This window comes from Labrus bergylta, chromosome 12 (assembly GCF_963930695.1).
Source record: "Labrus bergylta chromosome 12, fLabBer1.1, whole genome shotgun sequence".
Taxonomy (NCBI): domain Eukaryota; kingdom Metazoa; phylum Chordata; class Actinopteri; order Labriformes; family Labridae; genus Labrus; species Labrus bergylta.
The window spans coordinates 17,579,044-17,651,132 of record NC_089206.1 but is presented as its reverse complement, the minus strand read 5'-3'; the positions used below and the strand labels follow the sequence as shown (position 1 = coordinate 17,651,132).

Sequence of the window (72,089 nt, the reverse complement as noted above, 5' to 3'; positions counted from 1 at the left end):
TTTAAACCCAATTATTACAGGTAGGTTTCATCCACGGTTTGTCTGTATCCCCCCCCCCCCCCAAATCAATTGGACTAACCCAATTTGTAAAATAACACTGTGTTTTGTCCACAGGTATTAATGAGACTGTCTAATGGTGAGATCTTCAACACACAGTTGCCCTGGATAAACAGAGATATCTATTTTATTTTCTCAATTGCTACAAAACGGAGGAATTATTTTACTTATGCTGAATGTAACTTATTCATAGCACTTCAGACCTGGTGTTACGTACGGAAAATAATAGTGAGATTTGTGGGAAATATAAGATGTATTACCAACTCACATTTTACATGTCTTGTCATGTGGTAAAAGAAAAAAGCTTGCTCGCATGCTTTCATGTCTACGTACTTATTTAGTCGCTTCTGTTGGTAGATCAACAAGTTACTGATTTATTTGTTTACCATATTTACGCACTGTGCCAAAGGATACTGTAAAAATGGAAAAGATACCATTTTAGTTTCGTCTGTCAAAAACATGAATATTTAAGGACATTCCATTAATGAGGGTTTATGTTGAGTGAAAAAGAAGAACTCTGTATTTAAATATATATTATGTTAGAATTGTTAAAGATGTGTGTTTAATAATCTCACTCAATGGTATCTGCATACATGCCCATAAAGGTAACATCCAGTCACACTTTAGATAACAACACTACAATAATGAAGTATGTCACGTTACATAAACGACACCACTCATGATGTTTCTTTAAGTTTCATTTATGACAGTGTGTGAGTGCATTTTAAATAACCGACACTTGGTGTTGGCAAACGGAAGACAACAGTAGATTAAAATGTCATGTTGTTAAGATTACAACCTCGATCCATTCCATAAAAGGAAAACTTGAAAAGGTGAATGAAAATACGCCTGAAACACACTTATACTCCCCTCTTTTAGTTTCCATTCTCTGATTCCAATCCCAGCTAAGGATTGTGTGACTGAAGAGTAAGTGATGCTTCGACTGGATATTTCCTTACTGGGCCATGATATAAATGTGCCTTTTAATCATTTCAAATGTGTTAATATCAGCACTAACCTGAATTAAATGAACATTCCTATTTTTTTGTAAAATCACATCTATTAGCGGCACATATAATGTCTTCCTTTCACTGCTCCTGGTAATAATCGTGATTCTGATGTATTTTGAGAAAAAGTATTAGATTTTATGTTTGCCATATGATTGTTGCTGTCTTAATTTGATCCAACAGGGTCACCTTCAGTACTATTTTCTGTGATCAAAATGCATAAGTGTATATGATGTATGTTTAAAAAAAATGCATTAAATCAGCAATAAAGCAAGTTCTTTGAACAGAAGAAGATATTTTTGGTGTGATGTGTTTACAGCTATGAAATCAAACCAGAGAATGAAAAAGAGAGGCCTCTTTTCTGGAGGTCAATGCTTTGGTACATGTTTTCTTTTACTTTTTGGGGGGAAAGCTAGCATTAGTAAGCATAACACTTCTACATACCGTCCTCTATGTGCCACATTTCCTACATGGTGTTCCCTCTCAGTCAGCCCTGCCTGCCCAGCGTCACTCTGCTGTCCCACTCTGGAATATTCACCAGCTCTCGCGCACTGAGCCAGCTGCACTCACTGCTAATATTAACAGTTGAGTCACAGAGCTGGGAAGAAGGGGTCAGGGGGACTGGAGGGTTCTGGAAGCATGGTAGTGACTATAAAAGCAACTGGTTGAGTCAGGCCAGGCATTAAAAGAAGCACACAGAGGCAAGAGCTGACTGAAAGAAGACCACTACAGGAGACTCTGCTGAGAGCCTTCATCCTCTTTGAGCAACACATTATCACCGACAGTGAGTAGAAATTTGTTCTGAAATGTCAAATAGATAGTCAGAACTTAATTAGTCAGGGAGTAGGCTTTGTTCCATGTTGTGATGGATAAAGGATTTATTTGCATCCCCTTGTTGCTTTCTTTTTATCAGTTTTTTAATGTTACCTTCAAAAGACATTTAAACTAAGCTTTGATCATTTATTTCCTCTGCCTAAAATAAATTGTTTTTACTGATTGAAGAATGTTGCAATTTAAGTTAAGTAAGTCAAGCAAAGGAGGTCTGGGACATTTCCATTGAGGATTTCTATTTTAAGGAATTTATTCATTTAAGGGATAAAGGAAACCGTTGAAATAAGTTGTTTAAGTTTATGCTCAGTAGCAATTAAACGTTATTATACTCAATGAATCATGTACTAATCTGTAAAAACTATGCTGCATTGGTTAATGCTTTAATGTTCAGCTATAGCATAGCAATACATTGGTTCCCTGAAACCAAAACCATTGGTGTGTAAAGAGTGCAGTGAGCTACATCAGATTCAGATGGCCAGGTTGACTAGAACCATATAAGCACAGTCCATTTACCATGTGTAGCATTGAAAAATTCAAATGTGGTGATCACCTGTTTTTTTCTAGGAACTCTGAAGCACTAAGCAAGATGTCTTCAGCTAAGGGTGTATCAATTGGCATTGATCTTGGAACCACCTATTCTTGTGTTGGGGTTTTCCAGCATGGCAAAGTGGAGATCATCGCCAACGACCAGGGAAACAGGACCACTCCCAGCTATGTGGCCTTCACTGAAACCGAGAGGCTCATTGGAGATGCTGCCAAGAACCAGGTGGCCATGAACCCCACCAACACTGTCTTTGATGCCAAACGGCTCATCGGGAGAAAGTTCAACGACCAAGTTGTCCAGTCTGACATGAAACTCTGGCCTTTCAAAGTGAACAGTGATAACGGAAAACCAAAAGTCCAGGTGGAGTATAAAGGGGAGACCAAGGCCTTCTTCCCGGAGGAAATTTCCTCCATGGTGCTGGTTAAGATGAAGGAGATTGCTGAGGCCTACCTGGGACAGACGGTGTCCAATGCAGTCATCACAGTTCCAGCTTATTTCAATGACTCCCAGAGGCAAGCCACCAAGGACGCTGGTGTGATCTCTGGACTGAATGTTCTGAGGATCATCAACGAGCCCACAGCAGCAGCCATTGCGTACGGCCTTGATAAAGGCAAAAGAGGAGAGCGAAACGTGCTCATCTTCGATCTGGGTGGAGGTACCTTTGATGTATCCATCCTAACTATTGAGGACGGCATCTTTGAGGTGAAAGCCACTGCAGGAGACACACACCTAGGAGGGGAGGACTTTGACAACAGGATGGTAAACCACTTTTTAGAGGAATTCAAAAGAAAACACAAAAAGGACATCAGCCAGAATAAGAGGGCAGTGAGGAGGCTGCGTACAGCATGTGAAAGAGCAAAGAGGACCCTGTCCTCCAGCACACAAGCCAGCATTGAGATCGACTCTCTCTTCGAGGGTATTGACTTCTACACATCTATCTCAAGGGCTCGCTTTGAGGAGCTCAACGCAGAGCTTTTCAGGGGAACACTGGAACCAGTAGAGAAGGCTCTGCAAGATGCCAAGCTGGATAAGTCCAAGATCCATGAAATTGTCCTTGTTGGGGGTTCCACGAGAATCCCCAAAATCCAAAAGCTCCTACAGGACTTCTTTAACGGCAGAGAACTGAACAAGAGCATCAACCCTGATGAAGCTGTGGCCTACGGTGCAGCAGTCCAGGCTGCTATCCTCATGGGAGATACTTCAGAGAACGTCCAGGATCTGCTGCTGCTGGATGTGGCTCCTCTGTCTCTGGGCATCGAAACCGCAGGTGGAGTAATGACACCTCTGATCAAACGAAACACCACGATCCCCTCCAAGCAGACACAGATCTTCTCAACATATTCAGATAACCAGCCAGGTGTGCTGATCCAGGTGTTTGAGGGTGAGAGAGCCATGACTAAGGATAACAACCTCCTGGGAAAGTTCGAGCTCACAGGTATCCCACCTGCTCCCAGAGGTGTACCCCAGGTGGAGGTCACTTTTGACATTGATGCAAATGGCATTCTGAACGTGTCTGCTGTGGACAAAAGCACTGGTAAAGAAAACAAAATCACCATCACCAACGACAAGGGTCGTCTGAGCAAGGAGGAGATTGATCGGATGGTGGAAGACTCGGAAAAGTACAAGGCTGAGGACGATTTGCAGAGGGAGAAGATCACAGCAAAGAACTCCCTGGAGTCATACGCCTACCACATGAAGAGCAGCGCTGAGGACGAGAGTCTGAAAGGAAAGATTAGCGAGGAGGATAAAAAGATGGTGATTGACAAGTGCAACCAGGCAATCTCCTGGCTGGAGAACAACCAGCTGGCGGAGAAAGACGAGTACGAGCATCAGCAGAAGGAACTAGAGAAGGTGTGCAAGCCGATTGTGACCAAGTTGTACCAGCAGGGAACAGCACCAACTGGAAGCTGCGGCAGGCAGGCAGGAGGCAGCTCTCAGGGTCCTACTATTGAAGAAGTGGACTAAAATCATGGATGGTGTTTAATAAAAAGAGATCATAGCCTTTTCACTGTTGTTTGGTAGTAAAATAGACAAAAACATTTTATTGTTTTTCTCATAATATTACTTAATAAAAATGTTTTTTTTAATTCATATGTATTTATGATTTATTTGAATGCTAAAAACTGTTGCACTTAATAAATCAACGCATCACCTTTGCAGGTTATCCAAGCATAGCGTTTCTGACTTTTTAAAAAAACAGTGTGCCTTTTCTAAACAAGTTAGCAGCGAAGTATGTTAATTTTTCAGGCTCTTTTAAATAGACCAATATGTATTTCTCTGTAAGTCATGCAAAGAAATCTGAGGCTTGTCAAACTGCATTTGTAGACTGGTATTGGTTGCAATAACCAATAATAAATTCTAAGCTTGAAAATGGTTTTACAATCTGTTGTAACAATCAATATGTTGTTATTGAGAGAAAAAATGAAGGCATTATAATATTATATAATTTGGTAAATGTCTCCCTTTCTTATCTTTATACTCAATGGATACTTCAGTCCTGTATTTGTTTTTAAATACAATCAAAATATAGCATTCAAAACTCATTGTAAACTATCCAGACAGGATTAATAATCCAGTAAATTCTGTGAATATTTGAAGTTCTCCCTTGTGAAATAGCATCTGACAGAACTTCATACAGAATGTGACACATATAAGGTAGCTTTCCTTTTCCTGTTAAAAATTGCATTTATTCTGGTGAATGCAAGAATGGTCACCATCAGATGGTTGGGAGAGATTCTCTTGTATGCTGATTTAAACTCCACCTCATTTCAGACTATAGATGTATATTACTAATTACTAATTAATTACTAATGCTGTATTTACAACCTATAATATAAAGGCACTGCAAATCCACTCAGATACTTTCTATTAACCTTGATTTGAGTTCTGTCTGGTGTCATAGTTATCCTGAGAAGAGATGTAATTAGACAAAGGTCAAAGCGGCAGTATTGGTTTACACTGGATGTGCATATAGCGCAAGGTTTTGCATGATGACAAATCTATAAAAGGCACAACAGGGTCCACTCTCTGTATTTATTCATTTATCATCATTTTTAAATTATCTCAATAGAGCACTTTCATTCTGTTATTTTTAAGAGTTGACCAATGTTGTTCACTGAAACCTCCACTAGGTGGCAATCTTAGGTTATGTCAGTAACATCAGGATTTTTCTTCTCCACACTTCTGAGCTACCTGTTGGATCACATTTTGTAGTAGCCCTTTCATCAGTTGAATCAATTTCTTAAGCTTTTTAAAAGTTCAATTATTAAAACAGCTGCAGAGGTTAAATACATTTAGAGGTAAATCTGCATCGACAAATTGTTTAGCATTATCTTCCCTTCTTTCTTATTAGGGCCTACTGATCAATTAGTCATTGGGTCAAGGTGCAGTGGCATCTCTTAGATGTAGCCTACATATGCAGGAGTGGATATGGGCCTAATTAACACCTGTCATAGGCTGTAGTATCCTCTGCTATATCCACCCTACCACCGCAATAACACACAGTAATACACAGTAGTGCTGCTCATTTTTGCCATTGGTCCTATTATAGGTCATGTAAATTCAATATATACACCTATGTGATTTTAACACAAGGTAGCACCACATTGTATGTAAACATGCCCCATCAAAATTTTAATTGGCAGTTGATGAAACACCTGAGTTATTGCTCTCATCTCCCTTTTTTTTTTTAATCTCCCTTTCCCCACACAAACACACACTTCATCAACCCATCGCTCTGTGGGATTAGAGGGAGTGGTTCAATATTGCGCCAGCTTCCGCCAGCAACCAAAGGGTTAAGCCGTCGAGTCTGTTGGTGAACGCACCATCCAACAGTGCTGTGTCGCTAAGGGAAGACTGGCTTCTTGTGGAGAAGCAACAGATCTCCCAGCTGGAAAACAAGCCCACATCTGTCTTCACCGGGCAGGACCCTCGAGGAATACCTCTTTACCTCAGGCGTCGTGGTCTTAGAGAGGAGAGGAGAAAAAGTTGTCAGGCATTAGTTGTGGATTTTGGCATCGTTGATTTTGGTGAAGATTTTGGGGGGACAGCGGTGAGGAGTGAGGAATGACCGCTACCTTCAGCTGAGTGCTGTCAGTATCTTTTCTGTACATTGACAACAGCCTTTGTGTTCATGAGAGGGGAAAAAGTTTAGGCCTAACATCTGGAAGAAGCATTAAGCCAACAGTAGATTCGCTGTTTTGTTGCGGCACCAGACTGAGTTCTGTAACAGGTGGTTTTACGAGCGCGTCTCTCTTTGGACCATTTGGGTGTTGTTTTGGATAAATAAGACATGCAGACTATGAGAAGGACTTTGGCATAAAATGACGGCGCACTTAGCGTTCATTTTCTGATTTTTATTTTTATTTTTTTGTCCCGAGTGGAAGACAGTTTATAACGGAGGGGCGAGCAGCCGGAACGTCCCTGCTTCTCAATGATAAGCTCTGTGTGTGTTTCGTCTTACCGAGGGCGCAAGTCAGGCAACAAAGCTCCGTCTAAAACATGTCTGAAGGAAGAGATGACCAGAGGGGAAGACTCTGACAAAATTACCATCAACGTGGGCGGCACTCGACACGAGACCTACAAGAGCACCCTCAGGACCCTACCGGGGACCCGCCTGGCATGGTTGGCAGATCCGGACACGCAGGTCAGCTCCAACTCGGACGGCCCTGCGCCCCCGATCGCCCCCGAGTTTTTCTTCGACAGACACCCGGGCATCTTCGCCTACGTACTGAACTATTACCGGACTGGAAAGCTACACTGCCCGGCCGACGTCTGCGGGCCTCTCTTCGAGGAGGAGCTCGCGTATTGGGGGATTGATGAGACTGACGTGGAGCCGTGTTGCTGGATGACCTACCGGCAGCACCGGGACGCGGAGGAGGCCCTGGATATATTTGAACCGCCGGAGCCGGAGGACACCGACGACGAAAGAGAGATGCCCAGGAGGTTCGGTATCGAGGACTGTCCTAACAGGTCGAGGGGCTGCTGTGAAGTTTGGCAGCCGAAGGTTTGGGCCTTGTTCGACGACCCTTACTCGTCCAAAGCAGCGAGGGTGAGTCCTCCCAGGTGTTTTCTCTCCTCAGTGTGGGCAGATGTGACAGTTTGACCCCAAAACCTGAGAGTGTGTTTACACTGATTGGGTAAAAATGGCCACGTGTTGTCTTAATCAACAGGTGTCCTTCTCAAGCTTCAACCAATCAGGCTCCAATAGTTTCATTTTGTCAACATCTGAAAGTGTGTGTGTGCATATAAGTGTGCGTTTTTATATATATATATATATATATATATATATATATACATTTGAATATATATTTGTAATTATTATTTAAACCTTAATAAGAATTCTTTATCAGTTGTCTCCCCCCAACATCAACACTGCTCACATGAGCACTTCTTTGTGAACATTGAAACATATAAAACAGACACAGTCTATATCAGTCTGTATTTCTGTAGCAGAGAGTCAGCTTCTCTAAGTCTGTGTTTGGTGTGTGACACTTTTTTGCATTTCACAAATCAGTAGCTGCATTTTGTAGCCCTGGCAACAAACCTCAGTGTCACAGTGACAGTTACTTTAGTGCATGCTGCATTTCATGGAGTTTGTAACAATTCTGTTTTTTTTCCCCAGAGTTAAGTGCTTCCTTTACATGACTGTATCATTAACATTATTATTATTTGTATATCTATCTGGTTGTTTGGCATCAATCTGTCCCCCCCCCCCCACACACACACACACACACACACACACACAGCAGGTAAGGAATGTACATCAGAACACCCTAAAATGAGAAACACAGTGAATAGCCTCTTTGTAGCCTCTCTCTGCAATTATCATAACGTTAACGTTTCAAAGAAACTATTATGTAGCTCATTTGTTTCAGTTAGTTCTAGAGAAGCAGCCATTGCAGTGTCTTTGGGTGATTCTCATTTCCTATTTTTTATGGTCTGACCTGTTGATTCTGATGTGCTGTCTTAAATAACTAAGTGTAACTTCTCCTTTTAACGTTCATAAGAAAAGACAGTTGTTTTAAGCCTGCCCTACCTCTCTCTGTTCCTCCCTCACATGTGCTTGGTATCTCGGATAATCAGCATTTTTGTTTTTCATGAAATAAGCTTGAAACATAGTGTGTCGAAATTTCACCCACAATCTGTTTTCAGCAGTGGCATGAGGAGGGAGTTTGATTTAAAAAAAAAAAAGTGTGTGTGTGTGTGTGTGTGTGTGTGTGTGTGTGTGTGTGTGTGTGTGTGTGTGTGTGTGTGTGTGTGTGTGTGTGTGTGTGTGTGTGTGTGTGTGTGTGTGTGTGTGTGTGTGTGTGTGTGTGTGTGTGTGTGTGTGTGTGTGTGTGTGTGTGTGTGTGTGTGTGTGTGTCTCCACTGTTGAAATCGTGTGATTCCAGTCAACAGCCGCCAATCTGTGCATCTCGAGTTTGTTAGAATTGTAAAACAGTCATTTGGTCTCCTTTGATGGAGATGCAACAACTCAGAGATGACCCTTTTCTGTTTCACCATCACAGTGTCCTTGTACACAAAGTCAGCTCAGTAAAGAAATGGTCTTCCTGTTTTTTTTTTGAAGACCTTAACTTGTTTCCTCAAACCCTGACCTCTACCCTATCAAACACCCAAAACACAGAACTCAGTGTTTCCCCCTTGATAATCAGCAGTTTTTTTTTCATGAAATAAGCTTGAAACATAGTGTGTCGAAATTTCACCCACAATCTGTTTTCAGCAGTGGCATGAGGAGGGAGTTTGATTTAAAAAAAAAAAAAGTGTGTGTGTGTGTGTGTGTGTGTGTGTGTGTGTGTGTGTGTGTGTGTGTGTGTGTGTGTGTGTGTGTGTGTGTGTGTGTGTGTGTGTGTGTGTGTGTGTGTGTGTGTGTGTGTGTGTGTGTGTGTGTGTGTGTGTGTGTGTGTGTGTGTAACTCTCCACTGTTGAGATCTGCACAGAATTGGATATATTAGGGGACAGTTCGGTTCCATATAAAACAGTCATTGGTCTCCTTTGATGGAGATGCAACAACTCAGAGATGACCCTTTCCTGTTTCACCATCACAGTGTCCTTGTACACAAAGTCAGCTCAGTAAAGAAATGGTCTTCCTGTTTTTTTTTTGAAGACCTTAACTTGTTTCCTCAAACCCTGACCTCTACCCTATCAAACACCCGAAACACAGAACTCAGTGTTTCCCCTAGGTTTACAGCGTTGGGGGGGTGGGGACAAGCTGACACACAATCCACTATCCTATCCCTATAATAAAGGCACAAAAAGCCCAAAAATAAATCTTTAAAGAAAATTAAAAAAAAAAAAATAATAATAGTTTTTTTTTTACTTGACCTTTATGGCGTTACCATATAATGGTAGGGGAAACACTGGACCTAGACTATGCTGCTCAGTATGGGCTTTACTTCTGTCATTCAAAGTCAATGTGGTCTAATAGTTTCTCAGGACTAAAGTCACATACACAGCAGAGGAATATGACCCCCTTCATAATATCTATTTTCAGATTCTACATCTGTACACAGGATTTGTGATTTTCAGCATGAGAAGTGTTCTGGTTTCTGTCTGTAGTAAAATTGTATTCAGAGCTGTATTGACCAATTACGTATCAGCAGGCTTTGGTGTTTACAGGTGAAACGATCCGTGTGGACAACAATGAACAGGGGGACTCTAACCACAGCTCTGCTTGACGCTTGGTGGCAAAAGCCAATCAGCGTCAAGATTAGTAAATCACATTGAATTTTGCTTCTTTTCGGGCTCATACCACTGAAGTGATCCAGAGTGAAGCTGCTGTATATCTTTCATTCTTCAATTGACTCAGATGAAAAGATGAACGAGCGCTACTCCGGGATATTATGGACAAACAATAGACAACGTTTAATTCACTGACGTAAACGCCACACACAAAAGGAATTCCCACCTGGAAGTTTTTCAATGCTGACCTCTGAATCTGAATTACTGAGAAATTCCCATCTATTCACAACAGAGGCATATGTCGTCTCTCAGACGATGATAGACAAAGTTTGCCGAATGGTTCTGAGATTGCCTCCTTTGAAAAACTACAGCAGGAAAGCAAATGGATGTGGAGCATTGGGGAGGATCTGGAAAGGCACACTAAAAAGTACTGTCAGAATCAATAACTTCATCAAGACTTTAAGCACAGTTAGCCATGACCCTGTTTCCGTTCTGATTTATAAAATCAGTTAATTCTTGAAAACTAAAATGAGGAGAAAATCCAGTGTAGATTTATCTAAAAAACATTTTAAGCTTACTGTCACTCCATAATTTAATTCATAAACCATGAGAAATTGAATTATATTGCTTCTTAGACAGCCTTATGATTCCCCCATTCATGTAAAAAGCAACTTTTCTGTTTTCACTTAAATATATAATCTGAAATTGTACCAAAAACACTGAAATGGAGAGAATGCAGTTTTATTGGCAGAAACACTGAAGTGTTCCCACACATCCTGTTCAAGGTTTGCACTCAGCAGTCCTCAAATCACGAGTGTTTGGAAGGCAGCAGGAGAGTACAGCCATGTACTGGAACAGAGAGCAGTGGGACTAAGGTCTGTAGTCTTTAGACTCTTACAACCCAGACGATTTGCGAGTTATAGTGTTTTTCTTCAGATTTCTTATCATGTCATCAGCTGTTTGATATGAATTTATGACTTTAACAACTACAAACTCGTCTGAAAATACATGTTGTAAATCAAATGTCTATTTTCTCTTAGAACTTCTATAGTTTATCAGCAAGCATTTGGAAGAATGCTGTGCCTAATGGCTTAGCAACAAAAGCAGCCGAGTGCTCAGTAAACGTGGAAAGTGAATATCGAGTCGAGTGTCACTATAGCTGGAGCTGTCGGGCTAAGGGCCAGGAGCTTTCATCAGACAAAGAGAAAAACACATTCTGTCCAGAGAGAAAAGGCTGTTGCTCAATCTCATTTCTGTTCGCATGTTCGTTGAGTTGAATGGTCTATCCAGAGACTCTGAGAATAGTGATGTTATTGCATGCCATGCCAGTCACACTCGTATAGTGTTTATTTTAGCTTCTTGTGCAGGTGGCGTTAGCAGGCTGTCACTGAGTCACAGCTGCTGATGGTTTGGTGCCATCTGAAGATGACCGCGCCAGTTTATTGAGTCTCTCACCAATGAAGATATGTAAAAAATCATAATTTCTATGAAGAATAGCCATACGGATTTCTTAAAAGAATGTCACAATAACGCATTAGTTCAGGTATACGTTTTAACCCAGCCATAATGCTCACTTCCTGTTTGGCTGATTTATCTATGTATATTTACTTGTGTTTGTTCTGTGAGGATGCCGAGTGCATACTTAAGGAGTCACGTTACCTTCATGGCCTTTTGATTTCAAAAAGCCTCTCAGCGCAGCTCAGGTAATGTGATTCCTGAAAGCCTGAGGGAAGTTAATCTGTCCATCCTTACGGCCACATCCTCCCTGCTATCAACCCAGACTGGAGCTGCAGCTCTATGAAAGGTCTACACATGGCACCACTCAAAAATCAAAGACATTAGACATGAGATATAACATGTACCATTTTATACAGTAGTTGGACATGCATTTTTAATCAGCAGAACTTTCAGAGTAATGCACTATAGTTAATAGGATCTTTCCTGCCTGCACCTCGGCTTAATGATGCCAGCCTTTAGAAAGTGAATTGACTGTAGAGAGCAACTAAGTCAGCATATGATATACTGTAGGTCAAGGTGAATGGGTGGGTCAATCATGCACAGTACTTTAATCACAGATTGCAGATCTGAACTTTTGGTGCCTGAATCTTGCCTGAAAAGGACCATTTCACAACATCATCAACGAGTAAGGCTGGGAAATGGACGCACTTTGGTTGTGTTCCAAAACTTCTTAGTTGGGGTTCAGGAAAAGAGCAATTTTTGGCTCTCCTAACATACATTAGTCTGTAAAACTGATGGCAATCACATCAAGACCAACTATGATAATGTTAGCATGGCAAGATGCTTGACTAAAGCCGTTTTCACATATGCACTCCTGAAAATATCTACATCATTTCAGGAGGACCGCTTCAGATATTCTCCTGACCTGGAGACTATCCCTGTCAGACGGGAGGGGGGAATTACAATGTCAACAAAAGAGCGGAGAACAACATACTGGCCTACAGAAAACATAATACAGCCGTTTAATTACGTGCACTGAGATCGTAGCAGTCGCATGCATACACTCTATGCACTCACTCCAGTAACAGTACATAAACTCCCTCGTCACAATGGCTCGAGGTCAATATCCTGCAACGTTCTCACATCAGCTCACTCTGGCTTTATGCGGAAAACACAAGGGCTGTGGCAGGAGAAACTCCGGATGAAGTAATAAATGTGTGAAAATCGGCTGTCTGCGTTCACACTCAAAGCAAATATCAGAAGTTTTCTGCAAGTATAAGCCCTATAAGAGAGTGACCATCGAATGTAAGAAATGCATTGTACCTGTGAGTTATCAACATTCCAGCATTGTCACTATGAGCATAACATCACAAGTGTTTGAGTTAAGTAACTGTTAAAGTCAATATAAAATATTAAAAAGTTATTTTTAATCATTAGTTGTTTATAAATCATGACTTTGTCAGTCCAAAAAAAAAAATGCTGTTTGTCTTTAAACTTCTTTGGCTGTCCTGGCTGCATGTTGGTGCTCAACTTCTTCTGCATTAGCCTTCAATATTTTGGAAGTAAGTGCAAAAGAAAGGCAACAATATATTGGCTTTTTTTTAACAACACTGCCACATATTACGTACACACAGACACTTATCTTTTAAGGTACTGTGACTGTATAGTGAATTAAGTTGACTTATATATTAACGTGGAAAAGTGAAACTTGTTTACCCTTGATACATATTTTCTTAGGGAATCCTCTTTAATACGTGTTCTTCTGAAACGTTACAGAAAATTGTCTCCTCATCTTCATCGGGGGCCTCGTTTCTTCGTCTAATACAGAGGTGATGTAGAGAATAATAATTATTGATTTTAAAAATAACATAGTTTTTAATATCTTTCAATTAGTTCCTCTGCTCCTTGCTGAACATTAAACCCATTTCCACAAATTATATGTCTTGATGTGACACCCAGTTGATAAATAATAAAGGAGTCTTGAGCAGAACCTCATGTTCCTCCGGGCCTGTTTTTCACTGCACCGACACCTTTCCCTGCCACTGTGTGCATGAACACAGGGTTTACATTTTTTCACACATCATGAAAGCAGCATAAACTCGTTAAGTTGAATTTCATAACGCTGAATTAAGTGTGAAGGAGGGAAGTAATCCTGCCTGGTTATGTTGGCTGTTTGATCTACCCGCTTTCCAAGCTGTTTGCTGAAAATAGATCAGCTGTCTTACATCGAGATCAGAAAACACGTTTCAAAGTCTGCAAAGAGTTTGGCAGATATACGTAAATGAATAGAGTGTCTATTATTTGAAATGTTGGTATTCACACTGCAAATAAATGATAAGAAAACTAAATTTACTTTTTTTTTTACAAAGTAAAATTGAATCTCCATTTTTGACTTTCTGCATGTCAACAAACAAAAACACTGCTCTGCTGTTTTTTTGTACAGGTGCTTTGTTGACAACTCTGCCTTGTCAGTTGACACAGAGTACATCCATACTCATACTAAAAATAACAATTAGGGATGTCAAACGATTCAATTGTTTAAATTGCGATTAATCTCAAAATGTCACAACTTTATCTTGAATAATCACCTTTTTAATCATGTGCTTGAAATGTTATTATTTTGCATTTCAAAATAAAAGCGTTAGGCTTTTATTTTGAATTGATCATGACAGTCTCCTGTGGTTGACTGGGGTGGAACTTTTTTCTGCCATTTCTACTGTATCCATTAAAGGCAAGGTTCTCCCCCGTGGGCCTTCAAATGCCACGCCCCTCACACACATGCATGCAGAACGGAAAGAGGACCTCAGCACATCGTTTCCACCTTTTTATTTTTTTACTCTGTTACCTCAAGTCTCATTCAGCAATATTAAAACACCTTACTGAATGTAAAAAAAAATAAAATAAAAAAAAGGCAACAGGAAGAGTAACCATGGCATCACTTTTCAGTCCCTTTAAATCCCTCAGTTGTTGCCATGATTGAAACACTTTATAAATGTTTACTTTGGTTTGTCCTCTTGCTTTATCTAGACTCTTCCTAGTCTATCTCTTTCTGTTCTATCCCCGTTTAGCAGGGCGAACTGTTAGCCATGGCGGTGGCTATCTGAACTTTCTCTGCCATCATCTGGTAGGTAGACATGGAATACCAGCGGCCGCAAAGCGTTTGAGTGTGGGCTGGTGCACGGCAAGAGTAGATTGATACTGATACCTCACGGCAGTGAATGGTCAGAATTTATATAGGATAACAGCACCAGAAGTCTTTTTTTGTCCTTATTTCAGAGTACATGATTTATCGATTGCTGCCTGGGTGAAAAGACCGTTTTAACAGATATAAAAAATAGAGTATGCTGGATAAAATTACCCTTCCTATCATTAAATATAAAAAAGGGATAATTAATATCTTCTCTGCAGACACACTGATGAAGCATGGCCTACAGCCTGAGGAGTGGACATAAATCCTCCTCCATCCTCAGGTGGACAGACTCAGACATAAATCAATGTGACATGACTTCTAAGAAAACATGAGCACTGCGAGATCTCAGCTCCTGACTGCTTAGACAGCCTGTTGTTGTGGTTCTTGTGTGTTAGTAACACCGACTGATGCTGAACAGCTTGTTGTGATGATGGCCGTGATGGGACTTTCCAGCTGCTGCACACTGATGCACAGACTGCTGCCTGTTGTGCGTCCTGTCTCAGTGGATCCTGCCTCGGATTTCCCCAGCTGGGACAGGACGGCTGCTCCATCTAGGGTTCTCTGCTCTGTCTGCTGCTTACACCTCCCACTTACAAATGATAACTTCCACACACGCTAAGTTCTCAAAAATATCTTCGTCCGCATGCAAAAAACACAGCTGTCATAAACATGCCCAGTCAAAGTTGATGTCCTTGACATGCTAAAATCCTCATGGTGATACTTGCTTGTTCTTCAGCAGCCTTAAGGGGCAAACTAGCAACACCTCAAACACTGCGACTGTGTTTAAAGTTTCCTCTACCAACTTGTAAACAATGATATTATGATCTTTCTTTGTGTCAGACCTCAAATAAACAACACAGACACATTTAAATGCTGCAAGAAGAATTACACCAACCACAGACTTACAGACATGGGCACATTCAAGAAACAAACAGAGAGGCAAATGCTTTTTAAAAAACTGTCATAAATACATGCATGCATGTGTGAGGCCAGGCTGTGTCATGTTTTTCTAAGGCTTTGGTGCAAAATGTCATAATGTGTGCCAAGACCTTTTGCAGCATCCCTGCAGAGGGGTTCCTGCTGTAGAAACCAGCTTTGTTTAGTGTTGGGATAAACCATTTGGTATTTGAATAAACTGAACGCTGTATTCAGTTAGTGTTTGCTGATTGGTCGTACTAAGGCTCAGTGCAGGAGCGCTTTCTGTGTACCATTCATAACGCAAGCCTCCACCACTCCAAGAGGAAAGCACAAAATACTATGTTTCTGGAATTTACTAAATGTTTGTGCACTTGTTTTATTTCAGCAGATCATGGGTGTTTTTTATGTATTTTACTGTCCTGAGCAATGTTTCTACTGCTTTTGTGAGTTCCAACCCAGGGTGACTTTTTTTTATCTTAGATACAATCACAACTGACACACATCCTTTATGGTTTCCCACTCAGCGGCAGGAAATGAATTTTTGCTAAGCCTGAAGAAGTTACATTTTCATTTACCAGCTTCTTTTAAAGGTGTTTCTCTGAAACATTTACAACACACAGATGACTTTTGTTCCTCTGCTGACTTTTTAAATATTTTAATTGACACCCGTGCATGGACGCCCACACACAAACACGCATACACACACACACACACACACACACACACACACACACACACACACACACACACACACACACACACACACACACACACACACACACACACACACACACACACACACACACACACTGAGCACATCCTGGTGCAGATTTGAAGCTTTATGAGCCTCTGTCCTCGAGGCTCAGTGCTGGTTTTCTCCTGGGATCCAAGCTGTGAGTACATCAGGGCTCTGCAGGAACACAGCCAGAGAAGGTCGTCATGGTAGGGAGAGCTGCACTCTGGATGCACTACTTACAAACTTTTTTTTCTATTTGTGAGCAGTATCTGCAGTTTGTTCATCCCGCATTGAATTAGAGTCCCTGATGGCCATTAAATGCTTTATTTATTTTTCCTAATCAGAGACACAAATGCTATGAAAGCGAGTGATATGTGAGAGGCCCTGAGGGAGAGAGCAGTGAAGTGCATGTAAGGCACTTATTTATCCAGCTGCAGGATTAGAAAGGTTGGAGAGGCATTGCAGTTTGTCAAGGCTTAAATAAACAATAAAGACGGAGTCTGAATGAGCACAAACACAGACCACAGCTATTGTGCTGGATCAGATGAATGCCACTCAATTTACATAACATACATCATAACAGTGGGTACTATCAGCTGCCATGCTGTGGCTCAGTTGGTAGAGTTAGTTCTACCATCAGCTATAACCTCTGATGCGTCCTTGGGCAAGACGCTTAACCCCAAGTTGCTCCTGTTGCTTCGACAGCAGCGTATGAATGTGTATTCCAGGACTTCCCCTCTATGTGATTTGATTCTGGATAGAAAAGACACATGTTACCAGTTTAACCAAGAACTTCATTTGCACCACCAATATAAATCACAAGACTTTTTTCCTGATGACTATTTGAAACACAATTCACACACTTGGCTCCATGCTGATTTTCGTAAAGTCAGTCCACCGAATTACAAAACGCACCATGTGAGTGCCCCCTGCTGTCTGTGGCTGGCAGTGCATGTTAATGGACTAACGATGACACTCAGCATGATTCCATTTGTGTTCTTGAGAGTTCATGGTTTGAACATAGTCTGTTTTCTCTGAGAGCTGTCCTGTGGATAAAGTGCTTTAAAAAAAAAAAAAAAAAAACATCTTCACTTATTAAGATTCAAACTAGAACTTGCATTCCTAATAGTTTCTGCACACAGTCATAATATTGAAATATGCTAACTCTTATTATCTTCTTATTTGCTAAAGCTTTGCATTTTTTTTGCATGCAAAACTTACTTCACATATAATGATCTTTTTTTTCCAGTAGAGTTTCTAGTTTCCGTCCTATCAATCAGTTGTGCCTGATTTGAGTGTTCTCATATGAGTGTGCCCATTGTTTTTGTTTCTGCTAAATATCAATGATCTCATCTCTCCTTCTCCCCCAGAAATGAATCTCTAGAAAGTTGCTGCTTAGCAGACTTGATTTGCACATCCATGTATTTTCCTTAGTGATCCTATAAAGTTTATAGATCAAAAGAAGTCCTACAATAAAGGGCATAGATGGAGAAATTGTTTCTGTAGGCAAAAGTTACGCAGGCAGAGGTTTTAATTATAAACACACGATAAACACAGTATTTGTAGCTTGCTAATTTATTGATTGACAAATTGTGTTCATGTGTCAATTTCTTTTTCTGTCTCATTCAGGGAGTGGCATTAGCCTCTCTGTTTTTCATTCTGGTGTCCATCACCACCTTCTGCCTGGAGACCCATGAAGCATTCAATGAAATAAGGAACCAGTCCAACATAGTGATCGTGGGTAATGATACATACATAAATTCGATATATGAGGTAGTGACCAAGCCCATCCTAACCCTGGTGGAGGGAATCTGTGTGATCTGGTTCACTTTTGAGTTCCTGATGCGGATCATCAGCTGCCCAGACAAAGTGGTCTTCATCAAGAACACGCTCAACATCATTGACTTTGTGGCCATTCTGCCATTTTACCTGGAGATGGGTCTGCGCGGTCTGTCATCCAAAGCTGCCAGTGACGCGCTGGGCTTTCTGCGTGTGGTGCGATTTGTTCGAATCCTCCGGATCTTCAAGCTGACGCGGCACTTTGTCGGCTTACGTGTGCTGGGCCACACACTGAGGGCCAGTGTCAATGAGTTCCTCCTCCTCATCATCTTCTTGGCATTGGGTGTTCTAATCTTCGCCACCATGATCTACTACGCTGAGCGCATCGGAGCCGACCCAAACGACCCCACAGCCTCCAAACACACACACTTCAAGAACATCCCCATCAGCTTCTGGTGGGCTGTGGTCACCATGACCACACTGGGCTACGGGGACATGTACCCAAAGACGTGGCTGGGCATGATGGTGGGGGCTCTGTGCGCTCTGGCCGGGGTGCTGACCATCGCCATGCCAGTCCCTGTCATCGTCAATAATTTTGGGATGTATTACTCTCTGGCCATGGCCAAACAGAAGCTGCCCAAGAAGAAGAAGAAGCATAACCTGAACACAGACGCTCCAACCGACACGGCCTCATTTGGGAAGTCAGAAACAAACTCCCACAGAGACAGCACTCAGAGTGACACGTGTCCGCTGGCTGCTGAAGAGAGCGTCAGCAGGAACCGTTCAGGTCAGTCTGCAAAGCAATATTAAAGGGTCGAGTCTATTTGCCTAATTAAACTCTCTGAATTTCTGAAACCAATCTTATACCAAAAAGAGATGATCCTCGGGGTAGATTGTTGAAAAATGCGCTTTCATTTAAACAATAATTTCTCCTTACAGAAATAGAGCCCTATAAATCCACAGACCTGATTGTGCACACCTTAAATCCCTTTGAATCTGTTCTATAAATCCTGAGTAAAAGAAGTCAATGTAATCAACAGAAATTACATTTCATGTAACTTAATTGTATTCAGGCAGAAATCTAAGGCATTTGTAAGATTTCCGCCTTTTTTTTTCTTCGAAGATTTGTCTGAACTTACCCTTCAATGACTAATGTTACATTTACCAAAATTATATATATTTTTTGGAAATACTATTTAAATGAACCCATTGACTTAAGCTGGGTAAAGTGGTAACATAAACAACCTCTGTACTTTTATTGTTTTTGAGGCTTTTTGCCTGACAGATGATGCAGGCTTAGTCATAACAACAGGAACACACCAGGATTAAATTACTGAATAACATATTCAATTGAATTTCATTAAGAGAAGTACAGATTTTATGCCATATTCCTCTTCTCTTGTCTAGGTCCTCGGGGCAGTCTCAATAAAAGCTTTGGCATTTACGTTGCTGTGTGTTTTTGTCTTCCTGACAGACTCCAAACAGAACGGAGATGCTAATGTGGCTGTTTCAGAGGAGGAAGGCTGCAGTCTGACCCAGCCTCTGTCTCCCAGTGAAAGGTGGTCCCTGCGCTGTTCCCGAGGCAGAGACAAGACGACGAAAGAGGCCACCTGCTTCCTCTTAACCTCTGGAGACCCCAACATCCATACTGGTAAGTTACTTCTATATGAGCACCTTTGCATTGCACTCTCTTAAGCATACTGCCTGTGTTTTAGATGTTCACTGTACGGTACTTTACAGCTGTTCAGTTCTTTTTTTTTTTTTAGGTATCTGTCACATATTTCTGTTTCCAATACCAATGTTGTTCTTTAAGTCAAGAACAACTCTTAGCCATACAGTTGATGGACCTAGTTCTTGAAAGTAAGCACCCATGTACTTAAGGGGATGGATGGACACTAAAATCTCTCCTATGTCTGTTAGCTAAATACAAATCTATAACCATTACACAGTTAGCCCAGTCTAGACTTGAAGCAGGGAGAAAAAGCTAACCTGGCTCTGTCGTCATAAGATTAAAAATAATGTACCAGCTCCCCAGAAATGTAATTACAAACAGATTAGATCTTGCTCTTTAATTAATGTTATAATTAACAATTTTCAGGCATAGCCATTTCAAGACTATGCCGAACAGTCGGCCTTAGAGGTGTTAGCAGGAATATCGAGTTATTTTAACTCAGCCAGTTTCTTACACTTAAAAAGCCTGTTAGAGCAGGCCTAGAACACACTTTTCCTTGAACTCAGGTTTTTTTTTTTTTTTTTCATTTTTTGGCTCCATGTCTCTGTGTTGAGGTTCTCACCCTGATTGCAGTTGTAGCTTTTGTAGACTTTGGAAGCTTCTGTGCATAGCTCAGACCTCAAAGTAATATTTTTTTATATTTTAGACAAGATGAACCTGCCAAACAAACCTCACATGAACTATGGACTCGATTTCAGGGTTTCAGCTGTTTTCAGTTCAAAACAGTCTCCAGCCAGGCAGCAGCCATTGGTGTAATTACATTCAAAAGAACATTGTTGATAGATGGATAACAAACTGAGAGAAAGTCATGTGATTGTTACCAGAAGTGAGGTAAGACATTATGATTGTGGCCTTGGGGTTGTGAGGAAAGAGCATTTCCTGTGTCCAAGGTAAATGATGTTGTTTGTTTAAGAGATGATCATTAAAGTTTTGTGATGAGAGAGATATATTTTGGGCCTAAAGATATTCGGCATTGTTTGTTTCACTTATGAAGTCCATCTACAGCATCTGAGTGGAGCCAAACGAACCATGAAAGCTGATGTGGATTTGTTTTACAGTTTCAGAGAAAGACTACACTGACCATTTTTTATTTAAAAAAAGGAAAATTGTTAGTTATCTTAAGGATAATGTCCATGAGAAGCAAGTACGTCTATGTATCAGTTGAATTAGAAATGCTGTTTATCTCTTTTTGAGTGAGTTAATAGAAAAACACTTCTCTGTCTCTCGATCATTTTTCTTGCCGCTTCCAACTGACTAAAGTCAATTTTAGTGATTGTTCCCGGGAGAGATCAAAAGGAAATCAATGGAAGAGCTTGGTAGTACTAATTGCATCATCTATCTGTCTATGTGTTCTCAGTGTGGAAGCTTTTCTTCAATAATTGCCTTCACACAGCTAGGTTAGAGTTAGTAGTAGCACAAGATACCAAGCAGCCTGTTGTGTTAACATTTCATTTTGTTCAAGTTGTTTTATTGACATCCAGATTGCTTTGATATAACCCTGAATAGTTCAGTGATCACACCACCTATATTCTGTCATTTTGACTCTTTTAAGGAGTTGCCTGAGAAAGGAAACATTGGTACGATAGACAATGCTCCTTTAATTGTCTTTGTTGATATCCACAGTCATCTCTCTGCTCGGATGGCGGTTATGTCTTATATCCTGAGCTTCCCAAAGAACCCAGACTCAACTTGTAAGAAGGGCTCTGAATTTGGCAGTTGTTGATTAATTCGTGATATCCTTAACGCTCATTCCATCCACTCGACACCCTGACTCTCATCTTCAGACAACCAAACAACACTGAAAGTTTTCCTCTAAAAATGTACTTTACCAAGATGTGTTTCTCTACACATACCCCACCTTTTTTGACAGGCCATTACCAATTACCTCAGAGCCTCCATCCATCCCTGAACATGTAGTGTTTACGTCCAGTGTGGGTTGATTGCGTGTTGTCAATCAGATATGAAAAAAATAACCCACATAACCTCAGTTTTATCTGTCAGATAACTGAGAAAACAGGATGTTTGTGGAAACGCAATGATGACCAGGGGAGAAAATCATCTTTAGATATATTTTGCTGCCTCCCACTCACAGCAGAGAAACATGATGCATAGAAATTGTCCATTTTCACACTGATTTCTCTAATTATACACCAAATTATGTTGTCGGCTCATGGAACCACAGAGCGAGCTTTCATTTAATCGCAGACAAACAAAAACAACAGGAAGCAAAGCAAAACCAGAACACCTCAAAACTAATCTTAGAGGGAGGAGAGGGGGGGTTTAATTCAATCCTGAGCTGTGTGTCTGGTGAGAATGTTGATAATGACATCCCAGTCTATTACAGGGGAATATCACACATGTAGGACACATTACCTGCAAAAAAGGTTCAAGTGGACCTTCACTGGTTCCCAACTGTGTTAAAACTGTTGAAGCAGCAGAGTTAAAAAAAAAAAAAAAAAAAATCTCTTTGTTTTTTGACCAGAATGCATAGGCTGCTTTCCTGGTCGCTGTTTAGAAAGCTCTGCCCATAGAGGATTGAGGTTAGGTTAATTCCAGGGTTGCAGGATGTACTGTATGTATCATATTTCACCAGAGCGGTATGGCAGGAAGCAAAGAAACAGACAGACAGATGCAGCATGGTCTGAAGATGCTCTGATGGTTAGACGTGATGGGAAATATTAGTAAAAGTCATCATAAGGAGTCGGTAACAGTGTGAGTATTTACCGTCACAATATAGACCTACAAAAACAAATGTGTGCAGGGTTTAAAGCACATCATCTCAGCAGTGTGACTAGCAGTAGCTCACTTTCTCACCATAAGTCAATAATGGTGAAGCCATTCATCAAAGTGCAGCTAAGAGGACGCAGGAGGTGGAAATACAGACAGGCAAAGCAAAAGGCTTCTAAACTATCCTTTATTTCCCCAAGTGACTTCCCTGGCTCATCAACACTAATAGGTTTCCATTAACAACCTGGGTGGTCCAAGCCTCCAGAAGGTCACATGTGTATTACAACTCTGTCTGTAGAGTCCAGTGAAAAAATTACTTGAATACCTTCTGAACAAATATCTTAAAATATCTTAATGACAATTTTCATTATTGCTGTGTTTCCTTTTTTTTTTAAAGCAAAAAGGTAAGAGGATCAGCAGTTTAGTTTAAAGGGGACATATTATGAAAAATCTACTTTTACAGTGTTCTTGAACATATATTTGGGTAACCTGAATGTCTACCGACCCACAAAATGTGAAATAAACCAATCCAGTCCTTTGTTTGTCGTCTGCATGAGTCTTACAACGCAGAGAAAAATGCTCCGTTTCAAATTTGCTCAAATTTGCACCCCTGGTATCTCCACCCATTGACTCCACCCCCAGCCTAAAGCAAAACTTTTGCACAGGTCCGCCATTTTTATTCTTTCTACAGAGGATTGATGTCTACCAGGAAAACTCGGGGGGGGCTCATTGCATTTAAAGAGACACACACACCAAAACGAAGCGTTCTGAGAGAGCTGGTTTATGCAGGGTCACAAACCTCCTCTGGTGCTTGATTCATGTTATATTTTGACCAGAGCCCAGCACAGATGTTTCATTTAGACTACAATGGACTCTTTTAAAAGGTGGAAAAGGGGGATAATATGTTATCTTTAACATGACAGCCCAGCACAGATATTTGGGTTTTGAGGTATAGTTTTTTATAAAAGAGAAAATTCTAGTGGTGGATATTCATGACAAATTTGTGACATTTTATAAATCAAACAACTGATTTGTTGACAGATAACTGCATTTAATGAATGGAGTATGTTGGGTTCATGTTCAGAAGAGGGTCACTTTATTTTTAGCAGATTTATTTACACCACATAAAAAACTGTATTACTCTGGGTCTGTTTTCTCAGTCTTGTGTGTTTGTTCAAAGCCACTCTGTTTCAATGTATTTCTGTCCTTTTGTGTCTCCTCACAGAGAGCTGTAATGACCTCCTCGCTGCCACTGGAAACTACGCTCAGCCTGAGGTCACCACTCTGACCTGACGCTGAGCGGCTGTGAAAAGGATAAAGATCATGAACTGTCTGTGGAGTATGCTGTGCAGATATTCAACTCGGATTCCTGCTTCCTTTGATTGTTTCAATGAACTGCAGACTGGATTCCTTTCATTTTGGGACTTTTTAATTTTTTTTGTAAAACATCCACCCCGTGTTACAAAGCCACTTGCATATCAGACTTGCCATGTTAAAGTCATTCAAATGTTACATCTGCATGTGTTGCATGAGCTAGCATTGTATGAACCAAAGACTGGCTCCATTTATAGGCTTCAAATAGAGTGACAATGTCATTGTTTGTCTCGCAGCACTTACATCATATTAATTAATTCATTGTGTTGTTGGCATTTTTTTACATCTCAGATTTCTATTTCCTTTTTTTGTTTTTTGCCAGACTTCTTCTCACTTTTCTGAGGTGGGCGGGGCCTAGATCAGTCATAAGCAACATTTTCAGTCAGAATCTTTAGACAGTTACTTGGTTGTTTTGTCACTGGATCTGATTAAACCACACTCACGCAGTCCTTATAAACTTTGTCTTTACCTTGTAATTCTAAATCATAACTACTTAGTAGATATTGGCCTATTTTGACTTGTGTGAATTCATTGTTTTAAGGGAAGATGAATCATTAGGGGTAAAAAAAATAATAATCTGCTAATGAGAGTAGCATTAACATGATGTTAAACAGTTTGAGCACATAGTTTGCTTTGTTGTCGTACATCCATGAATGTTACTGCTGAGTGAAAGCACTCACACATTGTGAATATGGGTTTGTACAGTCAAACTGTAAACTAGGATTAGATGAAAACTTGAAATCATTGTTCTGTCTTCATCCAAACACATTTCAGAGTTCTTTATTGATCACTCACTCTCTTGACTTCTGTCGTGCCTCTGACCCCATGGTCAGTAACTCCTTGTACAATAAGCGAGCTCATCAAAGGAAGAGAAAATCAATGCAGTGGTATTGTTTTTTTTACATTAGCTGCATACAACTGATGCATCCATGCTGGTTGAGTCGGGACCAAATGCACACTTTATTAGATTATATAGAAGGTTTTCAGTACCATTGATAGTAAAAAAAGTGCAGTGCACTGCCATCAGTTCCTCTTGTGCCTCATGTTGAATAATGGAGCTCAAATGTGTGCAGTAATGTCGTTAAATTTATTTCACAACACTTCTGGTGGTGTCGGTTCTGTAGGAACCCTGCTACATGTTTCCATGGGGAGAGAAGCAGTGGGAGTGTGGTTTATGTGACTTCTTATATATTCCTCATGGTCTACCATAGCGGCCTTATGTTTAATAAACAAAGGGAAAGCTCATTTCATTGTCATTAGACCGCAACTCCATTTCTACGCTGACCCCGAGGTCATGTAGTCATGTATAAGCACAGTTGTACGTATGTAGCACAGTAGGATTTTCTTGATTATAATGACATTCACTTTTCTTCTCCTCTGTATAACACATTTTATGCATCATGAAGTAGCTGTTTACCAATAAAGACAATGAATTATTTTGATAATCCACCTTATTAACCTCATGATCTCTTCTCTGTTTGTATATAGTTGAATGTGATGGAGAATCAATCATCACATGGGAGTCATATCTACACATTATGGATTGTATAGGTGACTGTGATGGACTCAAGTGTGGTCTAACTGTCATGTGTGATGTATCATAAAGGCATGTATTTCTATCCAGAAAGAGAATTAAAATACATTTCCCCCTTGTGATCAAGATAAATCTGGTCCTTTGCGTTCTGTTTTTTTTCTTTCACAGCTATAGAATCTCTGTTCTCCCATTAACACAACACTTTGCTGCTGCGGTTATATCACCTTACTGTACTGACTCTGTGCTGCTATTTATAATGGTGACATAAGTGCAGTCTGCTGGTTGATCTTGTCGTTGCCTAAAGTGGTGGAATGGCAGTCACAGCCTCCTGCTCTGCTGTGCCTCCATGATTATGTACTGAAGGTGTAGATGGCATACAGAACACATCTCCATGGTGATTGAGGATGACGGGCAACACTAATTACTGCGCGGCTGCACCATACCCACCACCACCACCTCTCTCTGTCTTTCACGCGGAAAAGAAATGCCACTCTCTCACAGAGACGCACACACCTCAAGCTCAGTGCGATCATCATTACTGTCTGTGCCCATGAGGAATGTTTGATGTTTAGGGACGTATTGTTCACTGCACTGTGGAGATGTCTGGGGGGAGGGGGTGTAAAGTGTCACAGGTGAGTGTAAATCATCAAGGCTGCATGCATATGAAAGCAGACACCATGAGTTCATGCAAAAGCAAACAGTCTTTTCACTAAAACTGCCTTTGGGCAGATTGCTCAGGTAGAAGCAGGGAGACTGGGTAACAAGTTTATTTTTCCTCTCAAACAATATGCCTAGTGGGCTGAACTGACATCAACGGTTCACCTCATGAAAGATGTAAACATGTGAACACAGAAAATGTAAAGCTCACAGCAATTTGACAGGAGTTAAGATAAGATTAACTTTATTGAGCCTCCTACATTTTATGGCTGCATGTACAGTACATATGTTTGATTTTGATTTTATTTTTTTGCTGTTTTTTTCTTTCACACTGCAAGATTTCACATTCCAAACCATATCAAAGTAACGGGACACTGGTAGCCAAGTGCTTAGTGTGCACCCTCCTTATACAAAGGCTAATGTCCTAGATAGCGGACAACCCAGGTTTGAATCCAACCTGTGGCTTCTTCCCCACATCCCCCACTCTCTTTCTACCCGGTTTCGGTCTCTATCCACTCACCTGTCTCTCTGATAAAAAGCATATATACATGCAAGATATATTTTATGTACCAAAGTAACAAGTCCTCCACCTGTTCAATCAAATGGGTGGTATGGAACGATTGATAAACCCAAACAGCAGTTTCTTAATAACATACTTTATTGTTGTGACAAGAAGGAGTTAAGTAACACATTAAGTAATAAGTAAGTAATAAGTAATAAACACATTGAGCTTGGTTCTTTATTGGATCTTAAAGTTGCCAATGATAAACATTAATATGGGATTGGGCATTTTGACCCATTCTGTCATCAGGGTAAAAGTCCCTTTGCACCTTTAAGAAAAAGCTAAAGACCCAGCTCTTTTATGAATACCTGCAACCTTAGGGATGATGACGACGATGGTCTCAATATCATTGATGTTGATGATGGTAATGACGATGGTTTTGTTGATAACGGCGACTTTTAAGATGGTTTCTATACTGATTAGAGCTCTCAAGAACTGCCGTCAATGTTGTGCTTTGCCTCCGTGCAATGCCTGTCAGCACCTGTGTGTCCAATCGGACTCAAAGCTGATCGTTTGCTCTTACTGACATTGTTTCCTTTTTTCTAGATCCTTGCTTGTGTTGTACTTACTCTCTGATGTACGTCGCTTTGGATAAAATCATCTGCTAAGTGAATTGTAGAATTGTAGAAAATAAAATCCCAGATCAGCCTTGTTTCCGGTGCTCCGACATAAATGTGTTGTGGTTCAAGATGCCATTACTATTTCTCAATATTAAAACATGTCTATAAGAATGATGTTGCAGTTAGAATTTGAATGTTGGGAGTTGATTAATGAACTAAGTGTTAAGTCCATACTACTTGTAATGTCTGTCATATGTGCTTAATGCTATTTGAATGTCACAGTCATACATCACAGGTATCTTTGTAATCACCTACTCTTAACAAGTGAGGATACTTCAACACTACAGACAATTTGGTATTCTGCAACATTAGAGGATACCACCTTAATAGTTAGCCCCAGAGGGAAATACCACCTCAACAGTCCTCTGGAACCTGTGTGTGTCTCTAGCCTCAGAAGTGATAACGCCACATTGTGATGGCTCTATCAACATAAGGCTATCATCATGCATGTATCTGATAGTTTCTACACCTGAATAACTCCATCAGTGGAGTAGCATCTTCTGCTCGGGGGTGTGGGTGGGTGCGGTGGGGGTTGATAACAGACTTGTAGAGCTGTGATTCATGAAACGAGATGAGCTGGGAGAGAAAGAGTCAGTGGCTGGAAGTTATGAGAGAGGGAATATGTCAGGGCTTGTCCTGTCATCCTTGATTACTCCCTTGGCGGTTCTAGACCACTTTTACTGAGGGGGCCAAACGGGGGCCAGTTGTTTTGTCAGAGGGGAACATTAAACCCAGGTCAAAAATAGACAAAGATGATCGCTTAAATATATATAAATATTATGCCAAATAATAGCATGCATCATTAAATACCACAACATTAAATACCATGATTTACATTTGTTTCAGTAACAGTATTTAATACTAGATTGTGAGTCCGGTTGTTGAGTCAAATACTGTGTATGTGTTATTAGGGGTCTCTTCCTTTTGGAGGGGGGGGGCAAGTTCAGTGTTACAGGGGCACTGGCCCCTGTTTGCCCCTGCCTAGAACCACCCATGCTTTTATTGTTCCTCTCGTTTCCTTGTTTTTTTTTTTCCTCCTCTTGGTTGAAGGTTGTCATGACAATATTGAACACAGTTTCCATGGAGAAAGGCTGAGCCCTGAGCCGTTCTGCCAGTTCATTCATATGTGCGACACTGTGGAAGAGGGAGCATCTTGACTGCTTATCTCAATGTTGTTGGTGGAATAACAAACTCTCACTTAATTATGACTTTATGAGGGTGAAACATTCACTGCATTTTACAGACAACATCATTCCAACTGTTTATAGACTCATCAATTTCAGATATGAATTTATGTGTTTGTCACTTTGTGTTGACGAAGATAAAATACGGTCCATTAACCTCTTTACCACAAATCATCTTTTATGAATCAGAAGATATTGAACAACAAAACAAAACTCTGACCCAAATAAAAATTATAATGAATGTATAGTCTATTTTTTGTTTGTTTGTCTAGCCTATTTTTGTCTTTATCATTGTTACTGGTTTTGCTCTTATTATTGTAGCTTTGGTCTTTGGTCATCATCTCCCAGCACTATCCTGTCATCTTTTATTTATCATTCATGTACAGCTCTTTCATGTACAGTAAATCTAAGTTGAGTCTTTAAGAGTCTATTAAACACAATATATTTTCACCACCAACCGTGCTAAAACCAAAGCAATGCCAATAATCACCTCTGAATTCTACGCTCCCTTACAGTAGCCTAATTTGTAACATAAATCCAGTTCCTCCAGCGTCTAAGAAACAGATAAGGAGAGGGAGATGTAGTGTTGTTGCCATGCAGATGTTCGGTTCAGGCTCTTTTTTTTCTCTCTCTTTGGTCTCTCCACTTTCAGAGTTCAAAGGTCTTCCCCATTTGGAGAGCTAACCTCTATTAGCCTGCAGAAGTGGAGTGGATGTGAAGCCACAGGAGCTCTTCATTGCCGTCATTACAAGGACAAGAAGGGCCTGTGTATCATCAGCTTCTCGACTGCGCTCACAAATTGCCATATTGGGATTATCTTTCTCTTATTTTGCCCAGATTTTATAGCCATGTTATACTTAAATTGTGTCCAAAATTAGTAATTTTTTTGAAAGGCCAAAATATTGGCCTTTATATGTTAAATAAATAAATAAATGTAGGACTACACCATTTTTGCATAAAATCACAAGTACCACATTTGTCTTGCTCCATTAAATATAAGTACTCTCAAACACTCTCCTGTCAGAAGGATTTTCTCTGACATTTTCAGACTGATAATTTTCAGAGACAGTGATGGTACTCTTTATCTGATTCCCCCTGGTGTGTTTCTGGAGCAGTAAGATGCTTTCAACCCCTTTTCACCCCTGAAAGGTGACAACTGCAGGATAGAGTTTAGAGTTATTACAACTTTTGCATTTTTGTGCACAATATCTACAAGTATTTCAGGGACATGTGCATTGGAACAGCTGCTCTCACCATACTACATGACAAAAAACTCAACATTTACTCTTTCAAACTGCATTCAGTGCATACACAAGAGACCATGCAGATGAAACAACACTTCTGTGGAGAGTAGATGCGCTAAAGTGTCTCCCATGTTTGTTGAAGTGGCATTAAAAAGGCAGACTGCTCAGGTAGGAGGATGAGTTAAGTGGATGGGTCATCCAGGATAAAAGGACCGTCACTCAGGACACTGGGATTTGTTTCCTTTGTAAGACCAAACATCAATCACCTACAAGCCAAATTAGAAGTTTGCATACATACAATCACATTTTACATTTTTAAAACATGTTTTATTTATTCTGATTTAAACATTGTGTTTTCTAGAAAATAAGTCTGACAGGATTAGTAATGTGATAAAATTATGATGATAACACCAGGAAAGAAAGTCGATCCCGATTCCCGACATTCCCCTGGATTGCCTCAGCCAGCAGAATCATTGGTCCTGTTTTTGCTTCTTTCTTTGCATTGTTGTTAAACATAATCAACACTTCCATTTGGACCGATTTCTAAATTCTGAACCATTCTTCTAGCCAATATCGTTTTACTCATGTCCAGTGCTGGAGAGCCACATTTAAATTCCTGATCGCAGAATTACTATCAGTAATAGTACATTGTTTCATATAAACAAATCACAGAAGTTACCGTGGTTCAGGATTCTGGCTGATTTTATGCCTTCCCCTATCCCTGCAGTTTACTTGGTGGGAACAATGGTGTAACACAATTATTAAAATGAGAGCCATGTGTTTACTTTTATAGAGACTTAATATCATATCCAGAGCCAAAATGTCCTTATCTGACCACATCATGGCTCCAAATATTTTCTGATTGTTTCATAATCACGACTGCCCTACAGTAAAAAGCCCTCTGACCACAACAACAAAATCCCAAATAATAAGTGAAACCAATCTGACCCTGTGAGGAGGGATGGAGACGTAATGATCTGTGAAGAGCAGGAGAATTATTTCTCAGCCAACCATCCTAAAGGGATTTTCCCTCTGCCACAGAAGCATTATGTGTTCAGCAGGCCGGTATCCTTTGGGCCACTAATGGACAGCACTCCTGCGAGTGTGTGTGTGTGTGTGCGCGTGTGTGTGTGTGTGTGTGTGTGTGTGTGTGTGTGTGTGTGTGTGTGTGTGTGTGTGTGTGTGTGTGTGTGTGTGTGTGTGTGTGTGTGTGTGTGTGTGTGTGTGTGTGTGTGTGTGTGTGTGACAGCGTGTGTGGTAGGTGAGGTTTCCATCAGCAGATACCCTAGTGGACTAAACATTACACCAGTTCCTCCACTTGCTACCTTCACACAATGATCCGACCACAAACAACACACAGCTGAACACGTACATTGTGATCAGAAACCACTCTGCTTTTTCTTTGAACCAGCACATTAATCCAGGGTAGATTTACAGTAATATGTGATTACTGGATAATACTTACGGACTGGTGAAGTTTACTCTTGCAGGTCAAAGACAAAGCCAAAAACATACGTCACGACTTAGGGAGACAGCAGCACAAACGGCCTCTGATGAAATAATACAAAAAGCCTAAATATTTGTTCTGAATATGCTTCCACAAAGCCCAATAATATCATAAAAAACATGTATGGTTGTATGTGTTGTTTTTAAAGGACTAATATAAATGCCTGTGTCAAAAATATGCTGCTTTGTTTCCATGATGCTTTGTTTCCACATTAATGGGTGACTGAGGAGGAGCTTGCAGGCCAATAGAAAGGCCTGGACGCAGATCAGCTTTATTATGAAGTCAGCTTCGCCTTTACTAAGGAAAATGAATAATTAGAAAGTGTGTCTGGACTTTCCTTACTGAAAAGTATAGACAACCAGCGCTTCTCAATGTGAAAACAGCACCCTATATCAAATTAAAGTTCATCGCATAAATGCCATCAATTTTTTCCCCCAACAGTAGCAGCTGAGATCCGATCTCCAGCTCCTGCAGTCATGTTGAAGTGCCCTTGGGCAAGACTCTGCTGCGTGCCTGGCGTCTGAATTTGTATGAATGAAATTAGTTAATACTGATGGACAATTTACATAGCAGCCTCTGCCAGTGTGTACATTTAGTGTGAATCGGGTCGGGAAGTGGTTTCGAAGTTTAGAAACAGTCTGTCAGTTTCTTGTATTAAAAGTACTGTTGTTCTGTACATTCAACCTTGTTTGTTATTCATTCTGTCACATTTGAATGACTTTCCAGTATCAGGGTGCTTTTTTAAAATGTAACCCTTATACTCAGATATCTCCCAGGGGGATTGTGCAAACTGTTCAACAATCATGGGCTCCTTTTCCAAGAACAGATGCGTATTTGGTACTTCACAACAATATCATCAATCACATTGACAAGTAACACAAAGAAAGAACAAACTGATTTCTTTTTGCGTTACATTAGTGCTAATGAGGCAATATTTGTTTTGACTCTTGGCCTGCTGTTTGGAGTCAATAAAAGAGCAGGAAAGATTGTGGAACTCTGAGCCGAGTCGTTTCTGTACAGAATCTCTTAAAGCTCTTTACTGCCATTTAGTGAGTTCATGTTACTGGAGGATGACTTTTGTAAGAGCTTAGCCATTATGCCCAGAGACAGGCGGGAAATAACACAGCCATTAGTATGTGCATTTGCTTCACTATGCTTCCAAATAGGTCCATTTAGATGCATTCCCATGAAATCATTTCCTGACACTTTGAGAGGGAATAATTAAAACGTGGATAATAGAAGTCAAAAGCAGGGGCTCATGGGTATTTCACCCTTCTATGGCTTCTCTCAGAAAACATTTCTTCACTAGTTTTGACAAAAACCCTACACTGCAAATTTCTGATGTTACGGCAAATGAAATGAAATGAAGTCTTTACATCATTGTGAAATCAATGTATGGCTATCAAGATAGACAACATGCAGTATAGTCTAATCAGAGCAACAGTTTATCAGCTGTCATTACAGACAGGCCATTTCAGAGCTACACTCTAACACAAAGGGTGAACAGGTGCAATCATCTCTTCTGAGCGGACCAGCACACATTAAATGACTAATGCATTAGTGATGAGGTCTCTCTGCAGGAAGGTAGGGAATCTTCAAGGCGCCAACACTATACAACAAAGGCTTACAATTAAAAGCAAACACGTATACAACAAAACTTTTTAAAATAGTTGATATTTCTGTCTATTTCGTAATTGTAGCCTTGTCAGGTTACCTCTGATTGCATGTAATTGGATTATCTGACACCTCTCTGGGTTTGAGAAGACTCCAGTGAAAGGCTCAACAAAGAGAGACAAAAGAAGTAGATCCGGGCTTGGACTACCTAAAAAGTATAAGGCTACTTTTGAATATTTTAGAAAATACTTTACAGCCATGCTACTCTCTGAGGTTTGGTCTTTGAGCTAAATGCTAACAATAGCAATTTTGAGAAAAAATGTAGTTGTAACCATGGACTGTAAATATTAGTGGACGAAGCCTGTGTGACGTCACCCATCTGTTATGACAGGAGGCTTCAGTGGCTCATCGGCAGCCATGCTGGAAATCCTGTCTGAGCCTTACTTTCAGTCAACCTAACAACAGACTAAGAGCTGAAGCTGAGGCTGGTTTTAAGCACTATGACAAACCATTACATCGAGCCCGCGTGTCAATCATGTCAGCTGCACGCCTAACTATGGACAACAGGTATCGTTCTTAAAATCAAAACAGAGCCATTTAAAAAAATTCACCCACCGTACAGTGTGTGCCCATGATGACAATAACTAATCAAACCTATTTTATTTTTTGTTCCAGGCTGTAAACATGTTAATTTCTGCTGTAGAAACTGGCTTTTTGGAACAAGGTGTGTATGTTACATCCGGGGCTCCTGGAGCCAGCCTCAAGCTGACCCACAAATTTTTCACTTCTGAATTGGCTTCATTTTTCAAGACCATAGGTTGCCGCTTGGTTGTGACCTGGTCAAAACAATAAAAAGTACATTGCAGCAGTAGACAGGGCTTTCACGCTTACACAGCTTAAGATTCATGTTGTAGGACTTTTTCTGTCGAAGAATAAATAAATAACAAAACTAACAATTTTATCACTTTTTTCCTTAAAACCAAGAAAATTTAAAAATAAAAACATCAGGTTTCCCTGAAACGTCACATTTTCTGTCACTTAAATCATGCATGGACTGCCTGATGTGGAAAACGCTTCAGCAAGGCCGCTTCAACAGGCAGATTTAATGTAGACCTGAAACCATAGCAACCAATAAGGATCTCTAAAGAAAGATCAACAACCTACAACAAATCAGGCTCATCAACCATCTGTAGACTTTTAAAAGAAGACCACAACACAAACTGTGGGAATTAAGTCTTTCAGCTCAGAAATGGAAAAAAATCAATATGGATGGTTCATTCGTTTTAAAAATACCAGGAGCACGAGTCATTGTTCAGCTATACAGTTTCATAAATGTGTGAATATCAGTGTTTTACAACTCAACCACAAACCCATTTCCTGCCATCAAATGCTATTTCTCACATTTTTGCACAGATGCCCTGCAGGCAATCAGAGGTACAGATCACTAAAGTGGGAAATAAACAGTGTGTCTGCCTTTTAAATTGGTTTAAGCTTTCACTGTTACACCACACAGGATGTCTTATTTTCAGTTGAAATGCCTGATAACGTGAGGCTGATATCACCATGTGAACTTAATGATTCCTGCATCATTGCTTGATTCTGAAGGAATTCATTATTGTCAAATATTTCCTGCAGCTCCTGATGCCTGCTTCGCGGTTAATTTCTGTAAGTTCATCAGAGGGAACCACAGCAGTATTTCTATCTGCTCATGGATTTGGCCTTTACTTTCATCAGTAACGTTTAGCTTTGATTAAACATTTTTGAAATTGTCCTGCAAATGCCTTTTTGTGTTAGGATTTCACACATATTAATTTGCCATCTGATTTCACAGCCCCTGCTGTTAGCATGGTGTGGCTGACTTGATGATGTATGTGACACTAATGTAAAGCAAACTGATTGGCTAGGTTAACATGCCTCAACAAAAATCAGGGGAATTTAAGTATCAAAGTCAGGAGAAATCAAGATACACACAGAATGAACAGGAGCAGAGAGGCATTGGCATTTTTTTGTGTGTGAAGACAAAGTGAGTATGTCAGGCCAAACTGTCAGGGCAAAGGTAAGAAAACTAGGCAGATTAGCAAAAAATGACTAAACTCTAGCTAGCTTAACATTTGAGTAGCTTTAGCATGTAAAAAACTACCGGCCGTACCTTTTAAGACTGTTCTAACATAACTCGCTGGTAATAATTTAAATACTGGAATGAGAAAATTGTTATACCCTTAATAACTAAGAATACTATTAGACTGTTCTCATGATATCACATGTTCATATTATAAAGTAGCTCAGCCTATGTCAATGCTCTCTAACGGTCTCTAACACTAGATTTAGCTGACAGTCAAGCTGGGTGTCAACTGCCATTGAGGCCTAGTTTGTTTCTATCTGGTTTTGTGACTTAACTCTCCTATTGATTCAGATCCTGCCCCCCATGTCCTACAATCAGCCCATCATCCTCACCTAGTCTCCATTGCCTCACCTGCAGCTCGTTCCCTAATCGGCCCCTCAGCACATTCATCAGTCTGTTTTCAGTAGTTCACTGCCCGGTTGTCCTGTGTTAAAAAAAACTACAGGATACTACTGTAAACCAGTTTTTTGACCCTGCTTTACAGATTTTTGGTTTTGTACACCTGTATTCACCTCTTTGAGTTTGTTTACCTGTTGGACTGATCTCTGCTGTGAACTCTTTTGTCATTGCTACTCCCCAAAAAAGTGTTACTTATTAAAAATGAGTCTGCCCCCCCTGCTTTAAAAGCATGATTTGATTGTTACTGCTAACAAATCTTAAACTTCATTTAACAGTTGCAAAATGCTGAGCAGCATTAGCCTTAAACCCTTTTTCTTGGGAGGATTGGGCTTTGTATGATTCAGAGATTGACGGAGATTCAAGTCTTTATTGGCATCTTGCAAGACAATGAAAAGTAAAGGACTGAGAAGCCTAGTGCAAGTATAAAAATATTCTAGACAAAATAAAACGATATTACTGAATAAAAAACAGTATTACAAAATAGAAATAGAATTTACAGGAAATCAAAAAAAAAAGACTGGTTACTGAGTTGAGCTTGTAAAGTGCTTTTCTAGTCTTCTGACTACTAAAAGTGCTTTTTACACTGCAGGTCAAACCTACCTTTATGTCCCAACTACCTTTATGTTATCTCAAGACACTGTACCAAGGAAAAATACCGTAATCTGTGTTATATGTTACAAAGGAGCAGCTAAAAGACCCTACTTGTTGTTAAGTTATCTACAAAGACCTAACATTAGCACTTAACAACATTTAGAAAAGTTACAGTAGTAAGGAAAAACTTCCTTTTAAGACCCAGAAACCTGGGACTCATGATGAACAGTCAACTGCCGAACTGGGTTGGGTTTGAAAAGTGGGATAGAGGGAGATGTAAGAACAAGGACAGGGACTAACAAGCAACAACAACACTGAATAAGACAGATTTCTAGCTCCAATGTCAGTTATAATGATAAATATATGTGTAGTATTAGCAGTAACAACTAAGTACATTAATTATAGAGGTTGAAGTTGAGCAGCTCTTAGATTCACTTTAATATTTATATAAATGATAATCGATGTAAGACTGATATCATTAAAGGACACTTTAATGATATCACAGTGGTGGTAGTGTCCACTGAACAGTGGCAGAATTTAATAGCTGAAATAGCTTATTGTCCTGTAGTGCAAAATGCTGCTTTTTAGAGCAAAGACAGTTCAGTTGTCTGTGGTATATCTGTGCATTTGTGAAAGAGGGGGCAGGACAGGATTGATGGGGTGAGTGCTGGGGGCGGGGTGTTAAGCAGACCGACTGCTTGGGGGAAAAGATGTTAATGCTGTGTGACCGGCGTAGGCAGCAGGAGGTGTAGGAGGTGTAGGGGGTGTTGATGTCAGTATTTGTGTCCCACTGATTTTCTGAGCAGTTTTCATTATTTTCTGGGGAACTCTGTGGTCCTCCTTGGTGCAGCTGGAGAATCAGCCTGCAACTTATGTTACCACACTCTCAATGACACAGTAATAGAAATTCACCTGGAGCTTCTGGTGGTACTGAGCTTTAACGATCACCAAGCTGTTATTGGTGCTCCAGGAAAGCTCCTCATTCACCTTCAGACACAGTGACTTGAAGTTGGTGACTCTCTCCACTGTCTCTCCACTGATGTAGAGTGCGGTGTGGCTGTGCTTTCTGGACCTGCAAAAGTCCAAACCACTTCTTCTTTTAAAGTTAAGAGCCAGGTTGGGATTCTGACACCATACTGCCAGTTCTTGTAATTCCTTCTTATCATGACTCATCATCATGAAACATGTGGCGGACAGTTGTATTATCTGCAAACTTGATGATGGAGTTGGAGGGATTGGAGAGAGAGACCTGTCTGAAAAAAGAAGTGGATTTAGCACACATCCCTGTGGTGCACCTTTGTTCAGGGGAAGAGAGGATGATGCGGACTTACTGAGTCTGACAGACTGTGTGCAGTAAACAAAAAACAAAACAAAAATCAAATACCCAGTTGTTTTATAGTGCGTTCGTTGGGCAAGATTGTATTGAAGGCATAATCCATGCTCCTCAGTTGTAGTTCTCTCTCACATAAATAATATGTATGTATCCTAATAGGCGGATCACCACATGAGCTAAACCTGGCGAATGGGAATCTTGGCCTAAGATTTAATAATATACAGTACATATATTTTTTTATGTAAAGGATTTTTGCTGTTTAAATATTGGACTAAATATTCTTAGCCTTCTTGCCGTGGTTTTTCAGTAAAGGTAAGGGACAGTCAATGAGAGAGAGAAAGCCAGAGAGAGAGAGCGAGCTGCAGGCCACAAACAGATGTTTTATGTCTGTCAAAGGAAGGAACAATAACTTTGAGAATCTGCTCATGTGAGTCATAATATAAGGAAGTTCCCCATTTTGTTTGACCGTTTTACCGCTTAAGATTGTGCAAGGACCAAAGTTATTTTGGAGTGTGACAGCTGGCTGTTTGCGGAAATGGGAGAGTTGAAGAATTTTTTTAACTCAGGGACACTGAATGTTAAAGTGCTTTTATGGAAATGTGAATGCATGGTGTAAATATAATCACATTTTTGAACGCAAGTAAAGTTTCACAGCAAATGTTTTTCAGATATTCTTTCATTCGCATTGTTTGTCCATGTGCATGTTTGTTTTTACAGTACTACCTTTGATGGATCCTGTGTGGACCCCCCCCCCCCCTCCTGGTGTGAAAAAACAAACCAGGAATAAAGTAAGCACCAGCGTTGAAGTGCTAAAGAGACAGGAGATAAAGTGCTTTAGTGCTGGTGTTTTGCACATAATTGTAAAGTGTTGGTTTATAATTATAAAGTGCTGGTGTATTACACATAATTGTAACTTGCTGGTATATTGCTGGGGGGCTTTTTGTGCCTTTAATGGAGAGATAGGACAGTGGATAGAGATGGAAATTAGGGAGAGAGAGAGGGGGGAATGACATGCAGTAAGGGAGCCACAAGCCAGATTTGAACCCGGGCCGTCTGCTTTGAGGACTATAGCCTCCATACATGGGGCGCACGCACCAACCACTGCGCCACCAGCGCCCCAGTATCTGGCTCTTCTGTAATACAACCCAAGTGAACCATGATGAAAGGTTCCTCCTCTTCACATTTTAAAGCAAAGACTGTTGTTATTAAAGATAGCTGGTTGTCAGTGAAAGTCCAGGGCTGCTATAGCTACAACCATCTAATTAGGATCCAGGAAGACAAAGCGCATTGTGGTTCAGCCAGGCTTGAGTGTGGAGATAATTGCCTTGTCCATGTCCTGAGAATATATTGCTGAAGGATCATCATCTTTATTTTTCAAATGATTCATACATAAAAACTTTTTATTATCTAATTATAATGGAGGAAAAACAAATGTTCCCGGATACATTTAGGTATTCCTTAAAATTGTCTCATTGCTTCCTGCTTCCCTTCACTCTACATCAGATTATTGACCTCTCCAGCTCTCACAGCAGAGCATGAAGCATTGCACACAACTTGTTGCTCATCCAACAGGAAAAAACAAACCAAGCGGAAACAGGCTCCGCTCCTGACCTGTCTTTGGATAGTCTCTCAGCTGATTGTGACTGCAATGTATCCCTTAATACTCCCTTAAATATGCTCATAGATACCACTAACAAACAGCCCTGAACAGGTCAGGTTCAGCCCTGCAGTAAAACATGCTAGAGAAATTAAGATTCAACCTCTGCAAGAGCTTAACATCTCTTTCTGTTTTCACATTATGGTTCTGAAATAATCTCTGTGCATGACAGAATGTGTTCAGTGTTTGTCTTGGCTGAGCCTGTGGGCTTTATGCTCTAAAGATAGGCTAGCTTGATGATCGACAAAGAAAGACTCTGAACAAGTCATATCCAAGGTGATTTTTTAAATGAATTTAAAGGTACCAGTTAATATTAAAAATGAGTTATGAACAGTGATGCAAATTTTAAATGTCGACCTGATTGAGTGTGTTCTTACTTGATTTGTTTTGGTAGACAGTAACAACACTGTAGCCATCTTGGTTATTGGTGTCAGAAGTGATCATGTCTTTCATGCATTGGTTGATATTCATTGCTGAGATAACCTAAAACATACCCTGATCTATCATCTATTTAACTCCAAATCGAACCAGGAAAACAGAGAGAATGCTGTTTTACAGGAAGAAAACAAATGCTTAAGATCATAAACTTGCTATATAAAGTAAAGTGATGTAAACTGTAATACATGAAGTAAAAAGGATTTTTTTCCCCCTAGCTTTCTATTAAAAGCAGTTTTAAGGTTCTTAGATATTGACTTCACTGTTCAGACCTTGTGGTTATTGTAAATCATTTTTATACAGACTACGATTTAGTATTTAAAAGTTGCTTTGCAGTAGGGTCACGCACAGTCTGTTGACAGAGAGTGAAAAACAGAGCATAGCCTTCCTGAAACTAAATGTGCCTTGTTGAGGCTGAGGCTTCTCCGAGCCGAATGCTGACATTAGCAAACTAATAATGCTCACATCCTTTTTCTACTTTTTACATTGATTGTCAAAACATTAGTATAGTGTCCAAGCATGCTAATGTCAGTAAAGATAAGTAATCTAGAGCAAGTCACTGTTTAAGTAAGGCTGGCATCAGTTTAGACTTTAAAGGACCTCCGATCAAAAAGGCTTCACAGACAACTTTTGATTACGAGCACAAGGACTGCAATTTTGGATTAACTACACTAGTATCAAGATTTGTTTTTCATATTGTAAATTATCAGTGAAATGGTTTAAAAAAATAGAGTCCAGCTGGTGGGAATGGTTTCCACTTTGAACGTAATTAAATTACTGTATTGGAAATGTTTTAATTTTGAGATGATGGCTCCGGGAAAAAGTGTCAGGGGTTCCTCAAATGTATTTACTTCTTCCTCAGGGAAGTTAGAAATTGCTTCTAAATTTATTGGAGTTTAATCTAACATTGATATGCTGGACCAAAGTGGACAATCAATACAATCCCTGGAGCATTTACTGCAAGGCTAAAAAAACAGCTCTATAGAGATATCTATATCTATCATCTATTTCTGTAGCATGCATTCACTGTCTATCCTAAGAGCAACATGTGGCCTTGTTAGCTGAAAAAACGGAGCTCAGCCTTGTTTGCAGTGAGACGATCTGGTCAAACAGTAATGAGCTGTCATGGCTGTCGGGTCAGTCCTCTGAGCCGGCCTCACACAGGACCATCTGGCCCTCCGCTATGAGAGCTGACAGCAGCTGAAAGAGCCATGTGAGAAAATGACTGATGGATCTCTGCCTACGCAATCTCAGTCTGCCAGGAAAATGCCGCTCAGAGTGTGAAAAATGTCCTGCGACACAGTCTTTTCCTGGATCAGGTGCTAGGGCACTGGGAAAAGGGAAGCAGCTTCTAGATTATTCTGTAAAGGAGCGCAGGTGGGATTCCCATTACTGTGTGCACATACACTTTATACTGTATGTGTATCTTAAAAGTAACCTCAGCCTATTAGTGCAAAGCATGTGCTGCAGTGTTCTGGGAAATGATGTGTTTACAGGATACAGAGCTGTGAGATGTTCTTCAAAGTGCACCGGACAGCTGAGAGGAAGTGTGACGCAGCCCGGAAGACAAACAGCTCGACATTTACGCACACAGAAAAACACAACAGAAGCAACACGAGTTCATACTTTATTGAAACTCCTGGGTAGTCTCCAGGAGGTCCTGTAAGAGAGGAGCAGCATTGTCTCAGTAGAAGTAAAGCAAGTACAAAGGACAATCTGACTATAACAATTATCTCTGTTGTTTTTCATGAGAGCAACTGGAGCCACAAGTTTAGGAACAGCATCAAGGATGTTTTTCACCACATGTCAACACAGGTGTGTCTCCTGTTTGACCTGGATGGTGATTAGTACCATCTCTTGTACGAACAGTATTATATACTGAGAGCAAGTGTAAAGAAGCAGCAGGTGATGGACCTTGTAGCTCAAAGGAGGGATGATGTGTCCCTGTCAGCAGTCTATGATAAGTCTGTGATGGATGTATGAGTGTGTGCAGCCTTCACTCTGGCAGAAGGTCCAGTTTCTATCAGTACTGCATTGTAGGATCTGGTTGCGTTTGGATCTGAGATGCTGTAATGTAGGCTAAACTGCTCAGTTTAACTAAACTGCTCAGTTTAGCAAATGCAAATCAGCTTCTGCCACAGCACAATGTATCAGTTCACTATTAAGACCCTGACCTTTCTTCTGCTGACAATAAGGATACGAGCTGCATAGAAGAAGAGGGTGTGGGTCCATGACATCATCAGGGCACGACAGGATTTGGGAGAGTTTAGGCTCATCCAGGAGCTGCAGCTCTATAACAACTGCTTCACGGAGGTGATGGCAAGGAGCGCTGCGCCAGTGTTGAAAATGTTATAACTGTGTGCATGGACGGCAAGCCCGATCTTGCGCTGCACTCAGCTAGGCGGGGCGCAGATAAGCTCTTGTCCCGCTCAACAGAAAGAAAATTAAGCACTTAATAATCACCTTAAAGTCAGTAGCTTCTTTTCCTAAAATATAAAAAATATACAAAAGTAATGCCACTCAACATCACTTCTGGGCCTCCATACATTTGTGGTGGTGACTGTGTTTGCAGACACCCTGTCCTCTGCCTGGATTTCTATGTTTTAGTTGACTTGGGACGTTTCTGGATGGGGAGCCAAGGTTTTTCCTTTAGCCAATGACAGCCCACAGGTGAGTTAGGATACAATTCAGCGATTGGACACAATACAGACCAGAAATTATTGCAGACACGGACATAGTCGCAAAGAAGAGAAAATATAATCCTACTGAGGCAACGCGCCATGTGGATAAAGCTAGTTCCAAAACGAGGGTGGAGCATGGGTTGGCTTTATACCGCAGAGTTGGCCTGCATGCTTTCTGTTTGACAGGCGGGTTCCAAACAACCGTGTTAGCTTATGCTAGCCTGCTAATTCAGCAGCTTTTCCATTAAAACAATAGTAGGGTATGTAAAAGCAGTATACATACACGTCAAGTCCTAGAATGGGCGTGTGTTACTAAATCCTTCATAGATGGCATTTAAATGTTCAGAAAACAATGCTGTGAGGTAAAATCGTATGTCTGAGATCACAATAACAAGCGCTATATCTTAAAGAGGTACACTGTAAATAACTAGTTCAGTTCCACTAGCTTCAATTAACAAAAGTTATTGTTCAGGCTGCCTTCAAACATTTAACCTGACTGAATTTGAGCTGAGATGTTGAGATAAATTTGTCTCTATTAAAAACAAAAAATCCTTATCAAATTAATTTGTAGTTGTATTCTTTATTGAGTTCACTCATGTTGTATTTCAGATTGAGTTGTTTTGTCAAAAGTGTTTCCTTTTCATTCACTGCCATTCCGGGATATGAACCAGGATCTTCTACAACCAATAAGTAACCACTTTCTATAAAGTCATCTTAATAAATATAGCCATATAATTGCCATATGGCAACAACAAAGAAACCTGTCACATCTAAACTGGTTTAAATGAGGGAATCTTAAGTGAACATATCTCAGACCGAAGAATTAAACAGTGTTTGTAGCCCCCAGATCATGAACTTCTGGGTATGGGTTAATAAAGATACATGATAAAATAAAGTTATAAATGATACTCAAGTCAAATCTATAGATCTTAAAACGAATTTGTATATATGGAAAATGTATCTGCATTGAAAACACACCAATAAATGAGAATAAAAGACAAACACAGCTGTGTTCGGTTTAATAAAAGTGGTGTTTTTTTAATTTCCTGTTTGTTCCATCATGTTCCATCAGACAGTCCATCAATGTCTTCAACCAAAGAAAAAGGGATGTTTCTGCACTTAGTATTTCATTAAACATTTTCCTTCTGATTGTGTTGCCAGTGTGCCGGTAGCTGCTCGTAGTTTCAGTGAGAAACTCAGAGAGGAGATTGCTTACATTAATGGTCCCAGTTCTTTGTAACAACAGGATTGAATCTACTGGATTTACCAGCAGCACACAACACTGAGAGAAGAGAAAAAACACACATTTAAACACCAAAACTTACATATAGCTTTACTTTATACACACACACACACACACACACTCACACACACACACACACACACACACACACACACACACACACACACACATACACACACATACACACACCCAAACACAAACATATGCTCACCCACTCACACACACACAGAGTCACAATCAGAACAACCACACACTAACACCAGAAACCAACAGACACCAACGTAACATTACCTACAGTACAAAAATCAAAAAATATCTCCAAATATACAATTATTATTTACAGCTCAAGTATACAACCTGTCACTCATACTCAGAATAGACACTCAGTGAGAATTTATCCAAATATACATCAATATTTACAGATTAAATACATCCTCTTAAATACTATAAATATAACTATGGGTTAGGTCACACAGAGACTTCCACGGTTAAATCAACACAAAATGTCTTTACTTTTATTAAGTTAATCCAAAAGATTTGCCAGATTAACCTCCAAAGGTTACCTTGTAGTACATTATGCAACACAGCCGACACGTGGACAACACAAAGAGACCCTGGAGTTGGAGTTGTTGCTTTCTTATTATTCATTTAAATATGAATAATGAATGAAGATTCCCATTTCATATTAGAAGACATTTTTACACTGTGCAGTGTTGGAAGTGTTCAGAAGCAAGGCGTGCTGTGCCTGGAAGTGGGAACTCTTTGACAAACTGCAGGTGGCTGTTTCCTGTTTTCGTTGTGCTCTCATATGTTTTCTCATAATTGTGCAGATGAATCTGTAGCCCCAGTCGAAGTGCAGAACAAACTAACAGTGCTTCTTGGGCAGAGGCAGTTTTAACATGTGCATTCTTTTTCACAGATGAAATGTACTCCTTTGTGCTCTCTTTCCTGTGCTTCTGTGAATGTGCTTTAACTCCAGAGCTGCATGTGAGTGCTCTAACCTCATGCTATGTGACATGATTAAAGTCATTTGGCTGAAAACATCTGGTTTCTTGTGCATTTCTTCCAGGTAGATCTGTTGAACTCAAATTAAGACCCTGGACATGTTTTTGATCTGACATCTTAACATTTTAAAAACTCTTTTAACTGTTCATCTATAACATCTGGGAGGACTTTGGTGCCCCCTGTTCACACAGCAGTATGTCTATCTTTTTGCAAGTTTTTCCTGTATTTGTAAGTAAAATATATCTTCAGTAATATACCCTGCAGCAGACAGTGTATATTAAATAGAAACCATCACCCATTCCCCTGATTTAGACACCATGGGGGAAGGATACAATGTGTCTGTTCTCTGGTTATTTACAGTGATTCATTCTATCTCACTAAATCCTGTAATTCTTAGTATCATTATAACAAAATATATATCAACATAAAGTTATCTAAGAAAGCTGGGTTTAATAGGAAAAAATAGGGGAATTCATGCTGAATCAATATTATTATAATATTGTTATTCATCTCATTAGTGTGCACAAAAGTCTAAATTACAGATGCAGACGTGACCTAAAGATCTACAGCACTAACACAAGAAGCCAGATGTCTTTCAGGAGCATTCAGACCAATCTTTCTCTGTATATATAAATATTACTATTCAAATTCTGTGACAGATTTCTTGAAATTTATGATAAAAATCCAGAAAATATTCGGCAAATCCATAAAAAAAAACAAAAAAACTCCAGGGTCTCCACCTAATTAAAGTGCTCAAGTGAATGAAACAAGACACTGGTCCTAACTCTGCACGAACACACTACGTAAACAACAGAACAAAGTGACAAAAGCATAAGGCAAACAGACAACGGAGATGCTGTTCAGGTACCAAACAATATAACTGACTTCACTACATCAGTTGTGACTCAAGTATCAGTGTTGTCTCAGGGAGGGGCCACGAGACGAGAGAGAGCGTATTACTGCCTCCTCTGCTGGCCTTCAGAGCCCCCTAGCGGTGAAACATGTGTATTATCACTTATTCCAAACACATCTATCACAGAATATTTTTCACATCAAACCCCTAAACATACATTGTTTTACAAGTTTAAACATTAAAAATAAAAATAAAATAATTCAGTTCACAAAAATAGATCATAGTTTAGTTGTAGTGCTTATGAGACAATGTCAGATTTTTGGAATGTACAACAATTAAACCTCCAACTGGGGATGAAGTATGATAATCCACATGGCAGTTAATCTCTCACTCAATACACAGTTATAACATCAGAGATATATTCATGTAGGACAGAAAGCATCTCATCCCTGTGTTGCTGCACAAACAGCCGTGCAGGTGGAGCAGACAAAGCAAGGGTCTGCTCTCCCCGTCCTCCTCCACATCACAAGAGGATCTGTCTCTATTGTGCCTTGTTGCCTAGGCTTCCCCTGGGTAACGCTGCTCTATTTTTAAAGCGGAAGGGTCACTGGGGGCTCTCATTCAGTGGCAGACAACACATCGATGCACACACGACAAACGCCTCTTGACACAGAGGTAAAAAGCTCACATTTCCAATTTCTACTCGCTCTGCCTTTGTAACACCCAGAGCTTATAAAGCACAAGCTTTATCTCTGCCTGTGCACTACCACCTCAGCCCTTCGAAAGGCATCGATTAAAACAGAAACGCTTGATTGAAATGATGGATCAAAATGGAAAAGCTTTGTGGAGTCCAGCTGCAACTGGAACAGCTCAGATATGACATGAGGAGGGACATTTAAAAAGAAAAGTGCTTCTCTGTGTTAAGGCTGAGAGATGCTCTTACCACGTCTGACTTCTGTGCTTTCTGTGATTGCCAAGAAGAAATGAAGAGGTGCACTATTGCTGTGATTATACACGATCAACTATGACATCAACACTTATTTACAGTATTCTACATGAGTGGGAGAAGAAGAATAGAAGGAGATCCACATTTTTTTTACAAGAATCTGATGCATATTGCTGATGCATGAGAGGCACAATAAACTTAAAGATGTGCTATTAACACTGTTTACGCTATCAGAATCATTTGTTACATACTGGTTTGGAGTGGTTGTGTTTTTTTCTAAATGAGAAATTATCCCATACAGCGAGTCTCCTTCCATCCTATCACCCACAAATAACAATCTTCTGCATCTGAACCAGAATAAGACGATGATCTCTGAGATATAGGAACATCCAGCTGTCTCAAAAATAACCTTCTGTGTACTCATGACTGACTTTGACGGTTCAGTACAAAGTAAATCTTCTGCATTGCACACACTTTAACATCGCCAGAGCTTATTAGAAAACATAACCTGTATTTGATCCCTTTCTGTGCTTCACTCCTTCCTCTACTTAACGTTAAACAGATGGAAACAGTGGTCATACCAGATGGGACTCACATTCCCATGATCCCTTCATTACAGCAAGGCTTGACAGGAGATAAGCAGCATGGAAGAAAGGAGGGCCCACAGGTGATGAGCGATGGAGCATAAAAAGGGTTGATGAAAGGTTTTGGCTTTGTGGGTTAAGGTGTGATGAACACTGCAGAGAAGAAGAGCAGCAGTGGATTTTCTCTTCTGCCTGACCTCCTCTGTTCCTCCTTTCCTCACCGTGTCTCCCTCTCTCCGAGTAAGCCGGGGGGTTTGAAAGGACAGAGGAGGATCTGTGAACTCAGTGGATCATAACTCAGACTCAGGTGAGCCTATGTTCTGGTAGCCCGTCTTGGTGCTGGTGCCGTAGTTGGTGTTGGTCATCTCGTGGGCACCGCCGGGGCCCAGCAAGGTGCGGTGCGGGGGCATCGGGGAGGGAGCCTCGCTGGGGTTCTTACTGAGGATGAAGCGTTGCTCGTCCTGCTCTTCCAGGTTGGACATGTCCTTCATCATCCCTTTACGGTAGGAGACGGACAGCTTGTTGGAGCCGTCTGAGATCAGATTGAAGTGGCGGGCGATGAAGACGAGGGGTAAAGGCAGCATTGCCGCCACAATGAGGGCGTAGGCCATGGCTAACGCCCAGGGTGGGTAGCTATGGAAACTCTCTGCACCCTGGTAAAAAGACAAGTCAAAGATGTAATAAAAAGATGAAGAGGAGGAGACAATCATCAAAGTAGTCATTGTTAATGTTCCTTCTTTCTGTTTTTCTCTTTAAATAAACTAAAATCTCAACAAAGATAAACTGTAGACTGACCTCAGATTCCACCCAGGCATTGTATCCTGCAGGGCTGACGGCCATCTCGATGACGGTGGCAATGATGAGCAACACAAGAATAGCTGGAGACACATACCTCCACATGTAGTAATAAAAAGAGTACGGCCTGAAACCAAGCATGTCTTCCAGGTCCTGCATGAACCTGTGAGGGAAAGAAAGAAAGAGAGAACAAAAGAAAGAAAGAGAGATAGAAAGAAAGAGAGAAAGAAAGAAAGAAAGCAAACATGCAAACAACTGAGTCTTTAGATTGATGTCACACAACCACAAACAGTTATTTATTACATTTATGAAATGTGAAGCATTGCCTTGTGGGATTCTTGTCAGAGTGTAGTGTTCACAACACTATGTGATGAATACATCTAAACCTATGAGCATTAAAATAAAACAACAGTGTTTGTGTGTTCTGTATGGTAGATAGAAAGAGATTTCTGACACAGACTAAGTTCCTATGATGGGGATCTGTCTGTTGGAGCCGCAGAATTGACACCATGCCCCCTTGTGCTCACTTAAACACATGATTAACTTATCATAAAAAAGGTGATGATCCCTCAAGTCTATACAGTCTACAGGAGAACAGATTGCAGACACTAACAGTTATGGAAAGTCTATTGACTATTTGTAATGTGGGAAAGAACCCTGAAAGGATGCACATGTCTTCAACAAAACTGTCAAATGCACTTTAACCCCTGCAACAATTAAACTCTTTGAACAGCAAACATGCACCCAAGGACAGTATTTGCTGATATTAGGTATGAAATGCATCCTCTTCAATATATCAACTGATCTAATTGGCCTCCGTGTATGGCTGAATGTACTGAGCCATGAAAAATATTTCAACTTTCAGATGAAACATTTCTGGATTACATGACATTATACTGGATTACAGAAATTTAAATTGATTGTGAAGGTACATCAAATCTCAGGCCAATCCATCCTACATTTAGAAATATTAAAAAACCACTGCTAAAAATGTACTTAAGATATCAATGATCTCAAAGTATGTTTGAATCTGAACAAAACTTCATGTTGATCCAACAAAGACATTTCATACCTGACCAAAAAACCCACCCAGGTCATCCTACTGACATAGCCAAAAAAATAAAATTTTTGGTGACCTTTTCCTTTCAAACCATTAAAAAAAGGTCATCAGCCCCTTTTTTTCTCGAAATTGGTGAGATGCTTTAAATGTGTACAGTCTCAAAGGGACTGCCTGAAATGTAAGTAGATCCAAGAACTGTATGGCTTCAGTCTAAATAGTTCAAGTTTGCAGTAAGGTTACCTCTTTGTGCCGTAGATCCAGGCCACAGAGATGTTCTCCAGGATCACCACCACAGTGAGAGGCAAACCAGCCGAGTAATCGTCGAACATGGTGACAAAGTAATTTCCTGAACGCTGCACAAACAGCAGGCCTAACAGGAAGGCGATGACACAGCACGCCACTAAGGAGGAGAGCAAGAAACATCCAGTGTGAATGTCAAATACTTTTATACTTGACATGACTTACCTTTAAGTACATCTAATGCAGTTTGATGAGTAGAAAAGAAAATCACTTCAGCTCACCACATAAAATCTCTTTGCGGATCTTGAAAGTGTCCAGTATGGGTGTGGTGATGCCAGTCATGGTGCCAATCATACTTCCCAGACCTAAGTTGATCAGCATGAAGAAGAACATGACGGACCAGAAGGGGCTGGCAGGAAAATGTGTCATGGCCTCTGTGAAGGCGATGAAGGCAAGTCCGGTGCCCTGAACCGCCTGCAAGACATAAAGGAGGGAAAAGGGTTACTGAGGTCAAGGTCACTAGTAGTGAAAAAAACTCCTGTTTTTCTCAAACTGAACTACTTCTATATTCATAAACCATAGTGTAGAAATTTATGGGAAATGGGTTTTACTGTATATAGCACTTTAACTTTTGACTGATTAACCACGAGGACACCTCAGCGTCTGACCTTGTTGAGTTCATCCTCCAGTATGCAGGCATCCAGGCCCAGCTGTCCGAAGTTTTCATCCTTCACTGTCTTAATGACGCCGTACATCTCTGCATAGTCCTGGGCCGACAGTTGGGAGAAGTTGATGTGAGGAGGGATGAGCTCTTTGCTCAGCACACCTGTGTTCAGGAAGCCCAGGATCTTCTCTGCATTGCTGCACAAGGATCATTAAAGATTTTAATTAAAGGATATGTGAAATAATAATTAGTTAAAAAATAAAAAAGACGTAGTGTTTTCTTTCCCAATAGGACATACTCACTCAACAACACACTTCTCATTCATGATGTTGGCTTTGAAACCCAGGACAGCAAACACAACTAAAGTGGCCAGGATGGAGGTAACGAAGTTAATGACGGAGACGAGCGCTGCATCAAAGTGGCAGTTGTTGTCTCGCTTGTTGTAGCTGGAGAAAGCGATGACACCTCCAAAGCCCAGACCGAGAGCAAAGAAAACCTGCGTGGCTGCTTCCCTCCACACCTGTGGCTCCAACATTTTTTCCAGCTGAAGAGAGGAGAAGTTCAAAGATTACGTTATATATATATATATTTTTTTATCCTTTCTAAAAATCCCATTGACCACTGATGCTCTCAGTAGCTCATTGACTCATGTAGCTCATTGACTCATGTAGCTCATTCATATTTTAAGGGACAAATTAAGTTGCTTTCAAGTTCACCTTCGGGAAATCTGCCACCCACCAAGCCCACCAACACTACAGCCCCCACTACCACAGAATCAGAGAAGGGGTATGATGGCTTGCAGTGGCAATGTATGAAAAGCTGCTGTGGAAACAGCAGAGAGGCTAAAGTACAGCAAGATCTAACCATATTTTTTGCTATGCAGTTAATGTCATGGGTCCTCTACAGATCTTGGGCCCCTAATGGTTAATCAGGCCTTGCATAATTGTATTTATTTTCTTGTCAAACTGATAGCACGGTATGCTGTACATGATTTTACAGCATACAGTTCCATCAGTTTTAGAGGTTGTATTTTGCATGGGAGCTGTAGTAGACACTTCAGAAACAGAAGTAACAGATAAAGTTTGGAGGGCTGGAACAATCACGTGCCAGGAGGTGTGCCATCACAACTAAAAATTTAAATGAAGAAATACTATATGTATTACCGGCTTTCTCATACCTCTAACTCAAGCCTTCTTTTAGCTTGATAATTAAGAATTGAATACTCAAGTGAGCTCCATGTCCCGACTGCTACTGCTAAATACACTGCACTCATTAGAGCTGTGATGATCACCTGGGGCTGATAGGAATTCTCTATTCAACAAAGAAATGACAATTCCCTTGAGCTGTCTCTTTAAATAGTCTTGTCCATTGTCTCTACATCATTTTTCACGTAACAAAATTACAAAATAGTAAAGTTATTTCATCAGTTATGATTAGATTTTGAAATATCCCTGGTAGGTATCGTTCATGAAATATACTTGTTGCAGAATCTTAGATAAAACTCTATATTGTTTTTGAGACATCTGAATATGCTACCTGGATTTAATCAAGCAGAAACCAGGTTACTGTGGCAACACTTCAAGTTTATTCAGGTTTCATATATTGTTGTTGGTTGAGAACATAGTTAGAACACATGTTCTCATGTCATCTTTACATGGATACAAATTACCAGGTTTCATTTGTTCCATGTCAGCATCCTGTCCCCAACGAAATACTACAATATCATGTTGAACGTTCCCATGTAGTTATACAAATTCACCACTAGAGGGAGACATCAACTCAGCACATGATACAAAGCAGTATTTGTGACATTATTATGAGTGTAGCTGAAATAACTTGATGGTAAAGCAGTTGAAATCATTACTGCTAATCTATCTATCTATCTATCTATCTATCTATCTATCTATTCTGATTGGCCAGCAGACTTTACTGTTTCATTATAAATATAATTTCTTTTCTAAACACCCATCCCGATCCTGATGGAGCGACCCTGTTTAGATTTGCTGAATCTTTTCTGATTATCACCACTTTTGGTTCTCACCTTGGGGGTGAACATGTGAGCAATGCCGTCTACAGCTCCCTTCAGCAGCAGGCCTCGCACGAGGAAACAGAAGAGCACGACGTACGGGAAGAGAGAGCTGAAGTACATCACCTTGAACAGAGAGAGAGAGAGAGAGAGAGAGAGAGAGAGAGAGAGAGTCAAGTATTGTCAAGTATTTTACAACAGGTTGCCATGGAGATGCTTTTCTGAGGTCTCACATAGAGGACACACACACAGAGGACACACTCACACACACACACACACACACACACACACACACACACACACACACACACACACAAACACAGATAATGAATCAATCAGAAACTGCTTTGTGTGTCTTTTGGCAGTGAATCTGTGAAATCATACCAAATGTGGAGAGAATTCTTCTAGGTTTGGAGTAGTGAGGACAAAATTCCCTCTGACAGTTTTTTTTGTGCTGGGTTATATTTGAGTACTGAGGATGATAATTTGATTACTGAGTTGGTGTTTAAAAAATCGTGTCAGACCTTGGCGATCAGTGTATTTTCCTGTTGAGAATGTGGGCTGGATGTTACGCTGTCATTTATGACTCACTCTCTGAATGGAGTTAATAGGATGTTGTTGCAGTTGTTGCCAAACAAAGTAATTTCCATCTGTATCTTAAACCGCTCTTTGCTTGCTTCAGTTTAAGATTATTAATGTTTCATGTGTCTCTTCCATAATAAAGACAAGAACCATAAATAGACCAGTGCTGACGAAAGGCTTTAGCATTCTTCTTTCTGCATTAGCAGAGCCTCTCTGATATGGATGAATCATTAAATAATAAAGCAGGTCTATGATGGGGTAATCTCAATACTTTGCCCCTTCTGTAAAGCCATGGAAACCCCATACCTTCCCAGAAGACTGGATGCCCTTGATGACAGCCAGACAGACCATGATCCAGGCCACCAGCAGAGCCAGGGTCATCCTCCAGTTGAGGCCGCCTGTGTCATTGATAGAGCTGGTGATGTTGAGAGCCTGCCGGTACCAGAAGTAAGTGGTGGCTGAGCTCTTCTCACACTCTGGCACTACCACTAAAAGATGAGAAAAAGGGAATAAAGGGAAAGGACATCAGAACACTGTCACAGTTAGGTTGGCCCATTGCAATGACAAACTGGATGTCTAACGATCGTTCGTTTTTAAATAAAAACTTTTTGTAACTAATCTGTAGTTACATTCTGTTATTCTTTCTGTCAGATAAGTATTTTTGCAAAGAGCCATTGGTTGAAAAAGTAATACTAAAGTTTAAAAACACAATATGATTTCCTGCTTTAAACCAATAGTCCCAAAGTGATTAGCATGATGTAAACACATGGTACACAGTATGTAGAAAAAATGTGTTTGAAATGTTGTATTTTGTTTGTTTTTGGTTAATTGTGTCATTCTACAGTTTTTAATCTAGTTTAGGGAGAAAGGTGTAGCTTTCTAAAGCATGAGCCCTGGCACATATTTCTTAACCAAATCAAATACTGCACCTCAACTCCTACCAGGATATTGTTGTCCATTTTTTATTTAAAAAAGCCTTCTTTTAAATGAGCCAGTGATGAGAAATAAGAATCGACACATCAACCTTTTTTCCAGAAGAAGAATTCATCTTTCCTGAAGGATTGTAGTTTTCATATCTCATATTTTAAGTGCTGATTTTCACATCGGAGGAGACTGGAAATGTTCTCACTGGACGGTCTTTAGATTAAAAAACAAAAAACCAGTAGCTAATATTGTCTTTTTAAGTAAGAATGTTGAATATGCCCCGCAGAGTTTTCTTCTCTTTCGTCTCTTGAATCTGTCTTTATTTAGTTTTCATTTCCTCCCTGTTTCGGAAAACCAATTTTGTTTTGCATTCATGTTTTCAAGCTAACAATATATTTATGTTACCTTTGCACTTCGTCTTTCTTGCTGCATTAGCCCCCTTTTTTGAAGTGGAATGGTGTCAAATTATGGGTGGGAACTTGAAATGTGTCACCAGGGGGATTGTGCATGTGTCTCTTAGTGCGTGTGCATATGACAAACAAAACAACGATCCAAACATTGCAATGTCACCCCTAACGCCACTAGTAAAATACGGTAACTCTATGTTGTAGAGTCCTGCTCGACGCCCCAGAGCAACCTCCCCGCCCCTCCTCCACTGCATTCATATCCCAAACAGAGTACACATCCTGTGCTTGAAAGTTGATGAAAGCTGGTGTCCTTCACTCTGCTTGAACCTGCACTAGCTCCACCACAGGCTAACAGCTGACAGCCATTGGACAGTCAGACAATGTTGGGGTCATACCATCTGACAGGCCTCGCCAACAGGGCTGTTATGTTGGATTGAGATCAGGACCATACGGAAAGATTTGAGCTGCTAAGTCACTGAATCTGGAAATGGTATAAGTACTTGTCTTTTTTCATACATCTCTATAATGGTTAAGGTGTATTGTGCAGAGCATTGTGTTTGCACTCACTGGCTTGAGTTCCATTTATCATGATGGGGCACTCAGCCCAAGGCAGTGGATACTGGAAAGACTTGAAGAAGTAGAAGATGCTCCAGCCGATAATCACATTGTAGTAGAGGCCCACAAAACCACAAACCTGAAGGAAAAAAAATATAGAAAACAGCTCAACTCATCACTCCTAGCAACAAACTGTCTCTACACACAAATGCACAATCACAAACACATGCAGTTTGTTCAGGTGAACACCTCCTCAGCTCAAGGCTGCCGAGCACACAGCTTAAGTCAGTGTGTGTATATGAATTATTGAGCTGTTTGCTCTCAGCAGCAGAGGCTTGGGTCCTCTATGAGGAGGTATTTATAGCTGCTGAATCTCTCTCTGCCACATCCGGGCTGCAACACGCCTCACTGCCCCATACCAGGCTCCCCCTCCCCTCTTTAATGCTAGATTGATGAAATCTCTATTAAAAAGACTGACGCAGGAGGTCAGCGGTTGAGAGAATCAGCCGCTGACTGACTGTGTGTTTAGCAGATGGGATGGAGACATGATAGGCCATTGCTCCTGCAGCTGATGGGGACAGATTATGACAGTGATCAGCGTTGGTCTTTGCACGCCGCTTGCTGTAAGACATCAAAAGTGAGTCAAATGACATGGCGGCCAGTGTCATGACGACTGAAATCTACAGCACATTTATTGTCACTTCACGTCACATGTCTAACTTTGAGTCGACGAGTAAAAGTGATACATTTATTATCTGAGATGAAATACAAACCTGTTTGGTAATAGCATTTTAGAAAAGGGGTTAGACATATTCACCAAAAACCATTTATTAATGATGCACGGTTAATTCTTAATTTTTATTGCTTAAAAGCAAAATAATATTACTAGAAGAATTGTTAAAACATCAGTTTGTGAACGGACAAAAGGTCGCTTTGGTTGGTGTTTACCTTCTGTGATTGTGCTTCATCCATTGTTTTACAGTTTCAATGGAGTGGAATACGTTTTGTTTTTTTATCCGATGATTAGAGATCAAATGTTAGCAGTAGGATCAGTTTGGCATTAAAATAGTTTAATGGACCAGGTTCCTTTATGAACACTTTAAGGGCACATATTATGAAAAATCCACTTTGACAGTGTTTTTGAACATATATTTAGGTAACCTGAGTGTCTACCGACCCACAAAATGTGAAATAAACCCATCCAATCCTTTGTCTGTCTTTGTTTGTGTCTTACAATACAGAGAAAAATGCTCCGCTCCAAATTTTCTCAACTTGGGACATCACAGGCGCGATTCTGGTAAAAAAAAAAAATCCCCTCCCCTGGTGTCTCCACACATGGACTCCACCCCCAGCCTAGTACAAAACTTTTAAGCAGGTCCGCCATTATTATTCTTTCTACAGAGGATTGATGTCTACCGGGAAAACTCAGGGGGGCTCATTGCATTTGCAAGAGACACACACACCAAAACTGAACGTTCTGAGAGAGCTGGTTTAAACAGGGTCACAACATATTTTGTATAGGGGTATAATATGTCCTCTTTAAAGTAACTGGTTAGGAGAGAGTGGTCAACTTGAATACATGTGACATGCAAAGGAGTGGTTTTAATTATGGGGAGTGAAGAAAAAAACCTCATCATAAAGCATGAACAAAAATGCTAGTGACAACCTTTATACTTGATATACATTTCAAGGGTCTTGGGAGATATTTTGGGTACCACTGCTTCTGGAGATAAATGGCACATTAATGAATCCCATAAATGTGTTGTGAGACTTGCAGTAGGGGCTATTTGATGGCTTAGATGTTCATGAAAGTCTCCTGATTAAATCACCAGCACAAAATCTTACACTGATAATCTGCTTCACTCTTACAGTAAAGAAGCAGCAAGGATCAACAAGTTAACACATACAGTAGGATAAAGAAACATTACAAGATCAGATAAAGCGTTTAAACCAGAGAGCCTGGATTTAAAAGATTTGACTAATTTTAAGATTAGTTGGTTAAAACCAGTTCAAGATTAGTTGGTAAATTGTTCGGTAGTTGGTACAGAAAACCTGAAAGTTTTCTTTCCCAACTCTGTTCAGACTTTTGGAATTACACATTTCACAATGGGCAGAGATGAAGGAAATAATTTAATTCTAGGAATTTGTCCAGGAGTGGTAAAGAAAAAAAGTATTGTTTTCTGTTGAGTAAAACAATTGAATGATATGCCCAAATCAGTTCATTTTTTAAAACTGGTTCAACTTTGATTGAACTCAGCAACTGTTTTAACAAAAGAGAAAGTCTTTCATTATGTCCATATATTTTTATCCACTTCGATTGGCACCTATATGTTTGGACTCTTCTCCTAGGAAATTGCAAGTGAGGCTCATGGGTAGTGTAGTGTTGAAAGCCATCTGCCATGCCAAACTGACAGATGAAGACAGGATTTTTCAGATAGGAAAGTCGAAGTAATAATACTTCATATCTAGGGGTCCTTAAGTTAACTTAATGACTCTTTCATCATCTTCCTGTGTCATGTCTTTCAACATTAAGCAATGATATTACAGCAAAAAAAAAATATATATAATACCCTACCCACTTAGTGACACCAATGTGCCACATATAGTATGTGTCACTTATTTTGACTAAATTGGTTAATGGGCTGATGTTGGTACGTACCATGAGACTGGAGACCCCGATACCTCCCAGCTGTGGGTAGACGTAGTTCCACACCCCGATGCTACCCCGCCTGATCCTCTGACCCACAGCCAGCTCCAAGAAGAACAGGGGGATGCCGATGAGGAGGAGGAGGATAAAGTAGGGCACCAGGTATGCACCTAAGACAGAGGATGGATACATGAAGAATTAACAGCTTCGTCTGCTACCTGAATGTTTCTCTGCCCTGTTTGAAATCCATGTTTAGTTGAAGAAGAAAGCTCAATATAAAACAGCTGAAGAGGAATCGTTTCTGTCAGCCTCTATTTTTGGAGTCAGTTTCCTGTATCCTCTCCTTGAATTAGACTATTTCCGCTCTATTCCCTCACCTCCTCAGACATTTTTCTTTTAAATTTCTCTCTTCCTCTTTATTGTCAACTTTCATTCACTGCTTTGTCAGACACGACCATCTCTCTTTTTTTTTGCACACAAAACAAAACAAAGAGAAACAAAGAGAGATCAGCAGGCACTCAGAGACAACTGGTCAACACATCCAGACTCGCTTACGTCAAGACATGAAGAGGCACCATGGCGACTAAACCATCAACACACACAGCCTGAGCGTATGAGCTCAGACTGACCGACAGCTAGAAGGAGAAGCCTGTTTCAAGAATAAAAAATAAATGAATGTGACATTAAACTCGATCAAAAACACTGATTACATCGTGAGTGGTTATTAGAGATGGTAGCATAAAAGAACAACAAAGAAAAGTACACAGTGTCATTTTAAAAAGTGGTGTTATTATCTGCACTGTTAGAAGTGACTGCTCTCACTGATCTTTGATGTCTATTTGATGTCTATTCTGAGCAGCAATTCCACAGATGAACTCACATGTTTTCGTCAAGAGAAATGTAAACACATTATTTTCCCTCTACGATATTTCTATTCAGCATCACTGATAAACCATCCATACATGAAATACCCCACTAGATGTGTTTAGTGGATTTGTGTATCTGACAAACATGTTGGCCTAGCATAGAATCAAACTAAGAAGAATGGTAACTGGAACAAGGGCAGAAAATTGAGAATGGGCGGGATGGATGTGTCCTTCCAATATCCAGCAAACACCGAATTGTCCCTTCCAATATCTAAAGTAAAGCCTTTTTAATATCACAGATGGATGGACGGATTAATAAACCCTGTCACCCTGATGTCTTTGGTCATTAGTAGTATGACAGCTCCATCATGCCTGCAACAATAGAACAATTTGTAGGGATTTCTATAGACAAAGAAGTAAATATTATATATAAATGAAAAAAAGAAGGTTAAACGTCTTTACTGTTTTAAACTGACTACAAATCACTGAGGCAGAGAGAGGGAGAGGAACAGGTTAGCGTTCATACACACACAGTCAGGATTCCTGCGGTCATGTGAACAGCTTGACATTTAAACAAGTGTTTGCCATTGAAGGAGACAATGATGCCGAAAGCATGGAGCTATTTTACATATCTGGCCAATGAAGCTGATTCTGTCCTCAAAATAAACAAAACAATTGTTTTTTTCTGCAAACATAAAAGGTCATATTTTTTAGAAATAGGTCTTCAACTGTGCATAGAGTAAGTTCAGTCTCAACTTGTGATTAAACTATAATCCCTTTATTGCAGTTATTAAACTACTCAGAGTTAAAAGTGAACTGAATGTAAACTCGATGCAGGAGGTACCATTCATGAATTATTTTTAATCAATTCCTTCTTTAAAAAAAATAAAAATTAGGGATATTCACGATTAGCTGACAATTGAATGTAGTCACCATGGCTACTCTGCACCTGAATTACAAGACGGTCAAACTTATACTCATTTATATCAACCAGTCAACTGTTGTATCTTAGAAGCCGCATACTCTGGTTAAAGGCGGCTGCCATATTGCCATAATGCTTAAGTACCTGGATGTTTACCAGCACAGTGGAGGGGTTGTATCTTGTAACAGAGCAGTTTGTCATTAGTTTGATGTACAAATGAATATAAAGTTGTAGGCTGTGTAATGTTAAACGGGCATAAACACTCGACCAGAGCGATGTGTAACTACATTTAGCACAGGCATGTGGATTTTAACCTGCGAGGAGGACCTGGCTAGTACTGTGATGGCAACATCAGTCAAACCAGTTCAACATTGTCCACCTGTATATGCTGGGTTCCCATATTCAGCCGTGTTCTATAGAATTGTGCTCAATTTAAACTGTTTTCGGAATATTTTTTGTGATCTTTAGACTAGTTCAAATTGAAATTTGCAGTTAATTGACGGGGAAATTAGTCGCTAGGAGCATCCCTATTAAATAAAACGTTTTTACCAAAAAAATGTGCATAAAATAACATCTAAAACCTGGAAGTGAAGGCCTACTACACATCGGCCTATGTGACTTCACATTGTTAAAAATGCTCTTGACTCAAACAATGATTTACACAGCTTCACCTTGGCTGTTTCTTAACTACATACACGAACAAGACACCGTCAAATAGAAAGTCATTGACAACAATTGATGTGGGACATAGTTAGTCTCTTTAACAAGTCCAGACAAGACAATGCAACACCACCCACTGAGTCCAAATTCAGCCGGGGATACACACTATACAAACACACACACATACACACACACACACAGTGATTAAAATGATTTGATAATGCTTTGTTATATCATGCCTCTCAAATACCCTCTGTACACACACCTCCCACACAAGGTAGAGCTTACAATGTCTGAGAGCCAAGGAAATCAGTATTTACTCTTCCTCTTCCTCATTCTTAGTCATCACCACCCTCTAATCTCTCCACAATACCAGTAAAACAGACTAAAGCTCACATCTATAAACTGAAACCCTGCAATTTTTTGAGAAAGAAATTATCACATTTTGTATCTGCTGACGGCAAAAGAACTAAAAGTCTGAGAAATGCTGGAGATGGCTTGCTGCTGACTTGCTCTATCAGTTTGCTAATTGTTTGACAGGACACAATTTATCAAGCAAGAGGAGGCTGTAACACTGACACAAAGCAAACTGCACAGAATTTTCATAGGGCAATAGTGATAGACCTGCAGCAGAGGGGCCCCGGGTAGCCTAGCAGTTATGCCACGCCCAATGTACAATGGCTATTTCCTTCCAAATGGGCGGCCCAGGTTCGACTCCTTTCCTTCAGGTCATTACCCCCTCTCATCCCTGTATCCGACACTAATCACTGTCCTATCAATAAAGGCATGAAAGCCAAAAAATATAATTGACTTTAAATACAATTCACTGTTTCTTCACATGTAAAACAAAAATCTTAAAAATATCTTGTATTACAATCCACCTGCAATCACTAATGTGGTTTACAAACTTTTGTAAAATCACAACATGATATGATCATCTTGTTACCATATCACCAAAAGTCGATTTATATTATTGAATCATTCCTTTGATTAAAAAAGATTGGCATTTTGGACATAATCTTATCAAGAAGTTAATGAACAAAAATAAACACCACTCACATCTGTTAGGCAAATGTAAAGCTACTACAAGCAGCTAGTTAGCTTATCCAGACCCAGCCTCATGTAAAGACCAGAAACAATAGGAAGCCAGTCTGTTTGTCCCCCTTACGGTCTCATAATCCACCTATACCAACTCCCCTAAAGATCACCAGCTAACATAATATAATTTGTTTACTCAGTACAAAAAAAAGCCTAAAATTATCAATCCGTAGTTATGCTAGCTGCGCCACCCTGTTCCCAGGCTTGTTTCCAGTAGTACCAAGCTAATGGGCAGCTGCTAGCAAAACTCTTTTTAAAAAGACTGCTGCTATATGAAACACATTTTATCAATAAATATCTTCAAAGAACTTAAGTATTTACATTATACTGTAAAGTGAATAAAAATTACATCTTATATAAGAGGAGACTTTCTTCTAGATGAGTTTGGTTAGCATTCGCTTTACACGCTAGTCTCAAAAGCAGATGATTAATGGTTTAGGATAATGTTAAAAGTCTCTTTCAGGGCTTCACACTTGCAGAACACTCTTTGATATTTGCAGGAGGGGTGTGTGTGTGTATTTCAATTCTATAGAAACTAAAGAAAAATTAGTTGCAAAACTGCTTGGGTATTTCTTTCTGTAATGTGAAGCTATTGAATGTGTACGACGGAGGATTAGGGCCACGTTAAATTATTATTTTTTTTTTACATTTCGAGATTAAAGTCATAAATTTACGAGAGTAAACTCGTAAATTTACGAGTTTAATCTCGTAAATTAACGAGTTCGAGACCAGCCTGCACAAAATGATGAAAGTAGAACTCTTGCAGACAACGTCCTCCAAGTCAGTGTGGTTCTTTCTTCGGAAAAGCCACAGTTTCTTGCAGTATCTTTTCAGGGTGCTGATATTGACAATATATGTCAATGTGAAGATGATGATGTGCCAAAAGCATGTGTAGTTTCATATCTGTATAAGTAAAGCCCCAACACAACTATTTGTCTGTTATCGGTCTGCCTTGTTAAAGTGTCTCATGTGCAGAGCCAGTTTGTGTCCTGTTTATACATAATTTTACAGATAAACAAGGTCTTGCAAGTTGAAGTGAAAACTTCTCTTGAACTAACTGTTTTTACCGACTACACAAGGAAGTAGCCTATTTCCTTATTAGTGAAACCTTTAGGACAAGATGCTCCATGTTTGTCATTTGAGAACAGGATGCTGCTGCTCTTGTGATATAGACTAAAATAATGACTTTATTCTTTTGTTCTTTAAAGACTTTAAGAGTTCTACTTTCATCATTATGCGCAGGCTGGTCTTTATTCTCGTGAAGTTACGACTTTAATCTCATAAATGTACAACTTTATTCTCAAATTTATTTTTTATTTTTTATTTTAACGTGGCCCTAATCCTCCATCGTAAATGTGTTATGTGATATAACAGTATAATATTACATTTGATGCCAATCATAGAGACCAGTGGTTGAAAAAATCCATGCCATGATGTCTTATCAAGTTGTTGCCTGGCACAGAACAGTATCCTTGACACAACTGCAGACAGGAAAATGCTAATCACATGTTCACACAAAGGGATTAGAAAAATTAAATCCAAATGGTTCCATGAAATTAAGTTAGCTGCTCCCATATGGGATCTGATTTCATTACCAGAAAGAATCAAAAGAGATTCCTTTACACAGCACTGACTTACTGTTGTAAACAATTACTCAGCACTCTGAGGCAACGCATGTTGATAGGCTAATGGGTGGCTCAATGAACTATACAAAATGTGTTACAACACTCTCATCAGAAAGCATTAAGACTTCTTTGATACAGATGGATTGTGAACTTTTAAAATGCACCCAAATCAATGTCAGACATGCGTCCACCTACCTCCACCATTCTTCTGGCACAGGTAGGGGAACCTCCAAACGTTGCCCAGGCCCACAGAGAAGCCCACCTGGGCCAGGATGTACTCCATCTTGTTGTTCCAGGCCGGCCTGCCATCCTCAGCGTCCGGGTCAGGGGAGGGCAGCAGGGCCTTAACTGGAGCTGTGGAGCCAGGACTCAGACCCATGCTAATCTGACTGCTCTTATAGTCCATTGGGTGCTCCAAGGACAGCAGGTCAGCCACAGACTCAGTGACCGCCTCATTGCTGTGCTCCCGCTGGGTCACCTTAGTGTTCTTTGGCATGGCTGCAACACAGGAGCTCCTTCAGGGTGAAGGTTGTGAGAGAGTGGCAAGACAGGAAGCAGAGAAAGTACAAGGAGAAGGAAGTTGTGCTTTGTCTTCAATCTGTGAAGAGAAAGGGTTGGAAACACACAAAAGACATATGTGGTAGTGAAAAACTGAAGTATTCTTTTCAACAACACTTCAGGTGTAAGGACGCAAGTTGCTCTGCAAATTCTCTGTAAGAATCCTGTAAGTTTTGCACTTAAGCAACACTGACAACTATTAATTACAGAGATAGAGATACATAACAAAAAATATGAATGAAATAAATCATGTGTTGGACTTTTTTTCTTGAAAATAAAATACATTTTATGCTTCCAGTCAGCCTTGCAAACTAGAATATTTGTTGCCTTTCTAACCTTTCTATGATACCAAAAACTTCTGAGGATTCTTTGGGTGAGAAAACATGAAACTTGCAAGTGTCAACTTTGGCTTTGAGAAAGTGACATTTGCACGTTTTACTAGTTTCTAATATTTTATAGAAAATAAACAGTACATTGATTGAGTCAAAATTATAAGCATCACATTTCCCGTTTTCTACTTAGTACATGGGGTGCTGTGAAATGGTGGTAAAATACAGTACTTAAGAGTCATAAGTGAGGTATTTCAGTAATCCACTTCATTATGGATAACAAGACCCAAAGATTGAATTACAATCCATTTAACAGCAGAGCCCATTATACTACAGTTGAGTCATGTGAACAGCATGAAAAGCAGCATACAGTCTGTCTGTGTAACTGCTGGCCAGAGGAGAAAAACAATAAAACTAAAGCCTCTAGGTTTCATCACTTATTAGTGTCTGTATTTTTTCCCATCATGCAGCTTCAACATCTTTTCTGCAGGCTTTCTCAAACATTTATGAGCATAAGATCAATGAGCCCAGTAGTCCAATTCTCCTGAATTAACAGTCACTTTCCCCTGAAGAGAAAATCTGTCAACTAATAAGTTAGTCTCTAAAATTTGTTTGGCAAGTGAAAGTTGTTCCCTCGAAACAACCTGATTTCACTGATTCTTTTAGTTTCACACTTGTTTTTCAGTTAATAATAAAATGTTCGCATAGCGAAGCACCTTAGCTTTTTGACGATGTCAGTGGAAGCGATCTGTATTTAATATGAGATACCACAAGATCTTCATTATAAAGTTAGTGGTTAAACTGTAAACCATAGACCTAACAATGAAAAAGTATGGCTCTAAACATTAAACACTTAAAATGAGAAGACCCTTGACCCTTAAAGAACAGTGTTGGAAACATTGCACAAAAACATTGAAATTATATGACTGTAGGCTACATCACTTCATTAACTAAAGGTCAACTTTACAGTAATGATGACAACCTGGTAATATCCCAAAAGGGCAGCTACAGAAGCAGAAAATGACAAAAATATAAAACAAGCTATGGAAACAGATTTCAGGTTCAGTTTGTTTTGCTGGATACCTGACTTTTATTTCTTGATATCTGACTTTTATTCCCTGACTTTTATTTCTTGATATCTGACTTTTATTTCCTAAGTTTTATTTCTTGATCCCTGACTTTTATTTCTTGATATCTGACTTTTATTTATCGCAGTTCAGTGGCAGAGAATCAAAGCCAGAGGTGTTTGATCTGGAGACAAGGACCTCTAATCTGAAAACAGATTCAGCCAAACTGAAATCAGAGATGGGTTTTTATTCACAGTGACTTCTCGTGAACGGTTGCCAGCTGACCGGACTCTAAGCCCACCCAAAGGCCGCGCAAGCAGCACGCACATCACATTCCTCAACAGGAGCAATAAGCCCCTGCAGTCACGACACGCAGCGGCTCACAGAGGAGCATCACACAGATCCGAGAGCGGCTGTGAACTTTTCCACAGCAGTCTACAACTGCGCAGTACTGAGTCACCAAGGAACGACAGTCGAATGAAGTGTGAAGCCATGACAAACATGTTTGCAAACAATTTTTTTTTCTTTTTAGCTAAGGTGCTGAGATTTACGAGATTTTAAGACTGCCGAGAGTTGAGCCCTGAAAGACGGTTCACACAGTGTTTTGCCCTCATTTCTTTTTCACTCGTGGAAAAATTGGTTATAGTTAGGAACAAACTGTCCCCGTTTCTACTTATAGCTCAGGATGTAGTGGCCTGTCAAACCCAAGCGGCCAGTGTTCAGGTTTATTCCGATTTTCTATTATCTGTAGGTCTGTTAATAATGTGGTGGAAGAAAAACACCAGCAACTTTGTGGGTTTCACAGTATGTTCTTACACAGATGGCACATTACAGAGACAGCAGGGCTTCACATACAGTGCAAGACACTGTTGCAGATTATGACTTGGTGTTCAATCTCTATGTCAAGGAAGAAAAGTGAGTAGGAAAAAGTCATTTTTCAATGTGTGTACTTAAAAAAGTCAAACAAATGTGCTGGTGAGAGTAAACTATAAGAAAATAGGAATACTGACCTAAAGGACAATGTGCCTTTAGAGAATAAGTATGTACTTTAAAAAGGCATGGGACCCCTGTGACACCCTGTGACCAGCATGTGCACAACATTATACTCCTAAAGCTCACACACAGTTTGGTGTTGATGATGCAACTGCGCAGGTTTTCCTTTTATCCTGTCTGGTTGCTAAGCAATGGCTCTTACTGCTAAATTGAAATCCCATCCCTGCAGCTTCAGTGGTCGCCTATCTCGTCCCTTAGCATCTCAAACGGACAGACGTGATATCCCCAGAGGGTCGACTGCAAAAAACATTGAGCTGCTGTAACAGGACAGAAAGGTGATGGTGTTGGGGGATCAGACATAAATCCATTCATTTATCGTTTTAAGAGGTTAAGCCATGACATAAGTTGATGTCATTCTTAATATAAGACTTGTGCAGATACATCCCAGTGGGAATTGTTCATGAGCATCAGTGACTGTGACAGGTACAAAACAGCACCTGCATGGCCATGTTTAAGCATCCCTCAGACACACACACACACACACACACACACACACACACACAGGCCCACAAACCAGAGCTTGCGGCTTCCTCTCTGCCTGCATATAACCTCTGATGCCTTGTCAAGGTCAACTGAATCCCTTAATTAGTGTCTGCAATAGAAAGGCGGAGATGCAGAAAAAAACGAATGTAAGTCAGCAGATGATCAGCAGCCTCGCAGATTTTGTCATAATCGAGCCAAATGTGGACTCACATGGCGCGGCGTCGTCAAACGCGGAGGATTAACTAGCGACGCTCACTGTCAACGTTGCGGCGAAATCACCATTTAATCAGTTGATAAGGGGGAGCTGAAGCTTGTCTCTCTCAAGCATTTTTGATAGATTTCGAGAAGGTCGAACGATCGCTTTTTACTGAAGATTCACGACGGACGGAACTATTGATTCTTAAAGCGAAACCACCACACATCTAAACGGGTGAAATCATAGATATTGTATAATGTCATCCTTACCTTATGTAGTGTGCAGAATGAGGTCTGACGTCCAAGTCAGCGTGACAGTATGAATCCACAGTACGCGTGGGTTATCTTCATTCAGGCACTGTCTCCTGATGCAACATTTCTGCGCGCACAGAGATGCGAAATCACGGAGCTTCCAGTCACACAGGGGCGCATGGTGCGTAAAGTCTGACGCAGGAGCTCAACGCCTGCCACAACTTTGGCTACTGTAATCACATTAACTTGTGCAGGTTACTGCTTCTGTTTGTCTCCAGTCAGCACTTGCTAGACAGCTCTGCAGGGGTGAAAACTGCTCACACCTCTGGTTTCCACGTGGTTCTGACTGTGCTGTTGTGGAATAAAAGCAGCCCCCCATAGGGTGGAGAAATTACTATGGCAAGTCACGACGAAGTCTGACGCAGGTTTGACTCACCCGCTCGTGCGTACGTCAGCAAGCCCCCCACCTGCACAAAAAAAAAAAAAAAAACTATCTGCAGTGATCACAGGATGCAAATAAAAGCGTGGCAAAGGTACATGTGCATCAGATACATCAAACGAGTAAAATTTCCTCTCCTATCAGCCTGATGAATACTGAAGGGATTATTATAATAACAACAACAACAACAGCAACAATAATAATAATAATAATACAATTATTATTATTATCATACCTTTTTTAATTGTTTTGATTGGAGCACCTTGCCTGCAATTATAGCATCTATTGTAAAGTGGTTGTCTTGATGTTGTAGTAGATAATAGACAAGTCATGGTTTGCTGTTGTGACTACAGTTGTAGATGACAACAAGTTAAAAAAGACAGTCCTTTTCTAATGGACATATCTCAGGTGTAGATAATTTGTGGAACAGCCATTACTCTGTCTGACACCAGCAATTTATTGTGCCCTTGGCTCTGTCTGCCACTGCTACACACTCAATATTTCTTCTCCTGCAAGGCTCACTGACTTTCTTTTTTAAATTTCAAAATAGACACAGAGATTTCTTTGTTGTTGTTGTCGTTTGGATGTAATGTTTTTTTTAGCTCAAATGGAAAGAAGTTGGTGTGTAGTTGCTGAGGAAAATTGCTTTTTGATTAGAAAAGTCAGAGAGAATATAATCGGAGACTAAACAGTGCAGGGGAAGTGTTGTGGGGATATCCCATATCCCATGAAATCATCCCCTTTCTGTTACTAGAACAAGCAAAGAGAGTGAAAACATAGCAGAAAGTGTGAGTCAAAACTGGACATGGATCCTGTTTGAAGGACTCAGAGGAGGAATGTGTTAGTGTGACAGACACATGTGTTCTGCAGGAGAGATTTACAAATAATTACTTGTATTGTAGTGTAGAATATTTGCCCAAAGTTTGTTTCAATTTCAAAATTTGATGTGAGGTGTTTACAAAACACATCCTGCCTGCTGCTCTGGGTGGCTCTTTGCTGTTATCAAAAGACAACGATAAAAACATAATGTACCTCCTCACACACAGCCCAGTAGCAATGCATCAGCCCATATGACATGCATGCACAGTATTTGCTGTCTCCCTCAATAAACTCATGTGACTCACTTTCCAAGGGTTGACTGCTGGGATCAGTTGCCATGGCAACCCCCGATCATATGATGTTACTCACCCTCTGAGCATTTTTCCCCCTTCCTTTCTATTTTTTTCCCAGCACCTACAGACGCTCTGCGGTACGGCTGTGAATGAGCTGCTTGAGTTTAGTACAACAACCCCTTCCTCTCCCCTGCAAAATACAACTTATAATCACCTCTATAATCACATCACCTCTGATGTGTGGCTTGACTGGTGAGCAGGTACTTTATCACACCTTTAAATTATGCAGCAGGAGACACAATGTGCCTGTGCTGCAGAGTAGCTGCTTGAACAATCACGGATCATATATCTCAGAGGGATGGTAATGAACTATTGAGGCAGACTCTGTTGAAAAGAAACCAACATGACACATCTGAAACATCTTGACCTTGAGCTGGCTGTGTGTATTTGAATTCTTCTCACACAGCAGAGAAGGTAAATGACCGAGAAGCTGCAGCAAGGGCCATTAGATTCAGCCTTAATATCTGTTAAACTATGGAGCTCTGGATGGAGGAGTAATGAGCCATCAGACTGAGCTGTGATTTACAGAGTCTTTTAATACAATCTCAAAGGGTTTAGTTCTGTGGAGTTTGTCTGCCAAAGAGCCAGTTAACAGATATTGAATTGATTATGGATGTGAAATCTGCTTTCAGAACAGGTGGGGTGTAACTTTTTTTTGTCATTACCTGCGGAGCACCGGCCCTTATATCTCCATCCTCTGGAGAGCAAAGATGCCAGGTCACAAATTAATCACTGGGAGGAGAACCGGAGGCTGAATCAGATCCTATAGTTTCGGGGGGTGTATCAATGCAGCTTAGTCTCACTTACAATTGCCATTTAACCACATGTCTCTGCCAGCCCCCCTTTTCCTGCCTTTAATGGTGCAGTCTAAACTGTGGCAATGTACTGACACCTTTGTGTACTCCCCTCTGGGTATGATAGCGCTGGCATAGAAGAGACAGGCAGACACTCACTATGACTATGCTGATCTTCTGCCCAGGACGAAAGAGGAAGCTGTAACCATGTCTACTCTGTTATCTTTTCAGAAATGTTGCTAATGCCACAAGCAGAATCCTTCCCTTATTTTCTCCTTTATCTCCCATCCCTGCCTTTGAAGTGACACAAGGCCCATTAGCACCCTTGTAAACCTTTACTCCTCTTCGTCAGATAAAGAACAATACAGAAAAGTCATGACCGCAACAGGACAAGCAAGAATATTGACATCTGTGATGAATGTGCACTAACTGGTGAAATCGATAGCAGAGATTTAGCCTTGAAACAGCATGACAAACACTACATAGAGCCAGTGACGCAAGATGGGCTTGGATACCACTCATTTCTCATTTTGCATGAATGAAGACATCATTAAAGATTAGTTACTCTTCTGCTTACTGTAAATGGAGAATCTGTAGATGTTTTGACCAGATTTTGTTATCAGAAGTGTGAATTATTTTATTCTAGTCTAAGTGGTATTGTCCACTGGCAGGATATAGGACTACAGTCCGTGTAGAGGGCAAAAGGGGCGGAACAGTCCACCATGATGGATTCTTGGAACCAATTTGCAGTCCTCTGATGTCTGATTTAGCTAGCTTTTAATTGATGTCTATAAACACATATCTGCATGTAAGTTCAGTGATGCTCTAATACATTGTTTCTCACCACCAACTCCAATTTGATAGTCATACTAGCCCCTAAATGTTGACCATTGATCACAGGCTATATTGTCCTGCAGCTGAAGGGTTTGGTTTGTTGAAAAAGCATCAGAAATAGTGCTTGTGGTTGTCTTGGGTGAGCCATAATATATCTGGCCTCCCCCAGAAGAATGGAAATCCTACTATTAGGTTATATTATATGTCACCTTAACATCTAATTTCCCTGTTATGCTGATGACACTCAGTTTTATCTCTTCATCAAACCCTTTAAATCCAATAAGCTGGCCTCACAAGAGAGCTTTACTCAATAATATGTGGGCACCACCAAAGTATACGATCTTCTGTTTGTTCATAAGGTCTATTAAATTGTTCTTTTATTTTTGCTTTTTTTTATTTTGAAATTTACATTTGTGGTTGCTTTGAGGCTATCGACCATATCTACAGAAAGTACTTTATGCTCCTAGCTTGAAAAGTGGAATTTACTACTGTGTTTCTGAGCAATGAGCAGTGACAGTTGACGCGTTATCTCTTGAAGCTAAAATAGAATTCATTCAAAAGCCAGCCACTATAGACTTTCTTAGCCAGGTATATCATCATTCAAACATCTCAAACATCAGCAGAATTTCATCTGCACGGACAATAACTTAAAAGTGCTGATATCGACAGCCTCAAGTCAGAAACGTAGAGATTGTTTCAGATTAAAGGGCTGAGCTCTGAAGCAATGAATTATCTCAAAATAAGGAATTTGCAAAGCATAAAAACCTCTAATGCCAGTTCCTGCATGAGTGCCTTGTAGTTACCTATAGAATGTGTGTGTCTTTGAGTTGGTGAATGAAGAGAGGGCTGCTGGAAATACATCAGATAACTTTTATCCGCAAGATTACCTCATCACTTATTGTTCTTTTGTCTCATGGCGATTATGTGAGGCAAGTGCCCTTAAAGCAATCATTAATATAGTCTAAAGGTTATGTTATGGCTTTGCCAAAGGCAGAAATAAATCTGAATGTTATTTTCCTGTTAACAAAACCAACAAATTGTGAAATTAGTTATCCATGCTTTAGCCATAAACTTTAACAATTAATTGTTTATTGTTTTGTTTTTCATACAGTGTAAAGGTCATCGTTCAAAGAAAAGCTCAGGGAGGTGTGGACACCTAATTTTGATAATGTAGTGGGATCATCTGGTCCTCCTTACTTTCCAGTAAAGCAAATGGCTGCTGCTATACAGTGAAAGAAAAACAAACAAACAGCAGAGCCTTCCCGCTAGTTCATAGATCAATGTGCATCCATCCCTATCATGCATAATGAAAACCCATTGGCCCTGTTGGCACTAATGGGAATGAGTCAGTGGAAAAAACAAAACAATTATGTTCAAGCTGATGTAACTCATGTTAATGCAAATCCTGTGAATAACAAAATTGAACAGTAAATAAAGACTAGTCAAGTTTCTTTCGTTGGAGCACTTAATCCAATGTTAGCTGCCCAAATTGCTTTTCAGACATTGGCTAAAGAAACCGCGTAAACACAGAATACAAATAATGTGTATAGCATGCAAAATCAAGATGAAAAACAATGGATTATTTAATAAAATACAACAAAGTTAAAACACACCTGGTAATTGCAGGTAAAGTTTATTTTTAAAGCTAAAGGTGACACATGGGCTTTGATCTGTGCTTTGAATGACTGAGTTTAAGGGGCAGATTTATATTTTGAGAGAGGAGTTCCTTCCACAAAATGAGGCCAAAAACTGAGAAAGCATTGCCACCTCTGAGAGAACAACTTCAGTTTAAGTACATTTAATTTCAGGACATTTTTTTTTCACATCAAGTTTTTGACACCCTAGAAGTGGTCAAATGGAGGTTGTAAAGACTGAGAGTTGTTGCATCTTAGCTGGAGATATAACGGGGTATATATGCAAAGCTATGATGTTGTGCATCCTAATGAGCGGAACAAGTGTGAGCATGTACATATAGAACAGAAGAGGAGCCAAAACAGAGCCCTGAGGAACCCTATACGTTAAGCAGGCTACATGCCTTAATCTCACTAAAAGACTACGATATTACAGGTATGACTAGACCATTTTTCAAGCCGGGTTATAAGTAACTACTAAGAGAAATCATCTGGCTCTTTTAAAAGATATGACTCAATTTCCAGATTGAGCTTCACATCACTGTAGCTTAAAAAGGAAAGACGTTGCTAATAAAAGCCTTTAGAATCTAAGATAAAAACAGAAGCTTTGGGACAGGCCTTGAATTAGATACAATTTTAGTTACCTGTAATTATGATACCAGTTTTTTTGGCTTACACAATGTCGGTATTCAAAGAAGTGCAGTGATATTTGGCATTGTGACCAGAGTACTCTTTCTAAACACACTGACATGATACACCAAAGCCTGACAGACCCACTCAGTGGCCTGTGAAAACTCCTCTTCAGACTGAGGACTCCTCTCTGCCACCTCATGATGACGAATCCATTGCTACCGATGCTCGGAGGGCAATACAGCATTAAAGGAACATGACACACATTACATGTTTTATGTAACGACCTAAAAGACTGTGAACGAAATGTTTGCACAGTGGTTTCGGTGATCATTTTAGATTCATTCTGTCACAAATCTGAACTCCCTGGGGATGGGTATGTTGGTTGGTTGTGCATCTTTTTTTGGATATGCATTAATGCTGATGGTGCTTTGTACAGCTTCATACCTAAATTTAAAATCCATGTTTTACCAAAATCAGTTTCACTTAACATGATCATGATATTAAAGTGAGTATAATCCCTGTTGCTGTACTAATAGGACAACATGTGTTTAGTTAATTTGAATAACACACCAACACCACAAACCCAGTGCTGGATAGCATTAGTCACGCAGTTCTCATGCCGATAAAAAAGTCTGCAGGGAGGCTTCTTTATTCATGGATGAACATCTAACGGACCTGTGCAATTTAAAGGCCACTTCTCACACACAGACCACAGAGTGACTCGTGTTCCTCTGCCTCTAATACCTCAGCCAGCTCTCTGCAGGGGAGCGTCAA

At 40.2% G+C, this 72,089-nt stretch overlaps 4 protein-coding genes across 6 annotated transcripts in view; 3 read left to right on the top strand and 1 right to left on the bottom strand.

Moving 5' to 3' along the window:
• Positions 1–1,360, top strand: part of ahcyl1 (adenosylhomocysteinase-like 1) — a 17,913-nt gene extending 16,553 nt beyond the window's left edge. For 2 of the 3 annotated variants that reach the window (XM_020632215.3, XM_020632217.2), the window contains exons 16-17: positions 1–20; positions 115–1,360. The exon at positions 1–20 is cut by the window's left edge and continues 101 nt beyond it. In XM_020632215.3, the coding sequence (XP_020487871.1) occupies positions 1–20; positions 115–121 (27 nt within the window). In that variant the 3' untranslated portion in view covers positions 122–1,360. Of the gene's footprint in view, positions 25–114 lie in introns of those variants that run through there. The other variant, XM_020632216.3, reaches the window with a different exon arrangement.
• Positions 1,361–1,497: 137 nt separating this feature from the next.
• hspa1b (heat shock protein family A (Hsp70) member 1B) lies at positions 1,498–4,526 on the top strand. The gene is made up of 2 exons (XM_065960893.1): positions 1,498–1,848; positions 2,460–4,526. The coding sequence occupies exon 2, from the start codon at positions 2,482–2,484 to the stop codon at positions 4,402–4,404; it is 1,923 nt and encodes a 640-aa protein (XP_065816965.1). The 5' UTR covers positions 1,498–1,848; positions 2,460–2,481; the 3' UTR covers positions 4,405–4,526.
• A 1,872-nt stretch (positions 4,527–6,398) lies between these two features.
• On the top strand, positions 6,399–25,699 carry kcnc4 (potassium voltage-gated channel, Shaw-related subfamily, member 4). Its single transcript, XM_020632214.3, has 4 exons — positions 6,399–7,489; positions 18,051–18,987; positions 19,675–19,851; positions 23,885–25,699. The coding sequence occupies exons 1-4, from the start codon at positions 6,872–6,874 to the stop codon at positions 23,950–23,952; spliced, it is 1,800 nt and encodes a 599-aa protein (XP_020487870.2). The 5' UTR covers positions 6,399–6,871; the 3' UTR covers positions 23,953–25,699.
• Positions 25,700–43,525: 17,826 nt separating this feature from the next.
• Positions 43,526–66,171, bottom strand: slc6a17 (solute carrier family 6 member 17). Its single transcript, XM_020657097.3, has 12 exons — positions 65,831–66,171; positions 62,071–62,473; positions 56,717–56,874; positions 54,070–54,196; positions 52,478–52,659; positions 51,605–51,715; positions 49,866–50,107; positions 49,568–49,760; positions 49,181–49,373; positions 48,900–49,059; positions 47,600–47,762; positions 43,526–47,457 (listed from the first exon to the last, which is right to left on the bottom strand). The coding sequence occupies exons 2-12, from the start codon at positions 62,369–62,371 to the stop codon at positions 47,095–47,097; spliced, it is 2,193 nt and encodes a 730-aa protein (XP_020512753.1). The 5' UTR covers positions 62,372–62,473; positions 65,831–66,171; the 3' UTR covers positions 43,526–47,094.
• Between the last annotated feature and the right edge of the window lie 5,918 nt (positions 66,172–72,089).

Coding starts and splice junctions, on each gene's coding strand:
- slc6a17 (XM_020657097.3), bottom strand. CDS start 62,371: ATGCCAAAGAACACTAAGGTGACCCAGCGGGAGCACAGCAATGAGGCG. Junction 56,875..62,070: donor GTGCCAGAAGAATGGTGGAG/GTAGGTGGACGC, acceptor CCTCTGTCTTAG/GTGCATACCTGGTGCCCTAC. Junction 51,716..52,477: donor GCATCCAGTCTTCTGGGAAG/GTATGGGGTTTC, acceptor TCTCTGTTCAAG/GTGATGTACTTCAGCTCTCT.
- kcnc4 (XM_020632214.3), top strand. CDS start 6,872: ATGATAAGCTCTGTGTGTGTTTCGTCTTACCGAGGGCGCAAGTCAGGC. Junction 18,988..19,674: donor CGTCAGCAGGAACCGTTCAG/GTCAGTCTGCAA, acceptor TCTTCCTGACAG/ACTCCAAACAGAACGGAGAT. Junction 19,852..23,884: donor AGACCCCAACATCCATACTG/GTAAGTTACTTC, acceptor GTCTCCTCACAG/AGAGCTGTAATGACCTCCTC.
- hspa1b (XM_065960893.1), top strand. CDS start 2,482: ATGTCTTCAGCTAAGGGTGTATCAATTGGCATTGATCTTGGAACCACC.